The following is a 58,769-nucleotide window of genomic DNA, read 5'->3' on the forward strand; positions in this document are numbered from 1 at the left end:
TCATCACATCCTGTCCTTCCAACACACCCTGTCAGTCTTGGGTAATTGCCCCATGACAGCACTGATCCCTGATCCCCATCAATCACTCCCATGGTGACACAGACTCTACCGCTGCGCCAGCCATCCGGTCCTCCTGCCTCTCCTCCTCTCCTCCTCTCCTCCTCTCCTCTCCTCTCCTCTCCTCCCCTCCCCTCCCATCCCCTCCCCTCCCCTCCCCTCCCCTCCCCTCCCCTCCCCTCCCCTCCCCTCCCCATGTGATTTTTTGCCACAGTGATAAATAGCAGATCCAAAGCTCAGCCCTGCTCTGAAACCTAATATTTCTGGCCAGCGTCCTATCAGAGCTCTACCAGAAAGACTGTGTGCTTTGAGTGATATATTGACCACGTTGGGCTTGTGACAGGTTTTCCAGGTCTTAGTGCTGTCGTGCTGTCGTGTAGAGCATTCAGGGCGGACAAAGCCGGACCCTCTTTCTGTGTGGTATTTCAGACCAGGGATTTACAACTTCTTTCTCTGAACAGACAGTCGACGGAGAGGAAATATTCCACTTCTCATGATCAAAGCACACGAGTGGGGTTCTTAAAGAAAGAATGATGGCCTAAGTCAGTAGAACACAATGGTAAATAGGCCTGTTGGCTCAGGCAAAAGCAAGATAGGTTATTCATCTACTCACAGACAAATAAAGCAATGAACAATGAGGGCTGTCCTGGATTCTCAGGAAATGAAGACGTTTTTTTATGATGTCATTATAGGAATACAAAGAAAGACGTCATGGGTAATATTAACCTACACATTCACGGTTCTTTCAAGATTTGAAGTTTGCCTCTGCCTGGTGCAGTTCTCAGATAGGGGAGGAAGATAGGCCATTTGCAAAGGCTTGACATTTATAAATAGTCAGGTGTCTTCTCTGAATTAAGAGATTGCTCCTTGCAGTGCTATCGACTGTTAACCTGATCCTCCCTCTTACTGCCCTCTAAATGAATATCGCGTGCCTCCAGAGGCATCCTTTTCAACACGTAGCCGGAAACAGATCAATAGATCTATCTGGTATATCTAAGTAATCTACAACATTGTGTTCAACATTGTGTTCAACATCCAACAATTCAGGAGATCAAAAATCTCAGGGGATAGGTGCAGTACTAATAAGTACTCTTCATTACTCTGTGGGGATCAATCACCCATGTTGGTCCTTCATTAGGACTCCCCACACAATCTGCTATTACAGTAAAGTCAGTTTAGCCCACATAATTATAAGCTAAATAGGGGAATAATCATCCAGGACTTCCCCTTGTTGTTTTTTCCCCGACCCAGCAGTTGACGCAGAGAGTGGTTCCTACGGAGACCCTCAGGGAGCCACAGTTTCCGCCAACACATCCTCTTACATCACAGGAGGGAGTTGGGGGGACTGGGGAAGGTGTAGGGGATGTTGTCCCCACCCTTCACCCTGACCACAGGTTGATTCTTGATGAGGGTCCTCCAGTCCTGCCCCCTCCAGTCCTGCCCCCTCCAGTTCTGCCCCCCCAGGTAACCCACAGGGTCAGCCCCCCCAGGATTGAGACGGCGTGCGCCAGTCGGAAGAGGTTAATAGACTTCTAAATACACCCCTCCCTGCTGATTAACATGATTAATAAGCCTGTGGAGGACGCCTCGCTCCCCCCCATCCTTCCCTACCTCACTATCTCTGCCAGATGGCATTGAGGAGAGGAGAGGACAGGCAGGGAAGAAAAAAAACGAATCTTTGTGGACGGTGAGATACGAGAGAGAGCGGAGGGCTCAGTGGTTACCTCGGCTACCATCGCTGGTTTCCAGAACCTCCACGCACGCTCCCAGGAAGAGGACCTGAGAGGGGGGAGTGGGTGCATGCACACAGGACCTGAGAGGGGAGGGTGCATGCACACAGGACCTGAGAGGGGGGAGTGGGTGCATGCACACAGGACCTGAGAGGGGAGGGTGCATGCACACAGGACCTGGCTCTCTTAGATATGAATCCAGCACCGTTCTGTATTGTAGCCTGTACACAATATTTAATACGCAAACCCCCACCCCCCGCCTGCAACGAGTATACTAACGTCATTTCAAAAACACCGGCACCAATTTCCCTTCAGTTCTATTGCAATTCCTCAGAGAGGCGTCAGCTTCATCAGGTCCTTTTATTTGTTATGACGGCAATAACTACACCTGCTGATGATGTCTGGCCTGCCCAGACTGCAGTAGCAGGTTACTGAAGATGGGAATGGAGATAAGTGTATGGATTCCCTCAGGGGAAACAGGTTTGTTATGAAAAGTGCATCTGTGATTTGAAAGCACACAGACAGAATGCGATACCTGTATTCGGGTCTTCTACACCATTCGAATTACAGAGAGGGAGACACTGCGAGTCTCCTCACACCTCCCCTACTGTTTGTCATTGTCATTACTTTGAAATGTCAAGGTTAGCTCAGCATCTCTGCCAGAGTAGAGGCCAGGCGATCCTATCTCTTAAGGAGAGCTGTTTGTTACCCCCGGGCCTGTTTGCTGCATTGTAGTTATGACAATGACTACAACCAAACAGCTGGAAGAGTGGATTGGCAGCTTTCCAACGAGTCCGTTCTGTTCCTTGCAATGACCATGCGGTACTGAATTAGGATGACCGTGCATAATCAATTTTGTTTTTATATAGCGAACAGAAAATGTGTTTAATAGACAAAATTGGATTACATCTACTCCCCTTAACAGTGGCTCACCTCTTTTTCCAAGATGCACCTCCTAAACACTCACCTGTAACGAGGAGGTGTTATCTCCTAGGTGACACTGTAGCTACATGTTCCATCTCTGTGGTTGGTCTCCAGCTTAGACTTCAAGTCCATTTTCATCCTCTTCTCCTCCTGTTCTCATATTCTTTATTATCTGCGGTTGAGGACTGGGTTACGGTGCACTGGGGGCCGGGAAAACGAGTTTTGTCTGCACTGCTTATGGTCGAGGGTTAGCACCCGGGGGGGATTCTCACTTCAGATGAAAAGATAAAGTAATTAAAGGCCATTTTGTCTGAGAATAGCCTCCGTTTAAGATCGACCAAAGAATTCTATGAGGACATGGTTCTAAGGATGTGCTTTGAATGCAGTGTCTGCAATTCCTCATTTAGGGCGATTTACTATTTTAAAAAGAAATGCTTTGCATTGTGATCAACATGGAGATGTAAGTGAAGACCTACACAACCCTTGTGACCAGAAATGAATGCTCGTGATCTCACTGCAAACCTTGTTTCATCCCTGAGAGCCCCTTGTAATGAGTGTAAAATAATTCACATGCATATCTGTTGAATATTTATATTTTACATAAAAATACTATTTATAGTCACTTGCTACTACATCAGCTGGTTGATGGCGGTAACTAGGACAAGCTAAAAAAAATCTTCTGTGTGTCCGATTGGGTTATTGAGGAAATAAATTATGCAGAAGATGAATATGGAACATAAACAACAAAACCTCCATGTACAAGATAAGATGCCCTGATATTGATCCCAAGAGTACATTTAGAATGTTCACATCTGTCCCCTGAAGATTATTTGTTTCCATCCTTTGGATTTCATAGAATAGCTTGGCATCGTACATATCCACCAAACACTGATTGGAAATGGACGAGGTGAGTATGAGAGGTTTAGAACACTGATATAATCTTATTGACCACATAGCAGGGTATTAAAACTGGAATAGGATCATGGTAACCCTCTCTCCCATCCAAGCCAGCGGGGTAAAGTAAACCACTGCAGATGGTCTACCTTGAAGATCCCAGACCAACGCTTTTCATGAGTACCAAGCTCGTTCATGCGTACTGTGAAAGGTCTGTCAGTAATCCAGAACACCGTGTTCACCATCACTTCACCTTGGATCAAATATAATCTGATAACCCATGTGGACAGACAGATATTATAGTACTGTTGCCATGTTACAAACAGGGTCTTTTTGTTTAAAGTCACGCAGAGCAAAGCTCACTTGATGTTTGGTAATGCACAGTACGTAACACAACACAAAGGTTCTGCTGAGCTCTACCTCACAGTATAAACTTAGCAGAGGTGCTGGATCTTCATGTATAATCCATGTAACAAGAGTAGGACAGTGCCCCAGTGAATAGACTGTCACACATCTATGCACAGTATCTACACAGAACAGCTGGCTTCTCACAGTATATGTTTTTTTTTGTTTCATTTTGCCTTGCAAACAAGCAATTTGTTTTACCAGCCTATTATCTGAGACAAAGGGTTTACATTAGAATCGACATTCATGTATGTTTAAACAGTATAATTACCTGTCACACCCATCTCAAACTGATGACTTAATTAACTTGTTCAATCACACGAGAGCAGTGGTGTGTGTGTGTGTGTGTGTGTGTGTGTGTGAGTGAGTGACACAGGCGACAAGTGAATGCAGCCCAGTCACACAGATGTTTGAATAGAATGCTCTTGTTGCGTGAGGCCAGATAATGAGAATGAGAAAAAGATGAAAAGGACATGTCACACTGGGCACTCGTGTTGAGAATGATAGATCAGCTGGTCTTTCACATGATGCTAACAACCTTCTGTATCTCACGTGTTCTAGATGCGATGCGTGATGAATGTTGCTGCAAATGTTAGCCTATATTGGAAGGTAGAAATTGTGAGCGTCTCAACCGTTTCATGCTATTAAACCAATGTGAACTAAGCAAGAAATAGCGATGACTGCATACAATTACCGCTGTACCCATAGTTATGATTTGGTTGACACTTCCATTCAAAATCTCGAAAAAAGCCTGTTATTTCTGCCATCACAATGACTTCAAAGCCCTTCGGCACTTCAGCTCACAAAGTTGGCAGAATACCCTGCCACTGGCAGAAATAAGTAATATGTTAATATGTATCAACAAATCAATCAGTCAATCAAGCCATGGCTTTTACACTTTCATGCACTGCATGCAATGATGCCCTTGATCCTGTAGCCTCTTCTCCAGAGCATCTCACAGGTCAGGTGGTGTGATCAGTGAAACCCTGTGTAACCAAATGAGATACAACACTCATGTATCTCTGCCCTGGCTAACTTTGATGTTCCTTTGAAACACACTTCAAAGCTTCTCTTTAGGACCAGAGCAGAGGCTGCATTGAAGTGTTATGGCAGAGTGGAGAGGGGAGGGGAGGGGAGGGGAGGGGAGGGGAGGGGGGAGGTTGGGGGTGTGGGTGGGAGGATGGGGGGTAGCAGGGATGGAACCCAGCCCTTTCAAAGTGATACTCAGGGAACCCCAGTCAGACAGACAGGCCCCTGACACCACAGCTCAAACGACACAAGTTCCCTTTCAAAGAAGCACCATTTGCAGCTGACAATCGATGTCCAGACCCATGCTAACCAACGAGGGACGCCTCTTTCATTGTGCATTGACACCTCTAATCAAGACACCTGTGTCTTGTAGAAATGTTCTGTTGGGGGTTCATTTGACAATCTGACCCATCATTGTTCGGACAAACTGACTGGACGATTCACCACAGTAGATTAGAACTGTACCTCGGATCATTGACCCAAACAACAACAGTCTGTTTCCTAGTATTCTGTATGTGTTCAGCGCTGTATGTGTTTTTAGTCTTCGCCAGATAAACTGCAAGGTCTGTAACCTTGAGTGTGCAGTCTCTGGACTGATTAAGCCATCACACAAAGAGGTGTGGGGTAGTAATTATCTACAGGTTCTAACCCTCTCTGACTGATCAAATAACGATGTTTCGCTGGCGTATTCTCCTCTTAGAAGTGACACGGTGCCTGTCTGCACGCCCTAGGACACTTTGAAAGGAGGCATAACTGATTAGAACAGTTGTTAGCTGATCACAACTTCACTCAGCCCGAGGGAATGTTGACGACAGCCGGAGAACATTCCCTGCTCTGAGGGTAATGCAACCAGGCCGTGGGGGCGAGAAGCAGATGGGATTCTTTGGATGGAACGAAAAGAGGAGGATGAAGAGGGAGAGAGAGAGAGTGAAAGACTGAACACTTGGATGGCTTGTTTAGAGCGAAGAGGTTCAAAGTCACAGACAGCTCATTTGGTCTTGATGGGGGACAAGGGCACCATAATGAGAGATATGCACAGCCCTCAGAGAGGGAATCACGGAGAGTTCAATTAAACGCCCGTGTTGCTGCTTCTGGCGGAGAGACTGGCGTTTGCTGGTGCAGGAACGTCTTCAAGTTTTATAATGAAGAGAGCAGAAGCTGGAGACGTTGCAGAGCAAAACTCTCGTCACAGATCCAAGAGGGCACTGCCTTATTAAATATCCACTCACTGCTCAAACCATTTAGGGGAGTTTTATCACTGAAGGCGTACTACCTCGGGTTATTAGTGGGAACAACTTTATCACAACGCTAATTGTTTCAACCCTACTTTGTTTTAGTCATGCAATGTTCTTGTAATAGTAAAGACACCACATACTGCACCAGTTGATTGACTGCTTCCAGAGTGGGGTTATTTTCTATCAAACATTTTCCTCAAAGACCCCTGGACAGCAACCAATAGTTACTGTAGGCAGTTGGCTTGGAATGGTGATGACACAGTCCAGCACACGACTGTTAGGCTGCGTGTTTAAATGCACTTGCTGCTCTTCCCTCTGCCTCTCTGTTGGACTGTAATGCCGCCTAGTAAATGACTGAAATGTCAAATGCAAATATGAAACAATGAACTACCAAATCTGTCATGCGGACAAAGTTGAAATCAGCCTTGAGGGAGGTGCTGGTAGAGAACAGCCTTGTTAGTCTAAAGGGCAGATTAAAAATGGAAATTGCACAAACTCAATTGTTTCATTTGATTGACTCGGAGCATTACAGTGACCCAACGAGTGTTCTGTGGTCGAACCAATATTGAAATGAAGACAGATGTCTGGCTGGGAAAGATGTAGGCCTGGTCTGTTTCCCTAATGAGGATGCTGGGTTTGATATTTTCGATCACAGCGGAGGGTATTTACACAGCCTGTCTATCATGCCATGCCATAAATGGCTTTCACCAGCACCCACAGGTGTCAACACCAGATACACAAAATAATCCTTCCTGAAAACAAAGAGAAAACCCTGGATCAACAGTCTAATACCTGATGTGTTTACTGTTAGCTCATGAAACCCACCTAGGTGATATTTGAGAATTAGATAAGATGCCTTTTGTGTTATTATTGCTAGAATCAGTAATTGTATTGATTGTAATGAAATGGTACAAAAACAGTATAATGAACAACACAATGCAACAAAACAGCCAATAAAGACGAATGTATGAAATTTTGATTAAGACATGTAGTCTTATTTTTAACCAGAGTCATGGTACCTCCACCTACAGTGACACAAATATGAATGACCATGTAAAGTCGTGGTTTCCACCAGACTGTGTGACAATACAACTAATTTCAGAGTGAGCCCAGGTAATAATCAGACAGGAGCCTGTGTGAGGTAGCTGGCCAGGCAGATATGATGGGGAGGGGAAGGTGTATTAGGACTAAGTACGGCGATAAATCTTCATAACAGCTGGTGTTGGCCACCAAATTATTGCTATCATTTTTTCCTCATGAAGTCGTTTAACAAAAATTCAGCTCTCGCACAGCATGTGTGTCTGTGTGTGTGTGTGTGTGTGTGGGGAGGGGAGGGTTGGGGGGCTGCGAGTCACTTAAAGTGATTTGGGGCTGAGAGAAGCTTGGTGTGGACGGATGCCATAATTCATCAGCGCTATGGGCTCCAATTTGCAGAGGAGAGAGACCCCGGAGATTAGGAGGAAGGGGAGGAGAGGAGAGGAGAAGGGATGGTTCTAGCCATTCTGGAATGCCTGTTAGTAAAAGGGGATTGGAGCACATGTGAGGCTAAATGGCACACTGCATTACTATACTGCTGTGAGTCGCATAATGCTCTTAGGAACCACGGAATGCTTAGAGATGCTATTAGCAACCACCTGTGACCTTGGTTTCTTTGAACATTATGCAAATGTATCTAGTTTCCAAGAGTGCATGAGTGCAGATGATTTGTATGTGAGTGTGTGTTTCAGTGTGCATGTGTTTCAGTAGATTTGTATTTATGCGTCAGTGTGTGTGTGTGTGTATGACTGGGTTCATCACAAGTAACTTGATTGATTTTGTTAATTGAACATCAGCACATGAAACAGTATTGCTTTTACAATCAGTCTCGGCACCACAGCTGAGAAGCTCACATAATGACAGTTTTTCTTCGTCAGACTTTGAATATTCATCTGATGTTGGCATTTCCTGCACTGTCACTGGCATGTTTCACTGAGAGTTCCAAAGGCTGACTTCTCAGAAGACACGGTTAGATGTCTCAGTGGGAGTAGAGAAATTGTCAGGCCAACCATTCATTTCTTCCGTGTTAATCTTAGGGTCAACTTAATTATCTGAAAGTTGATTCACTTTTTGCATTTCCTCCTTGTAGGGCCATAATCATAATACTGTATATATTGGAGGGGACACAATATATACAGTATCAATATTCAATATATACAGTATCAATATTCAAATCTGGTCAAAATGTCCCCCCCAATATATTGATATAAAAATAAAAATATAAATGTGCTACGCTACTACAGGCAACCACGCACGCTGTGCACATTTTTTATTTATTAAAAATGTGGAATTTTGTCCCTCCCAATGTTGACTCCATGGCCTTGCCTTCTTGTCATTTGCTCTCTGCAGCAGGCAGATAACAATGGAGGATGGTGTACAGACATACGATACGAAGATTTATGAAGCTGGACATTTGAAAGGTTTGTGGTTGGTTTGGCAGGGCTTTAATACAGTTTTAGCCACTGCTGTAAACTTGTTACAGCCTTTGTGAGAATCGGATTTCTCAACTCATATGTTGGTCATTTTTTTGAGGTTACCAACGGGTTGTGAGCCAATCAACCAATCTGACAGACAAGCAATATCTCCAGAACTTGCATTCTTTGTCTTTCCTAATGCGAGGTGGGGAGGCCATTTCATATTGTCTTGATGTGCAGACAGGATGAGATTTGGTATCGTTATTGAGTCTCGCTGGAGTGGATGTGTTTCAGCAGAGCAGTGAAGCGTGGTATTGAAAATAAGCAGGCGTTCCCTGGGTTTAATGAGTGAGAGCCTTGCCCTGCACATCCATTTGGAGAATGACGAATGGGAAGTTTGATCGGGGGAAAAAGCGATGTTCAGTCTGAGCTCCGAGGCTCCCTTCAAGGCAATATCTGTTCTCCATTTCTAACACACACACACACCTTTAGACACACAACTAGGCGCATTCAAACATACAAACATTCACAGTGACTGCACACACCAACCCAGGCACTCTGTCTCTCTCTCTCCAAGTAACATCCAAAGTGCTTGTTACATGTCAGTATGGGGTGAAGTGTAGAGAAGGAAAAGGTGTAAGATTGAGCCGACATGACAGCTAGGGAAACAGTCACCTGCAGATGCCATGTCATAGTCAACTCTACCTTGGAAGCAGTACAAGATGATGCTGAGGCATCATCTTGGCAACATGCACACACATACTTGCACCAGAGCAATGAAATACAAAAAGTGCTCTTTGCATTTCATTTCATTCAGTACGATACACACAGTCCATCCCTTCATCATGAGACTACAACCAGTGTCATGTTTGGATGGGAGGCGTCATGGCTTCATTAGAGAGACATTTCAGTCAGCCAGATCCAGTGTTGCCCCAGCCCCTTGTCGTCAATCAGCAGCACATGATGAAAGCAAAAGTAAACACCAATAGTGTCGAATGGCATGAGAGGAAAACAAATAAGATAGAGAGAGCGAAAGGCTCTCTGCCCCCCATACTCCCCTCCCCCCCCCCCCATCCACCCCACCCCCTCACTCATCTCTCCTGCCAGTTGACACTGCAGCCCCATTAAGTGGCAGCCAGGACTGTGAGAATCGGCTGAAAGTGGGATTGAGGGAGGGGTCTCTAGGGAGCAGCCAGGGATGGACGGGCTGTTCTCCGGGCGGTCTGCGCCGTCGCCGCTTGAATTAGCTCCTCGGAAACGGCCCCTGAACGACTCCGGGCCTCCCCCTCTCCTCCTCCTTCCCTCCATCATCATGAAAAATAAAAGAGATACAACACCATTGCACAGGGGAAGCTACCAGCCCCCACTCTGGCTCCACATCGTAAATATTTCATGGCCTCCACATACTTATTTTTGTGGGAATAATTGATCTGGAAGCAAGAGCTGCCATGCAGGGACAGGGGAGAACAGTCCATAGAGATGTGGAGGTAATACAAAAAAGAGTCTGTGTGTGTGGTCTGTCTGTGTGTGTGTGATAGTGTTTGTGCGAAAGTGTGTTTGTGGTCGGCAGGGGAGGAGGGGTCTGTCTGTGTGTGTGTGATAGTGTGTGTGTGAAGTATGTGTGTGGCCGGCAGGGGAGGAGGGGTGTGTGGGTGTGTGTGTGTGTGTGACCGCAACTTATTGTGCTGTGGTAGTTGCCGAGCCACTGACTGACCTCTATCATCCTCGGTTGAGATAAACAGAGGTGTAAAGCTGAATGAATGCTTAGCTGTGGAGACAGACCTGCTTGATGAAAGGTGGTGTTTTCCTCTGCAACACAGTCCCTTTCTTGTACAGTATTGTGCCAGACACATGCTAACTCTACATGCAAACAAGGATGTTCCTGTTGTGTATGAACACAGTACAATCATACTGAACATCTCCATCCCTTTTCAGGACACGGACAAAAGCTTGTCTGTTTAAGGCGCTTATTTCTGAGCCACCTATTTTAGGGGCACAAATATCTAACACTGTTTAATTTTATCAGCCGAGACAAGTAACGCACTCCTGCTGTGTTTACCTCTATCACTGTTATTGTGGTTCTATTCAGTGAGCAAATACAAAAACAAAGTTTGGATACACAATTGATTAGTTCTCCCGTTTAAGAGCGAAGGTCATCCAGGGCTGGAAGCTGCAATAATCGACTCACGACAGGCACCCTGGGATACAAGCCCGGAGCATCTGGGTCCCTCACCAGGTTTAGTACACACCGATTGTCAGAGTAATGATTTGGCCGAGAATAAAAAAGTAGATTTGAATCAATAGAGAGGAAGTGCAGGAATGCACCATTTTTAAGTAAGTTTGATGACAGCTGCGGTTAAACGGTTCAAGGAAAACAAACAAGCCTTGTCCAAACTATTTTGCTTCCGAGTGCGTTTTTGTTTAGAAATCATTGTATGTTATTATTGAAAGATTTTCTGTACGGGTGATGGAGGAGTTATCGATATGTGTCGGCATCTGTGGTGCTGAGCTAAGGAAATAGAACACCTCGCCGGCAGGTAGTCCGCAAGGCCCGGTGATGGGCCGGAGAGGAAGAAAGTCAAACGGTCGTTTATCATGCTGACAGTCGAAAACCCCATCACAATAATTACACTTGATGTCTGGCCTAAGATCCATGAAGTGATGTCACCAAGAAAAGAAAAGTGAGCGTGGAAGGGTGGCTGGCGTTCTGGGATTCCTTTACAAATCAATGTTCTCCATCAGGATAGCAAAGCTAAGCTGAACAACGATAAACAGTTGTTTCTCTTCCTCACAACGCGTTGTCTGTGTGTGATGGATGAACACGGTGGCTGGACAGCATTGTGCAGAATACAGGGGGACGGGATGGGATTAGATGGTCCATCACAAGGAGAAGGCAATCGATGATGCAGAGGAGAAGAAGCCCTCTTACATCCCTCTCCAGGCAGTAGCCTTGGCCGGCTACATTTTGTAAGTTGGGGTGTGTTAAAACCCCATCATTCATGCGGTTTGGTCGGCCGAACACATTTAGCGTAACTGAAGTCAAATAAAAGCTTCATTCCGAACCTTAAACACAAGCATTTGAAGATGGGGCTGGTCTATCCTCATGGTCCTTCTCTCAGTTTGCTGTTTGTAACGAAAGCATTAGAGGAGCGTCAGTTAATCGAAACATTCATCTTCAGTGGAAAAAAAAGAAACAAAGCACGTTCCTCAACAACAAGGCAATATCCTGCTCATGGATTTGTAATATCAACAACTCTCACAGTGTACAAAGATTCCAAAGAATGTTTTTGTTTTTTTGCCGTTCAAATTGTTTTTTTTTCCTTGGCTTGTTTATTGCTGGTTGCTGACACCAAAAACACAACATGAATTTAATTTAATTTTGAGTTTAAAACTGTCTCTCATGTCTAAATCATTGTGTTTCGCAGGTTGTCAAGGAGAAGGGTGAGGGGGGGGCGGGGGGGGGGGGGTCTAAGGGGGGAGTGCTGACATGGAGAAGTTGAGCCATCTGCTCAGAGTCCGGTGGGACCCTGGGTCGGTACATACGTCAGCTGTCTCACAAAAACACTCCTCCAGGAGGCCTTGATGTACTAGGTGTGACCTCTGCAATATGATGCTCTGTGTCTTCAGGGATTCTGCCCATATTTCTCAAAGGTGCATTATGATGTCAATGAAATCCAACACTCTATCCTAGACATACAGTGCTGGGGAGCATCATAACTGGTAAACTACTGCTAGCAGTTGGGAGGGTTCTTTTTTTCCAGCACTTCTATTAGCTGAGTGTGTTTCTTCAACCTTTCCCTGAACTGCAGTGGGGTGGTGTGAAGAGAGCAGAAGACAGAAGGGATGTCTTCTCCTTCTTCAAAACACATCAGTGCACAGAGAGTTTATGGGGAGACAGAATGAAGTCAACACCACGCCACGCCATGTGGAGACCAGCAGCACTAATCCAGACCACAGAACGGCCCGGGGCAGTCCGGCCCGGGGCAGTCCGGCCCGGGGCAGTCGGCCCGGGGCAGTCCGGCCCGGGGCAGTCGGCCCGGGGCAGTCCGGCCCGGGGCAGTCCGGTGGCACTGCAGCAGCGGGGCAGCCCTCCACCCCATACTGGAGCTCTGGATGAAGTTGATGTCCTACAAGCTGCAAAAGCTCTGGCTGTGAGATATGCCCAAAGAAATGGCTATCTGCCCAGGCAAGGAGAGATCAAATGAAAGATTCACATGCAGGCACTACTGCAGATTAGATTCATCGCATTGGATTTTCCAGCCACAAACTATTCATCCATTTTCAGAGGGAAAAGAGGTGGCGTTCTTCTGATGGTACATGTTGTTCCTCTCTCCTGCTGCATGTGACTTGCCGCACCTCTCATGATTCTTTCATCCACTACAGCTCAAGACCACTTATTCCAAAAGTCAAATCCATTCTCCCTCGCTGGCCTTTCACAGACAGCACACAGACACTAGGACATGCTGGTCACTTAGAACAGTTTGTACAGGACTGGTCCCTCTGTGAAAGACCACACTTTTAATCTCAGCACTGGCAATGCAACAAGAAGGAAAGAAAGTGCTCTTGTTCCCACGGGAACTCTTGTGGCCGGATGGACTGTTCAGTTCCATTCATGATTCATTCCTTGTGGCATGACCTTTGTGGTTGTTCTCGTCCAGTTAGACCCATCACTAGATCTCCATTATAAATATTATTTTAAAATAACATGGGAACAATGATCCGATTAAGAGTTTTTTTTTCTTTACACCAGCTGTCAGACACTGATAGATTCCAGCAGGAAATGGGAAGGGCTGTCAAATGCGAGTGTAGTTGGAAAAGTAAAAAGACTTCCTGTGGCTGGGCCTTCTGTGCTACATACTGTTCCCTCTCCTCTCACTCCCCCTCTCCCCTTCTCATGTGAAAGTGATCCGCTCTGCCAATTAAAGCGCATTGTACTCAGCCAGTGTGCAATTTAAACACCAGCACTCCACCAGGGTTGGAATTACAGAGGTGCGACTCCACCATCATCTCTTCAGAAGGGTAAGGCTGAATGGCACCAACACAAACAATGGCTCCACGAGCCTAGAGGCCCCCGTGCTCTGCAGCGAGGAGTCTAAACAGCATTGATTGCCACGCGTCGCTCTGAGTGGTTTTGATAACGTTTCAATAAATATTGAAATTAGGATGGCTCCCTGAGGACTGCCTCTCTCTCTCTCTCTCTCTCTCTCTCTCCAGCTCGATAGACGAGAGAGAGGAGGGACGTGGGGTTGCAGAGGGAACGTTGTTCGCTGTGTTTCTGTGGCGTGACAAAGTGGCTTGTGGGGAGTATTGACATGGGGGAACCCATCCACATGGAGTCAAAAGCACAGCTGTACAAGTGATAGTTCACAGTTTACATTTACATTTAGTCATTTAGCAGACGCTCTTATCCAGAGCGACTTACAGTAAGTACAGGGACATTCCCCCCACAAGTTGGGTGAAGTGCCTTGCCCAAGGACACAACATCATTTGGTTGGCATAGCCGGGAATTGAACTAGCAACCTTCTGATTACTAGCCCGATTCCCTAACCACTCAGCCATCTGACTCCAGTTACACAACACCTAGTGCTGGTCCTTCTGGGTTTTACTCAGTTTGCCAAACAGAGCTCAAAACCTTCAGCCATTGCCAACAGATACTGGTTAGCATCCTGTCTGGTTAGCATGACTGGTCTGAAGACAGATACTCTGCTTTGTGAACCGAGTCAACAGGCGCTGGCTGCCGATGGATTCTTATCTGTTGCCTGGCAAAGGTCACTCTTGTCTGCACATTCAGTCGACCTCTGTCCTTAAGATCTTTGTAAGCTACTCATCCATGACATTTTCCTTCTGCAAAAAAGGATTACATAAACCCCACACATAATTTCCTGGCCTATGTGGTAGGTGCGGGTTTGGCCAGTACAAGTATCCAAGCAGCATGTTTTTCCAGTGACAAGCTGTGACAGCAAAACCTGGCCATTCCCCTACTATCACTCTGCTCTGAAACCCATCTGATGTTTTCACTCTTGGTTTAGTATGGCCACTCGGTCCCACTTAAAAAAATAAAATCGAAGTAGGTGCAATTGGTCGCTTGAACAGAACCTTTGTAATAAACAACTCTTTATCGTTCGATGGGACATTCTTTATAGGGTTTTATATTGTAGCAAAGGTCTGTTTGGAACCAAAAAGGATTTGATCTGACCTGAAAGGAGTTATGTCTTTATTTATCCACCAGAAAACTCTGTGCTGCAGGGGAAAAGGGTTTTTACAGTACACAGCACTCTTCTTTTTTTCTTTTACTTCAGACCTTTAAAAGCCAAACATCTTAATCACCTACTCTGAGCTCTCTGTTGTGACTTTCCTTGTTACTGGGTTGAGGAACCTTTTTAGTCCACCAACATACTGGCCCTGTGTCGCTTCCAGTGAAGTCAGATAGCATCTAAGGCGCTGATTGAGTTCGAGGGTGGGGGTTATAAAGTTATACAAACACAACACCACTTTGATGTGACAGGTCACATTAGGTCCTTGGTGGTCAAATCGATAGTGCAGCAGCATTCTGCTCAGTAGTTTGGTTTTGCTGTGTCTGTGGCCCCCAGCTCTCGATGTTGGGGCCTTGGAGTGGTCTGTTGAGGCTGGTGAAACCATGAATGATTAATGGCCCTAGAAGGCCAGCCTTTGTCTGGGAATGAGAGGGGAGAGGCAGCGATGAATCAAAGATTACAGGTTTTAACCTTTAGGGATTGAAAAAAGGCTGTGATCTTGGAGATTGTAGGGCCAGGTCTAGCTTGTCACACAACCCCAAAAAAAAACGCCACCACTTTGTATTGATTTTCCAAGTCAACGACTCAATGAGGGGGCCTTATGGAACATGGTTGAATTGCTCCAATATTGGACATCAAAACCGGGTCTCTCTCTTAACCTGAGTCGGTGCTTCTGGCCCTAGTGAGTGATAGAAAAGAGGAACGATTGGAAACATAAGGGTGAAATCGTTGCAACCGAATGTGTTTTCTTTTCCTTTGTATGTAGCCCCTGGCCGAAGCAACACAACAACCAATCGTTTAAAAGGTATTTCATTAAAAAACACTGCTTTCACACTGACGGATTTCAGCCTGCGCAGAAACTTTTTTCCCCCACCTTGACCCTATTTCTCCAAGACAGCATAAGCTTGCTGATGTGGTTTTCTCTTAATGTTATGGCGTTTAATGATGATGGAACACCCTCTCATCTCATTCAGTCTGGGTGGTCAAGGATGCACCTGGCTCTGCACTCTACTTCCTGGAGCTGCGAAAACGAGAATGTTATGACACAAGACTGCAAGCTGTTGACATGCTAATTAATTTGATTAATGAGCCACACCGCAATGGACTGAACTGTGGGAGGCACATCCTCAATCCCGCTACTAATCCGGAATTAAACTTGCCTCCTGCATCTAGCTGGCGTGAAACGGGTGATTGCGGAACACAGTGCGTGGTAATCGGCCTTCCACGGTTGGCCGTGCTGGGTAGATTGTTTGCGACATAATCACTAAGTGCCAGACTGAGCCAGGTAAAATGGATTGCTGATGTGCTTAACTCGAACAACAACACACTGCATTGTTGTACTGGAGCATAATTCCCTAGTTTGATTAGTCAAGTGTAGATTTCAGAAGGGGATGGATGGATGTTAGGTAGAACTAGGTAGATCACTGAATGTTTGAATGGCAGGGCAGATGAACGGTTTTTATGGACAGATTCATTTCCCACATTCCTTTCTGAGCAGTTGTTTGACTGCAACCAGAGCATCAACACTGTAAAACACAAAGCAAAGCAGCAGTGTTCATCGTTGTGCATTTCATTGTCTGGGTCCTCCATCTGCTCTGGCACACAGCCTGTTGAGAGAGTCTGTTTATCCCTGTCCGCCCGGGTGACAGCCCTCTCCCGGGAGGACAGGACTCCTGGTCCCACAGAGACACTCCGACTGAACCCTTCTATGAGGGATGTTGGGAGCTCATGGGAAGCCAATAATGTGTATTTCTCTGTTGACAGTCTCTCAGCCTGACCCTTCCCTGACTCTGTGTAATGCTGCAACAATGCAGAGAGGTGGCCCATAAGGAACCACTGCAATCACACCTCCCTGTCGCCGAAAGGCTATAACTTAACACAGAATGACTGGCCGTTTCCCCCAGTTGGAAAAGCCTTAGCAGTTGACTCCATCATTCGCCTGCTTGGAGTGTCAGCTGTTACCACGGTAACCTGAGGATGACCCAATAACCTTAATGGACTGGGGTATTTCAACAAATACTCAGAATAATGGAATGTTTTGTATGTGTAATAAGTTCACCTCAGATTAAACGCACATGTCATGGACAGTGGAAGCACAGTCAATATTAATTTTAAAACCCTATTTATTTTAGTAAAACATTGGATGTGGCAGTGACATGCTTTTGTACATGGATGAAAGGTCAGTCCTAAATGCTTGACTTGGAGGTTTGCATTTTGGAAGCATCCAGTCTAAACGGTCCGGAACAGTCATGGTTCACACAGAGGCCATTGAGAACATTACAAACCTGATGTTCCAGCTTGTTATCCTCTCCGTGTCCCCCTGGTGCGGTGAAGCATCTCAATATCCAGCTCAAACTGATTGAACAAGGCCGTGCACGGCGGTCTCACTGGGTACCGACGGCCGTCATGTCACCCGCTCCTCCTCTCCTAAGCTGTCCTTCCAGTGGTGTACAACACTCCATCACACCAGGCCGCTCGCTGCGGCAGCACTGGCCCCCGTCCCTGGGCCGCTGGGACATCTGCGCCCCTACCGAGGGGCCCTTCCCGCTGCATAGCCCCTAAGCTTGTGGAAAATGACAAACACTCACAAGGTCACAGTGGAGTGAAGCCAACCTCCCACTGAGCCCATCTGATCCAGCCTGAAACGCGGCAATTACCTCCCCCTGTGGGCCCCGCCATGTGGGGCGGCTGCTATTTCATTATTTATTTGAACAAATAGGATTACAGGGTGTGTGTGTGTGGCTCTGTTGTGGATTGATTGTGACGAGGGATGAGTTGCTCTGGAGAGCGAGGCACCTTGCTGGCTGGCTGTGGCTCGGCCCGACTGAGCTCCTGCACTGTGACCAATGCACGCTTGATCTCTCCTTTTGTCGAGGCTGTCTCAGTGACTGACTGGCCTCCATGCTTACACCTCCAACCACGCATACACACAGACACACACACACAGACACACACACACAGACACACACACACAGACACACACACACAGACACACACACACAGACACACATACACGGACACACATACACAGTACGTTTTCCAGGAGGCTGAAGCATCCCGGTGTTGACACATCCCATCCGTTCAAGCTCTGCGTCCCAAGAACCGATGATGGGAAATGCAGAGGTTGATTTGTTTTCCCATCCCTTTGGGGAAATCTTGCAGCACTTATGAGAAGCTTCAACAGACCTGGTAACTTTGCTGATGCATATCCAGAACCATTTGTAGCTTGACAGTGTGGATTTTTCTTCCGATTATTAAAATCGGGTTGCCTCGTGTCTTTGAGCACCAGGTGTTTTCTCTGAATGACAAGTGTAATCATGACATATCTACCTGTAAGATGACTTTTCTTTAACGACTGCTGCTGGAAGACTAGAAGGAGGAGAGTGGGACACAGGCCCGAAGCAGCACAGTAGAACCGCTCGTCTGCAGGGGGCTGTTTATTACATTTTGAAGCAACAGGGATTCCAGAAATGAACTGGAATCATAAAGCACAGCATATCAGTAAGTTCTGAAATTGTTCATTTTGGGCAGAGAGCTTCATAGTGTGGGACCAGGGGGTGGCTTATCATGGACCCCTATCTGTGTTTGAAGCTCATACCACAGTTCAGTATTTACATAGACTCTTTACAGTATATTTTAGCATCACAGCATGATGTGATTGCGGTGCATGTCTGATTCTTCCATGTCCACCATCTCTAGAGGTATTTGTTTTATAGGCCAACAAGATCAAACAAATCATTCAAATAAAGGACAATTGATTGTTTCAATTTCAAATCTATTTAGGAGGTTAAGTACTGAGACCCTATAATTTTTTCTTAAACCTTCAGAAGCTGACTCCTTCGGCAAGAAAGACTAATCACCACAATGTGAAATCAACAAACAATATTGATCAATACAGTACTGAGACCATATTTCGAAAACATATATTATATGGACAATACACAAAAAATAAAACTGAGCTGTCGGTTTACATCTAAATAATGCATGAACGTTAAACCATTTATTGCAGGTCGCACAGAAACTCACAGCAGAACAGTGGTCTCGTGTTCCATATTAAAACTGACAGTCCATAAAACCCTCAGTGTAAAGAACTTCCAGATTCCCTTAAATCATCTATATCTCAGAGGTAAAGTTATGTAATTCTCCGGATTGATTTAAAGTAATTTTTCCCAACGACCTTGGGGAGTGACTTGATAGATGGTTGCCTCCCCCCTCCCCCCTTCTCCCCCTCCCTTCTGACCCCCCCCCCCCCACACACACACACACACACACACACCCTCCCCACCCACCTACATAACCCACAACCTCCCCTGGCAGCATTAGTCCTGATTAAGATAAATGGGTCTCCTCTGTTTTTCCACCCATGCTCACCCATGTTGTGATTCATCTCCCAAAGTGGAATTAGGAGAGAAGAAACATGTATTTCTTTTTCATTATAATCTTTCTACCTCAGATCTTTCTCAAAGGAAGTAAACGTAAACATGATGAATTTACCTCGGTAACCCTCAGACAAATGTCTGAGTGGTGTCATTAATCCAGATATGTTCAAGAGAGCGTGATCATGTGCTTATGTCTGTCTGTGTGTGTCATTGCAATTGGTGATGGTAGGATTTGATGGGGTTAAGAAGTCATGCGTGTGTACTTATCTGTGTTAGGTAAGAACACTCCACACTATGGATAAGAGCATCATCACGCACAGTTCATACGCTAACAGGGTCTTTAGTAGACTCCCCCCGAGGACAGGACTGATGCGATCTAAGGGGACTTGATCAGTCAGATGAGCAGGAGAAAGGGCAGAAGGACATATCAGTCAAACAGATATAGTGACCTCTCCTCTGCACCAGACAGAGGTAACAGGGGAACTATAACTGGACGGTTTCAAACAATGTTATAATAAACATTATTTGAAAATACAATTATGCACTGATCTGGATTTAACATCTATAGTGCTGCAAGGCATGGATGTGACTGCAGGACTAAGAAACTGTAGAGACAGATATTACTGAAGGTTATAATGACCGTATATACATACATACATACATACATACATACATAAGAGAATTAGAGAAGAGGAAGGAGTTGTGTGGCCTTTTCCTCCAGAACCTCAGGTTGATTTAAGCTGCAGAGTGTGCCACTCTTCGATGACACTCCGGGGAACTCAATTACCATGGATGTGAACCCCCCCAACCCCCTGCCTATACGAACACCCCCGATGAGCTCAACAGGACACAGCCTGCCAATCAAGAGAGGAGCCTGGAGCTAATCAATCCCAGCATGCCATGGGTCCCTTGTGAAGGCTGTCTCCCTCAGGGGTTGAGTGATGTTGTGACCAGGGCGTTGATTCCAGCCATTTCTTTGCAATAGGCTGCCTCTGCTCTAGGAACTTAGCGTAAAAAGGCTAGCTGTCCCTTTGCTGTCATTAGCCGAACAACAACATTGACAGCTTGAATGAGGCGAGAGTGGGTTTGATTACTGGGGTACATTTCAGAGGACTGCTGTGCCTCCTGATGCAGAGAATGACTAAAGAGGTCTGTCACTTTCTATTTAAATATTGCGGATGCAGATGAGTGTTTGAATCCCTGGTACTATTACGCTCTAATGAACACTTATGATTGTTGATAAAACAAAAGAGGGGGTAAGAAATAGCCAACTGAGGGAATACGGACACCCACTCATACACATACATATGCTCCTCAGCTTTTATTATAGTGACTGTAACCAGGAAAAGTTTTTACAAAACAAAAAAGATACGCCAAAATAGAAATGTTTCATCTTCACGACTTCCTCAGGACAGTTATAAGTGTTGATCACTATCTTAGCAATTCCTCTAAAAGCTTTTAATGTTTTTAAATTAATGAAAAAACAATTTTTTCAAGGAAAGATATTTCCTTCTGGTGACTTTATAAAGTTAGCAGCTAAAACTGCTTCTTTATAGTTTATTTAGCCTCCTCCTTTGAACTTGGAACACAATGACAGAAACATTTTCCCAGGTGTTGGAGTACCACAGAGCAATTCCAATTGATTCCACGGTGCTTTACGATTGAATTAGAAGATGCCCTTCAAAGTCAGGCCAAACCCTAAATGGATGAGGTTCCCTTCAGACAGAAAAGTTACCTGTTTTTTTTTATTATTATTTTTGGAATGAGAAACTTCGGAATTAATTAAAAATCACATCAGGAGATATCAGGGGATTTACTTCAAGGCTCAGGAAGGCGGTTCTTTTCTTGTGAGGAATCCTTCAACGAGGACCAGTTTGTGTTCATAACTCCATTTTTCATCAAAGTGTGTTTTAATCTCGGAGCTCTCAGTGGGCAGCATTCCCATCTTTACAGGGAATCCACCTTCCCTTATCGGTCCCGCTCCCCCTATTGCGCGAACACAAGTCATTTTGAATTCATCAAAGTGAGCAAATGTAAATGCAGCTGCATCGCTGTGGTGAAATAACTGTTTTATTTGATATATATATCAAAACACAATAATCACATTTTCCACAATCCAATTCTATTATCACAGTGTGAATCTGGACAACGGGTAGAATTGGAGTCTAACTTTTGATGAAGACAGTGACATTCATAAAGAGTTTGCATAATTCATGGTTCATTAAATGTTAATTGGGATGTACATCTCCTGGGTCCTAAGCTGCTAAGTCCTTCAGCTGTTGAATACTGAACCCAGGGGAAACATGAATATTCAACACAGGTCAAATTCATTTTTAAGATAAATGCTTCTTGAAAATGCCATCCACATTCTAGATAGACAGTATCAGCTCTCAAAAATAACTGTCTTCACTAAAGAATATGTGACATGTTGACTTGTGTCCGGCACAATCCTGACACAATCATGTATTGGTATCTGAATACTTTCATCCCTGATAGAAAGTGGCTGAGTTGGTGTAGCAACAATATGGACAGTATAACAGACAATAGGGTGTGAAAGAGTTGTACCGGGACAACTCTTTTACACCTTATTGTCTGTCCATATTGTTGCTACACCAACTCAGCCACTTTCTTTAACACCAACATGTTCAGTTGCAAGTTTTCCACCATCTCTAATGTCTTGTTTTCAAAGAAGGCCTACACAAATGCCCAGTCTGGCGGTTTTCGGGTGAAACCCACACTCAGACCAGACAGCATTGCAAAGGCACATACAGCTGCCAACTCTTCCAACACTGTCTGTTTTAGAATTCCCAGACCCTGCACCTTGTGTCATGCCTCTGGCCATGCCTCTGGTGATCCAGGTGCCATCATTCTTCCTGCAAAACCAGAAACATGGTCTAACCCTTGATCCTGGTTATGAGGAAGGAAGCTAAAACATAATTATTTGAAAGCTGTTCAATGGGCAAGAAAAGTAAAATCTTTCCTTTACTATCTATATAATACATAACACTGGTGCATTATGGATTTGGCTTGATATGCAGCTAACTGCTGATTCAAGGAGGATTGCCTGCGGACCAGTAAGAGATGTGAAGACTATGGTAAGCCCAATGCTAAGGCAGACAAACTGCAGTATGGTTATGCATTAATGTTCTCTTCAGAGAGACCTGCAGGGAATTTCTAGGGGAGCACATAACATTACTGTGATCAGGCCTACCATTAGAGCTTTGGAGAGGACCCATATGTCTGCTACACGGAAACAGGAAATCAATGAGGCATTTTGTCATGAACTCCTAATGAACTTTTCTTGGGAAGAATTTTAATTCACTGCTAGGGTTATAATTAGGACCAGATAGTGGATTTCTATAATGGTCTTCTACATCACAAGGTTGCCTTGAGTGGAAGGGACAATGATGCTGGAAAACAAATGCTTTCTGCCCTTCTTCCAATCAGATCTTTGAGTGCGTGAGAGTGGTTCAGCCAGCTGGTCCTTGAGGTAACATCTCAACAGAGATGCCACATGGGCTCCCAGAATGTGTTCACACACACACGAAGAATCCATATTAAGAGGTGGAAGTTAACGCATTTGAATATTGTGCGCCTCTGAGAACCCATCTTATCCTGGGCTTCCTTTGAAGCGTGCACAGCGAAGAGACTGCTCCTGACAGCGTCAAATTAAACCACAGTCTCTCTGAACGCATGCACACAGGGAAGAGAGGGAGAAAGAACACCACACAAACCCAACAAAAGTGGAGCGGTAATCTTCCTGTGCATGCTCCCAGCCAAATCCCATCACATCTCCTCCCACCACCCCCGCCCCGGAAAAATATCAGTCACACAACGCAGTTTAATTTGGACTCTTGGGAACATATCACATGTCAGTGCATCACACTGGAATTACATCTGAGGGCTGTGAGCATGTATGTGTTGGGTGTCGCAAGCCATCTTCTGCAGAGCAATGTAAGCGTTTTCAGAAGCGGTGTGTTGTTTCAGGTAGAATCTGTTCTATCCACTCTGGTTCTGTATTATACGGGCCATGGTGTAGATGCTGAGAGTCGTTTTGAAGCCCCCTGGAACCTAATTGCAGGGAGTCAGGTGGCTGAGCGGTGAGGGAGTCGGGCTAGTAATCTGAAGGTTACAGGTTCGATTCCCGGCTGCGCCAAATGACGTTGTGTCCTTGGGCAAGGCACTTCACCCTACTTGCCTCGGGGGGGAATGTCCCTGTACATACTGTAAGTCGCTCTGGATAAGAGCGTCTGCCAAATGACTAAATGTAAATGTATGTCTGAATGCCAATGGTTTTCAGTATCTTCAAGTACTTTCTGTCACTCTCTAAGATAAAAGTATTCTATTTTTTCTGACCCCCCCACCCCACAACAGCCTTCTCCCCTTTGCCCCACACCATCACCTCCTTTCTACCCCCAGACCCTCTACCCCCAAGCTTTTACCCTGAAACCACCATTCTCCACATGCAAAAAACTGAAATCCCTCTCAGGGACTCTGAAATTAGCATCTTGAAATATTAATGTTTGGGTTTAAGAGCCTGGTTGTACCATGCAGCACCTCGGAGGAGCCAAACAGGTATCTGCGCAGCATGTGTGGTAAATGTTTTATGATCACAGCTTGGTTTATTCCCGCATCTGTGCCTCTCCAACATTAAAGGCAGCGTGGTACATCAGTCTCCTCTACTCTGGCTCTGAAGACGGCTTGACTTTGTTATTAAAACTTGTTTGTTCTCAATCATCCTCTCATCTCTCTCCTTTGAGAGCCAGGTCCAAGAATCAACATTTCCCCTCTTGACTGGCTGCAAAGGCTCTTTAATGACTGAGCGAGATGATTGAGGTCTGAAGTTCAACCTTGAATGCCTGAGGTCAAACTTCAGGAAATAGGCATTGTGCTTAAACTGACGTTGCTAAAGCTATTATCTTCATATTTTGAGGTCTTCTTCGGAAGATTCTGTTCCATAATATCCTAGAGGATTTTTCCAATATTCTTTGCTTTTGTTAGTCCCTTCCTGGCATCCTACCTTCATACATTAATTCATTCAAGTGTCCTGATGATCAGAGTTAATGTCAGTCAGCTGTATGGGTTGTGAAGGGAAAAACCAGCCCCGCCAGAAGTTCTCCAACCACAGTGATTGACAGGCAGACCTCATGGTAAGGTGCGGAAAACCAAAACTGAAACAGTTGTAGCCTTCCTTTCAACCTGGCTCTACCCAGAGGCCCTTGTGCATCATGTTCACCTGCTGAGCTACCCAGAGTCTCAGGGCCAGGGAATTGAAATTCTCCGCGGGGAGAGAGAGATAGGGAGAGAAAAAGAGAGTGCATTTCATAGGCCCTGCTCTCTCATCCTTTTGCTCCCAGCATGGCACATTTTTAATAAGGGCACAGACTACCTATATATTCACACACTCCTGTTCAGTTTGTATGGCCAGAGCCTGATACATAACCAGCAGCCCAGGCTCTCTGATGCTTTAAACATCCGGAACACAAGAGGGCAGCTGAGGTACCCCTGGCTCGTCCACAAGCATGCTGAGAGGGGGTCTGTGTTTGACACATTTTTGGCAAACAGGAGCTGCTGCATTGTTCATCCACATTAATCTGACATGTTTAGCAAACGTCACTAGGCAACCAGTGCCAAGCAACAACCCTGAAGACCCACTGTTCTGCTGCGGGCACAAACAGCGACATGGATGGTGATTATAATGTGGGTTTACCTTGGCGACTGCCTGCTGTCCAATCATTTCATCTGCTGCTGCCCGACGTTAATTAAGATGCTCAGTTCCATTCAAGGAGTCTGAAACACATTATTTGATTATTTGATTGTGTCCTTTGGAAGTTGTTTTTCCAAGCCATATCTTTCCCTGCAGAAGGTACATGCTCTGTTTTGGGAAACAAAAGGGAATGGTACTGAAACAATAAATGTAAAAACCTCCAGGATGAAACATTGTTTTCCATTAGACAGCTCATCTCTGCTAATTAATTTTCGGGTAGAATGAAGGATGGAGATGACAGGAATCAAAATTGTGTTCTGTTGGAGAGATACCTGCAGGCTGGGACATGAGCGCATGTATGTTTAATAACAGTTAGAAGCAGGAAGGTGGGTCCTGCATTGGAGCTCCCTCCCACGTGAACAAATAGCTGCTCGGGGGTGGTGGTGGTGGGGGGGGGGGGGGGGGGTGGTGTCTATCTCCTGAAATGGGAGGGAAGGGGGTGAATGACTCCTGTGATATGGATCGAAACTAGAGTGGTTCCTGTTTGTGTGCATCTGCATTTGTTCATCTGGAATCCACATCACATCTGTGGTGGATCCCTGTAGAATGTATGCATGCCAGGGAATGAGGAGGCTGAAACAGCAGAGTTAGACACTTTTCTACTGTGAAGCCACCAAGGAGCTCGGGCAGAGCTGTTACACTGCTTTTGCACTGATAAATACATGTAAAAATATACAAAAGGAAGTACTATTGTACCCATTCCTCCAGGGTTATTCACATACGAAGATAACTGAGTCTGAACTGGGGCAAATACACAAGCTTATAACAAAGCACGGAAGCATGATAGTCTACACAATTGTTAGTGTTGATACAATAATGGCATTGGTCAACTGGCATTGAAATGAACTGTTACTCCTGGACAGTAAATTAACTGGCAGTTGTTGCAGTTCTCAATGCAATGCTCGATGCCAATTTAGTATGAGAGTGGAGGACTGGTGGCACAGGGAATTAAAAGGAAAGCTCCCGAAGACACGGCTCCCTCTACAGGTCGTAAACTGAACATTTTCCACTGAAAGCAGGAAAAAACAATCACACTGTGGAATACAGCAGGGAGGGCACATCAGTAGCGCGTCTGACCGCAAGATACATGTTCAACCGCAGTAGTTATGTGATGCAATGTGCGACCCAGAGACAACGGGAGCGCAAATCATCTGAATATACGGATCTGACAAGTAAACGTTTTTATAGACTGTTTAACCTGAATGGGAATATATTTCATGTCTGCAATGGACAAGGCACTGTCTCATTCTTTGAATACAAAAGAGTGATGAGAACTTTTCCTTTACAACTTCTATCACTCTTCAACACCTACTACCGGATTAATGAAGCAATCTTATTAAGGGAGATAAGGAGACAAAATTAACTTACAATGGAAAACGACTAAAATATCGACTGAGAAAGACAACAGTCGGCTACAACCAGAGATAGTATACGGACTGTGGTAGGCTACCTAGACAGCTCGCAATGCTAGCAGCGGATATGCGTTGTTTACTGTGGTTTGTGGATGTAACAGCCCGACCAAGGAGAATAAGAAGCCTCTGGGTGGCCGTGATTGGACCGGACACTGACTGGGGCTGACTGATGACTGACTGTGTGTCCAGGAGGAAATGTTTTGGGAGAGAGATCAATACGAGTTTGCTGCTGCGCGCAGGAGAAGATGCCAGTCTTTACATGCTGTCACTAAATCTCTCTTTCCACAGTGAGGAGAGCCTTATGCCCTGTTGGATTTATAGATAGATACTACGATTACTTTTTCTCTCATACATAATGATTTGGTTGCAGCTTCATGGCGTGTTTTATGTGATGCGTTGCCAACATAGGTGCTAAACTGCTCAACTTTATTTTTCTGCTGCGTTTGAACTCCAAATGGACGTGGGAAAGGTCGGCTGACTTGAACACTTTATTGTTGCAAAATTTCTTATAGTAATGATATGTTAATTTTCTAGCTGCAGGGTTTGATGGACTGTTTATTGACACTAAACAAGCATATTATGCTTAAACATATTCCAAACGATCGAAATATGTATCCTCAAGATAATTTTAATGCTTTGAAAAAAACCTTGAACTTATTGTTTCCAAGGGGAAGTATTTTTCATGCAGCTTTAAAAAAAGGATGATAATGAAGACAATAATGACATTGAAAATGCCTTTTACCATGACTATCAAAGTGATTTTGTATTCAGTGTTTTTACTGGCACTGTTGGCAGTGGGAACAGCATTCTCTGGAGTTTTCAATGGTTCAGAAAAATATATTTTCACAGATGACTTACTGCAGCTCAAGCTCACCCAGGGCAAGGCACCGGAGCATCGGAAACTCCAGTCTACAAACTCTCATCCTAACCTCTATTTCAGCCAAGCAGATGTACAGCTTCTGAGACAAAGATCCACCACCACACACAGTCACATTTTCAAAGTCATCAGGGGCGCAGTCCTGACCATGCTATCAAATGCACCCCTGTACATGCCACCTATGAAACACGATGAGTTTACCAGCAAGTGGAATGAGATTTACGGGAACAACCTGCCGCCTCTTGCCCTCTATTGCCTGCTATCCCCAGAGGACTCGGGTGCCCTCCAGTTCCTTCTCAAGTTCATGGATAGGATGGCTGATTACCCAGACTGGAAGGTGACCAGCGCTCCGAATGACGAGGTGCCCATGGCTCACTCTCTCACAGGGTTTGCCACTGCCTATGACTTCATCTACTCACTCCTGGACGAGCAGCGACGGAATGTTTACCTCAAGAAGATTCGCTCAGAGACGGTGAAGCTGTACGAGCTTTCTAAGTACAGAGGTTGGGGAAAGCAGTATCTCCAAAACCACCAAACCACCAACATATTAGCCATCATGACGGGCGCTTTAGTGATAGGCACACACGACGACCCAGATTCGATGATTTGGAAACAGGTGTCGGTGAACTATATGGAGAAGACGATGTTCCTGCTGAATCACGTCGTGGACGGCTCCCTGGACGAGGGGGTTGCCTACGGGAGCTACACGGCCAAGTCCATCACGCAGTACGTGTTTCTGGCCCAGCGCCATTTCAACATCGATAACATGCAAAACAACTGGCTGCGCGGACACTTCTGGTTCTACTACGCCACTTTGCTGCCCGGCTTCCAGAGAACCGTAGGCATCGCTGACTCCAACTACAATTGGTTTTATGGCCCTGAGAGCCAGCTCATCTTCCTGGACACATTTGTTTTGAAGAACGGGACCGGCAACTGGCTGGCCCAGCAGATTAGGAAGCACCGGCCGAAGGATGGCCCCATGGGGCAGTCCTCGGCTCAGCGCTGGACTACCCTCTTCACTGAGTACATCTGGTACAACGCCCACCTGGCCCCGCAGCCTCCTCAGGGCTTTGGCAATGCAGGGATGCACATCTTCTCCAACTGGGGGGTGGTGACATATGGGGCGGGACTGCCTAATGGCCAGGGGAACACTTTTGTCTCCTTTAAGTCAGGGAAGCTTGGTGGCCGAGCTGTGTATGACATAGTCCACTCCAAGCCGTACTCCTGGGTGGACGGATGGAACAGCTTCAACCCCGGGCACGAGCACCCTGACCAGAACTCGTTCACCTTCGCTCCCAACGGGCAGGTGTTTGTGTCCGAGGCGTTGTACGGTCCTAAGTACAGCTACCTGAACAACGTGCTGGTTTTCAGCCCGTCCCCCACCAGCCAGTGTAATTCTCCCTGGGAGGGGCAGCTGGGGGAGTGTGCAAAGTGGTTACGCTGGACCGACGCCGGGGTGGGGGACTCTGCGGGGGAGGTGATTGCTGCCTCCTCGCACAGAGACACCATGTTTGTGAGCGGGGAGGCGGCGCCTGCCTACTCCCCCGCCATGAGGCTGAAGAGCGTGTACCGAGCTCTGGTGCTGCTCAACTCCCAGACTCTGCTGGTGCTGGACCACGTGGAGAAGTGGGATGACTCACCCGTGACCTCGCTCAGCGCGTTCTTTCACAATTTAGACATTGACTTCAAGTATGTGCCCTTTAAGTTCATGGACAGGTATAACGGAGCGCTGATGGACGTCTGGGATGCCCATTATAAGATGTTCTGGTTTGACACAGAGGGGATCAGCCCTGTTACTAGAATACAGGAGGCAGAACAGGCAGCCGAGTTTAAGAAAAGGTGGACTCAGTATGTCAACGTCACGTTCCCTATCAGAGGACCTGTAGCCAGAGTAGCCTACATAATGCATGGACCTCACGTCAAAGTGTCAAACTGCAGATTTATAGACAACAGCAAAAATGGAGTAAGACTCTCTCTAATCATCAACAACACAGAGAAGATTGTGTCTGTTGTGACAAACTATAAGGATATAGGAGCCCGTTTAAGTTATCTAGGCTTTGGGGGTCACGCCAAAGTGGAGGACAGACATCAGATGGTTCGCTTCGGCTTGGGAACGGAGCTTGTCCCCAAACAAAACCCGACTGACAATCAGCTGTTTGATTTTGGATTCACAGTCAACGTGATAGCGGGAGCGATACTGTGTGTGGCGATATGTTTCCTCACGCTGCAGAGGAAGTTCTACGTGTGTTTCAGCAGGCTCATGCGCTACGCCCTCCTGTCCGTGCTCACGTTATGGATCGCCGAGCTGCTCTTTGTGTCCAGCAGCTGTGACCAGCTCCTTTGCGGGGTCAAGTGGAAAAGCGCCAGCGCCAACCCAGAGGTCAACAAACAAATCAGACTTTACGACCAACATCGTTTTCTCCTGCCCACCGTCGTCATAACAACGCTGCCTGGCTCCGGCTCCGACATCCTCAAGCACCTTTTCCACAACACCTCCGACTTCCTTTACCTACGCGTCCCCACGGAGCACGTGGACATCCCCGAGACGGAGTTCGAGTTCGACTCCCTGGTGGACGCTTGCGAGTGGTCCAGGTCGGACGCGGTGCGCGGACGCTTCAAGATCATCCAGGGCTGGCTGCACTCTCTGGTCCACAACACCAAGCTCCACCTCCAGAACATCCAGCTGGTGGAGAGCAGCCGGGTGAAGGCTCCCCCGAGGGCCGGGCCCTCCAGGGACCGCAGGAGGAGGGCCCGGAGGAGGGAGCCTGCCGCCGAGCTCAAAGGCAAGCTGAGGGCCAGTCTAGACCGGGACGCCGAGTACGTGAGGGAGATGAGACGCCACGTCGCGGAGTACCCGAACGCCCGTGTGGTCCTCAACATGCGGAGCGGCAGCTGGGCATTGAAACTGCCCTTCATCCAGGAAGTGGTGGGCCCGGCCATGAGAACCATCTATCTCGTCCGGGACCCCAGGGCATGGATCTATCTCATGCTTTACAACAGCAAACCCAGCCTGTACTCCTTAAAGAACATCCCCCAGCACCTGTCCCTGATATTCAAGGAGGATGCTTCCAGGGAAGGATGCCCGACTTCAGCCCCGGAGTTTAAGATGATCCGGAGGCTTCTCTCCCACTCTGAAGCCAACGCCGTCCTGATACTAGCCCACCTGTGGCTGGCCCACACCAGCGCAGCTCTGCGTGTGAGTGGGTCCTTGTCTCTGGAGTCCAACCTCCAGGTGAAGTTTGAGGACGTGGTCAACTTCCCCCAGGAGACGGCAGAGAGGATCCACTCCTTCTTGGGGGTTCCTGTCTCGCCCTCGGCCCTCAATCAGCTCATGTTCACCACCTCCACAAACTTGTACAACCTGATGTATGAGGGGGACATATCACCAGCCAATATTGACATATGGAGGCAGAATATGCCCGGTAAGGACATTAGACTGATAGAAGAGACGTGTTGGATTGTAATGAAGCGGCTGGGCTACTCCAGGTTTGTCAGTTAACAAAACGAAACTCTCCCGATAAACTCACGCAGATCAGCTGAAGGGAAGTTGAAGAAAACATGTTTGTATCTGCCAATCTTTGATCTTGGTGTGATCTCTTGTTGTATTTTGCACTGATGACTGACAATGTAATGGTACATGTAATGTTTTAATCACAAAAGTGAAATGATATAAAGACAGAAGGAAAGGGTAGTTTTATCACACCTTTGTTCCCCTTTGGGTTCTATGACATTGTATGTGAGGTGTTACACTCAAACTTTTGCAAGTGAGGATGTTTTACATTAAAATGAGTTGAGGGGATATGAAAGGGGAAACGTATATAGTTAAACATGCCTTTCCCCTGTCACCCACACTCAGTGCCCCAGGACATTCAAAACACTCTGAGTAAGATCTTTGAAGTCTTAACATCTAGCAGTTATCTCTTAAAAGGTTACTACAGTGTCTAGGTTGATTATTTTTGTACATCTGTTAGCAGATAGCAGAAGTGGAGCTTCATTGTTTGACTATAAATATATATATATGGATAATGATGTGGATTGTATTTTCATAGATTGTAAACGTATACCTGTCGTGTGGCAAACATGTCATCAAGGAGTTGTGTTTGAAGTTCAAAGAAGACATGACATGATAGGTGGCTTAGCACTTTTGCAAGGAGTTTCCTCGATTGTGTGTGAAATTCTGTGCATAATTCTTTTTAAAGCCTCTCATGTCAAGTTAACTCTATGTAGCAATTAGCTTGAATGCATAATGTTGGATGGAATTTCCTAGACTAAAAGGAATTCTCAAAGTCTTTATGATTCACGAAGGCACACATCCCAAAGGGGAGCAGCGAAATGAATATTATTATTGTAACCCCCTTTAGCATGTATTGAACTAGATCAGAGGAAAGAGCTCAATAGGGATCAGGCTGTGCTAACTGTCAGCCTTGACACATTTTCAGTCTGAGCCATTGCAACACGTCCCCCACAGCTACCCACATTAATCTCCAAAACGTCATAACCGAAGCTCACCCTATGTTTTTATAGCTGTCTTATCTTCATCATTGAGGCCTGGAAGAAATGCAAATGACATAAGTTTCCATTTCCTGTCGCTCTAAATCAGATACTCTATGATCTTTCAGGCCTTTGTCTTAAAACTATTCTGCAGACACCAGACCGCACAAGGGATGAATATTAAGTTTACTGAAATGAAGTTCCAGTTTTTGACCATGATCAGTTTTCTTTGCCACAAAATTTGAGCAAAATGTTTGCCTTTAAGTATACATTTACTGAATGCTTTCTTCAAACATGATTATATATTTGCATAATTCTTTCGGTGGATATGGTAGATGTTCAGAAACTGTCATTATATTTGTGAACAAAAACATGTAATTCTTTGGCATTTATCAGTAGCTTTTTTCTCAGCCTGACTGGCCTGTTTTCAACTCTGAGACCCTTGACTGCTTGGAAAACCTGTTTGATGTTGTGGTCTTTGAATGTGTGTAGACTTGGCAGATATGCTTTCACTTTGTTGTTGCAATCCTGTTACCAACTCTGTTTCGTATACTGTATGCTTGTGGGATATGTTTCCTTGCTTCTGTGGCCTTGAATTACAAATATTTCTTCACATCTATTTTCTGTGTGTTCCAAAGCAAAATGCAGAGGCATTGTATAGAAAAATAATAAATTCATAAATATATTAAAAACCAGTGATCGTTCGAATCCATTACATGATTTGTGTGGATTTATAGTAGACAGGGTATATTCATCAACATATAGTGGTAGAATTGTGTTTGTTTTTCATCACTTGGATAGTGACAGACCTAGTGTAATCACTGTACGGATGTCTCACTCTTTTACTGGGAAGGGTTGGCAGACGTCTTAACTGCCAATATAGTGGACCTGCATGAAAGGAAGGGCCATTAAAAATCTGTTAGGAGTTGCTCATGTCATCTCTTCCCTTAACAAGCACCCAGGCATATAAAACATGTCCCAACTGATGCACGGCTAGACTCAGCCATGCTTCTATACCCTCACACCCAGCCTCTCTCTCTCTGTCTCTCTCTGTCTATCTCAGCCTCTCTCTCTCTCTGTCTCTCTCTCTCTGTCTCTCTCTCTCTGTCTCTCTCGCCCTCTCTCTCTGTGAGTCACTTGTTTCATTACTCATTTGTTCCTGATCTCAGAGAGATGGTTAAATGCATCCCTCTATTAATTCCTCTCCCAGCCAAGGAAACGTCATTTACACACAATTACTCACTCCAGGGTACTGTACACGTCAACAGTACAATACAGAAGAATTACCATTCTTAGGGTGCACTTTAATTCACAAAAGGCATATTGCTCTTCTGTGGTGTTTCCCCTACAATGATCTGAATGCAAAACCGTTGTGACTGGCATTTAATGTTGCTGTAATAAGAGACTTCCGAAACTAATTATTCCTTTGCATAAAAAAGTCAACCAGAGATATGTTTCATAACCCAAGCTACCCTAATTCGTTTTAAATACTAACAGGTTATATAACTTCATCTAAAATGTCTTGTCTTGCTTCCATTTGTTAGCTAGAGGTATCCCTATAGAGTTTGTTTCATTCTGTTCCCTTACCTATCTTTTCATATCCACCAAGACAAATTACATTAAAAAAAACTATTTGATCTCTCTGATTACAGAGAGAGAGTGTCAGATAGAGAACTAATCTGAAGCAGGGGAAGAATTAAGGTTATTGTGTAAAATGTTATAAAATAAAACTGTATAGGATAATACCACACATAATAATCATATGTTTCTGATCCAACTACTCAGGATGAATAAATAGTACAGCACAACCATTGAGAAACACAAAGAAACACCTCTACAAAACCAGAATGAAATGAATAAACAAGAGGCAGAAAAAACAAGGGGCCAGAGGACGATTAACAATACATGACTAAAACCAGGTACGCCGTCTAACAGTTACTACTATTGCATCTGGACGAGAGGATTCACACAGTATCACGCTGGAGACCAGAGGTTAACCGGATGGAACAGAGGACTCGATTTCAGCTGAGTTGCCATCGTCCTCCCTGTGCTATCTGTATCCTCGGCTCGCAAGGACCCCTCCCTGGGGGGAGAGTCTCTCACACACCGCCATGTCTCCTGCCAAGGCTCATTAATTAACCTTTACTGCAGTCACCATCAGTCACACCACATTCTGCTTTTCTAGGGAGGGCATTGTTGGACGGCTATGATGTGCCACAGAATTAACCTATCAATGCAGAGAGGGAGAGCGAGAGTTAGATTGCTGGTAACGTTGGCATTGCTCACAGTTTGAGCAATCTGAAGACATGGTGGGAATGAATGACAATTGCTTTAGAAGCCTCATTGGAGATCTGGAGACGCGCGTCCTTGAGGAGGGGACAAGAAAAACAGGGGTGGAGGCAAGTTAGTTGGAAATAAAATATCATTTTCTGTTGACAAGGTGTAGGCAGATGGCTAAGCCACTGTACCCCCCCTCCCCCCTCCCCACACACTCACACATTCTGGGTCATTTTCACCTTACAAATAGAAATGGCATGTAGGCAGATCTGTGTAAATGTTTTCCCTGCTGACACCACTCTGTCTGGCTATGGGATGGTGTGAGCCCAGATCAATCTGATTGGTATTAATGCGAGCTGACTGGGGAGGAAATACAGGGCATTGTCAATTTACAACAGAGGACGAGCTTCATCTGTTGTGAAAATGGAATCCTTCATGGCAATAAAGCAAAGCGTCACACACTAATGAAGTTGATCCACAGGATTCAAGGTTCATCTGAAACCGAGGGGAAATCATAGAGGATAGAATGTTTTGTATTTCACTACAAGGTTACTTGTCAGTCGTAGACATACAGTCGTTGCATGCCCAATACAGTTAGGTCCATAAATATTTGGACATCGACACCATTTTCATCATTTTGGCTCTGTATACCACCACAATGGATTTGAAATGAAACAATCAAGATGTGCTTTAAGTGCAGACTTTCAGCTTTAATTTCAGGATATATACATCCAAATCAGGTGAACGGTGTAGGAATTACAACACATTTGATATGTGGCCCCCCGCTTTTTAAGGGACCAAAAGTAATTGGACAATTGGCTGCTCAGCTGTTCCATGGCCAGGTGTATGTTATTCCCTCATGGGAGTTCGTTATTTCATTGTCAAGGAGCAGATAAAAGGTCTAAAGTTAATTTCAAGTATGGTATTTGTGTTTGGAATCTGTTGCTGTCAACTCTCAATATGAAGTCCAAAGAGCTATCACCATCAGTGAAGCAAGCCATCGTTAGGCTGAAAAATCAAAACAAACCTATCAGAGAGATAGCAAAAACATTAGGTGTGGCCAAATCAACTGTTTGGTACATTCTTAAAAAGAAAGAACGCACTGGTGAGCTCAGCAACACCAAAAGACCCGGAAGACCACGGAACTGGTGGTGGATGACAGAAGAATTCTTTCCCTGGTGAAGAAAAATCCCTTCACAACAGTTGGCCAGATCAAGAACACTCTCCAGGAGATAGGCGTATCTGTGTCAAAGTCAACAATTAAGAGAAGACTTCACCAGAGTAAATACAGAGGGTTCACCACAAGATGTAAACCATTGGTGAGTCTCAAAAATAGGAAGACCAGATTAGAGTTTGCCAAAAAACATCTAAAAGAGCCTGTACAGTTCTGGAACAACATCCTATGGACAGATGAGACCAAGATCAACTTGTACCAGAATTATGGGAAGAGAAGAGTATGGAGAAGGGACGGAACTGCTCATGATCCAAAGCATACCACCTCATCAGTGAAGCATGGTGGAGGTAGTGTTATGACTTGGGCATGTATGGCTGCCAATGGAACTGGTTCCCTTGTATTTATCGAGGATGTGACTGCTGACAAAAGCAGTAGGATGAATTCTGAAGTATTTCGGGCAATATTATCTGCTCAGATTCAGCCAAATGCTTCAGAACTCATAGGACGGCGCTTCACAGTGCAGATGGACAATGACCCGAAGCATACTGCGAAAGCAACCAAAGAGTTTTTTAAGGCAAAGAAGTGGAATGTTGATTGTTTCATTTCAAATCCATTGTGGTGGTATACAGAGCCAAATTGATGAAAATTGTGTCAATGTCCAAATATTTATGGACCTAACTGTATATAACTAAAATACAGTATTTGTATTCTTGAGGAAGCAGTTGATGTAAATGATGGTATGTGTTTTGGATTGGAATATTTATTTGTGGTTAGTGATGGTGTAGAAGAATACACTTTCATCAGAGTTAAGTGGTTGCTTCTCCATTCTATCCATTACCAGTGAAATGTATCCATGATTGACAGATTTACTGTTTAGTCTCAAGTATTAAAAGTGAGAATTGCTGCCGCTGTAGACAAGCTTGACAAGTGATATTAAAGATGGCTATCTGTCATCTGTGTTGGTAAAAGCTTTTTCTTTAATCTCCCTAGATCTGATGGAAGATGCATGACAATAATTGAACTTGCATCTCTAACTGTTGTTCACACTCAGCCTTATCACAACAACAACAACAACAACTTAAAAATGCTATGTATACCTATTTGTAAAATATATATTTTGAATCTGAAAGATTTTATTTGACCTTTCCAGCTCAAGTCTCATCTCTGGCCCTTAACTGAAAACATCTTCTTTCTGCTGCTTAGTACTACACATACGCTATGATATGGATTGAGACTTGGCTTTTGAATGGAAACCCTTTTACTTCCTCTCAACCTTTTAGTTCTTAACCTCTTAGTTTCTGTGAATTTATCTTTCTACAGTCAAGGTTAACCTGTCTCACTCAACAGCCAGGCTGAACCTTGCTCCTGTCAGGCTATAAATTGGGGGCCTATGTGAATGGCTTAACTTGCGTCTGTCTCCAGTTTCAACCCCTGCGGCTCGTCTAACCAATCACAAGGGCCGCTGTGACGTGTTTATAAACATCAACTCTCGCTCTGCCGACAGACGGCTTCAGCTGCCGCCTGACAATGTTAGCGCAAATTGGACTTGACCCTTCTGTTGGAAAACGACTTTGTTCAACAAGAGAGGCCGATATTGTGAGTTAATGAGCTGTTTCTGTCTATTACGAGGCTACGCTACGCTACAGTAGCTCAACCTCAGAGCTGTTGGGGTTTTTTCTGAGGTGAGGGACAGTTTCCAGCTGGCGTGCGGACAGACAGACGGGAGAAGCCGTTCCTGGATGACAGACTCAGTACTCCTTCATTACGGGAAGATCAGGAAACCAGAACCCTCTGTCACAGCACGACTGTGGCCGTTGCTCGCCCCCGAGGTTTGAAAGACGTCAGTACGCAGCCACTCATGTTTTATTGGCTAGAGAAATACTATTGGCAGGAGAGAAGAAAGAGATAAATATGTGTCTCAGATTGTTGTCTTTTTCCTGGCTGTGCTCCAACCTGAATAATTTAATTAGGCATGAATCAATGAATCTGAACTTGGTATGATTTGATTTAAATGTTGGTGGAGGAGCGATATGTAACAGTCCCTGTCTGGCTCCGTCAGGCTGGATGTACAGTGGCTGTGTCATAGTGGCACCTTTGATAGTGCTTTAGCTAAGAACCTGGCAGACATAAGAATGAAGATATTGCCGCAGTGAAAGCTTAAGAAATGTTATGTCCCCCTAAGCCCATCCACAGTACGACAAGCTCTCTAGCTTTCTTGGTACGCTACATGTGGTGAAAGGTTACTTGTACCACATAATACATTGACCAGGAGACCTGAGGTGGGGAGGGAATCGTGAACAAGGAGTTTAGGAAGTAAGCTGCTCATTACTGTACAGCTTTCTATCATCATCCTACCCTGCCACCCAATCAGACTACGCACCATGTAGCATGAACCTCAGGTGTCACGCAGGGCAAGCAGAGATCACCAAAATGGGGACTTTTTGATTCCTAATGAGACATACTCCATGATGATGTTTCCTCAGTGAAAACGTTTGGTCTGTTTGTGGCCTTTTCAGGACACATGAAAGAGCACATGCCCTCCAGTGGGGACCTGCAAGCTTAACCCAGAAAAGGCAAATCACCATATGTTATAAACCTGTCTAAACCTGTGTCTATTAAACACTGCAACCTACCTGTTAATACATTTCCTGATAGGAAATTGTAATTTCTCCAATATATTCTTTAGAATTATTTTCTTTTGAATAGGACACCAGTTAAGGGAAGGTTATACAGTTACGCTGGACAATTTATGGTATACTAACTGAGAGAAAAAGGCAAGTATTAGCAGGAATCTGCAGCACTGTCCCTGACTAAGGCATTCCAGAGCTCACTTAAAACGGAGGCCGCCATTTCCCCAAACACACCTCCTCGCAGCCTTGTTTTATTGTAAAAGAGTCGTCTTAGCAACACTGACAGGTTGGTGAGAGACAGGGGGTTGGTCCTCTCGCATCCCCCTCCTCCCCAGTGATGTTTAGCTGGAGAGAGGAAGCCAGATGGCCCGATTCTGTGCTCATCTGCTTCAAGTCCTGGGAGACAGCCTATCTGCTCTACTCCTGGCTACATATGCAGGCACAGCACAGCAAACACACCACCAACTGATATTGAGAGAGACAAGGCCAATGCAATCCTGCACCTATCCCAGTGAGAAAGAGTATCTAGGATGTTTTTTTTAATGATTGTCATCCTGCATTGTGGTTTTTCTTACCCGGCAACACAATAGCACAGGTGTTGTGTGTGTGTGTGTGTTGTTCTGACTACTGTGCACAGGGACTCATGGGATATGTCTATTCATCCTCAGTGTTAGAACAAAATGACAAGATCAAAAGAAAAAAAATTGAAGTGTTATGTCCTTGATATGGTAGACGTGTCACCGCGGCAATACAGAGGGATGATCCGATGACAGTGGTAATAGCTTTGGAGAAGATGTGTTGGACGGTACACCATGACTTGAATCTAGAACCGAACAAGATGGATGACAGCTTCCAACTGCTTGGCTGTATCCATCATTTTATACAGAACCCAAATTGAGAATTTGATCAGGAGAGAGATGTTGAAGGTCAAGTATTTATCTTGTTGTCGTTTTAGTCTCTACGTCTTCTTTTTGTGGTTGTGATAAATGAGCAGCTCTATCCTAGTTGGTCTGTTTGTGAAACTTAAACCTGAATACCAGAAAATGAGTTTTTGTTCTGTAATGTTATGCTCAAATTGATTGTGTGTGAATGAATTGCAGCTCAAAAGTTCTTTACTGCTTCTACTTCAGCCTCTCTCTCTACTCTCTTTCCAAAGATGTCCTTCCTTCTAGGGCACAGTCTGATATATGCTACATTGTTCAGATTGTAGCTATGTACTAGGGTGTAAAGAAAACAACATCATCACAGATCATACAGTTCATGTGTCCCGAGTCTGGAGCTTGAGGACCCTCCATGGAAACATACTCAGATGACCTATCACCTTGGCTGAACAGGTGCCAAACTAAACATTAATCCTATCAGTGTACCAACCTTGCGTAACCTCATTGCATTTGCTGGGTTTTTGCAGTAAAGTCTTTGTATTCCCTCGCCTGGCTGTGCCTTTCATGTATGGGCTCTCTGCATGTCTCCCAAACATGATATCAAATGCAAACACCTCCCTATGTCACAGCAAAGCTCTGATTTTAATAATTCATCCATCGTGCCGAGGAGGGGTGCTTGAATAACGGCCAGCTACAGACATGACAACCCCTGTCTGCTCACTCCTCAGTCTCTCTCTCTCTCTCTCTCTCTCTCTCTCTCTCTCTCTCTCTCTCTCTCTCTCTCTCTCTCTCTCTCTCTCTCTCTCTCTCTCTCTCTCTCTCTCTCTCTCACACACACACACGCACACATACAGGTACATGCATGCACACACACCAACTGCAGTGTGGGAGAGACCACATAGCTCTTACCCCATGTTCTCTGGATGTTTGTTGACTGTCATCCATGCATCCTTTGGCTTCCAGGGATTGGCAGGTCTTCCTTAGGGCAGGAATGATGCTGTCTCCCTAATGAGGGCCTTTGGTTGCCGTGACATTCTTTCTGAGTGGCAACTATGGGGGAAGTAATGTGTAGATCATGTCCCTGTAGCTGTGGCGTCTCATTAAGGGCCTGGACTGGAGTGATTGGCTGCGTTGCATTATTGATGAGGGACCAATGGCGGCTCTGATTAATTGAAAAAGTCCTTGGTGCCGGGAGGGGAGAGATGTGTGAGTGGATTCCCTGTGTGAGCAGCCTCATCACTTCAGCCCACAATTGGGCAAAATAGGAGTGCAGTACGTGTGAAACCGACGGGAAGGGCCGGTCATCAGCAGGCTGAACAGATGAATTCTGAGAGGAGTGAGAGAAGGAGAGGGGCAGCCATTGTGCTCAACCAGCCCAGATGTATGCCGCCAGGCACCTGCGACACATGGAGGGTAAATAAATTATAAAGCTGTCAAGAGATGAACCACAGGACAAAGATGGATTAGCAAAAGCAATCAAAAGCTAACAAAGCTGAACCGGGAGGTTTGTGAGAAGGGTGGGGGTGGTGTTGGTTGGGGTGGATGTTAGAGTACTTCCATCATCTTGTTGCTTTTTGAGGGCTTGTCTACATGCTAATATCTAAGTCTCCTGACTGAGCTTTGGTTCACAACCAGCACTTGGAATTCTGACTGAAATTTCTCCAACGAAGGTGGATATAACAAGGGATCTGGGTACTGTGATCTATACTTACTGTCTATGAGCGCTCTATTATTTAGTACAGCAAAGACTACAGAGAGAATATGTTAATTACTGAGACCCTTCTAAAAACGTTGACGTCATCCACATATCCAAATCTCACAGGAACTTCTGTGAATGTATTCTCTTTTTACCCTCTTCAACTTCAACATTTAGAGATGTTGGGAGAACACATGGGAGATGCCGTACACACTCCTAGTTGGCAGCTACACAAGGGCCCAGGACGATGACTAAGGTCAGGTTCATTGGAGAGCACTAAGGCGGGGTTCTTCTAGGGAGGAACTTCTGAAGCTCATTCGGAACATTCCTTAAGATCTGTATCTTTTTGGAGACACAGTTGACCTCAGATAAAGTCTGCAGCAGGGTGATCCAGAGGGGCGTGGCCTTGTGGGGACGAGTTCCAGCCTGAATTACAGGTCTGGATAGAACACCACCAATAACATACATCTCTCGTCCTTGTCTCCCTGCTGAGATGTTTAGTTAGCACGATTTTAATTGATAGATGTAGAACATGTGTCTCTTTCTCTCTCCATTGCTCCATTTCTCTCCTCGATCTTTTTCTCTTTTTCTCTTTTTCTCAACCTTTCTATGTACACTGTAGATGAGATGCAAGCTGACTGGATGTATCAGACGTGAATGTTCTTACTCTGTGTTCATTCTATCCTTTCTTTTTCATGTAAACATCAATGATTGTAGATAATAGCTCATTCTACAGGAAATCAATCGGATCCCCTTTTAAGATTGTTGCTTTGTCTGGTGGCTGTGCTGGTAATGGTGTTTACTGTGTAGAAAATAGCCCAGCCTTGCTAAATGAGAATCCTGTCACCTCCACTGATAACTTGCTGAACTTAATTTGGCATCTCTGGAACATTAGTTTTGCAGATAAAGACTATTTCTGTGTGAATGTTGGTGTTGGTGTTCATTGGTTTCAAGGATGTCTCAATGTTACGTAAAACATTTTACTGAGAAATACAAAGGTGCCTGTATGTGCCAGGCAGGAGATGATGCAATGTTCTACAATAGAGGGCTACCAAAGAGCACAGTAGAGTTTTTCCTGAAAACTATGTGAGAAAGCAATGCTTTCTTGTGTGCGATCACAGTTGGTTAGATCAGGGAACGCAGTATAATTTGGTCATGTAAGTTGTCATGTGTTAAAAACTGCTGAATTACTGAACTACTGAATAACAAACTGTCTGAACATCTGTTGGCTGTATGTTATTTTTGTTTTCTCAATTCACTATGAACACAGTTCTCTGACTTTCATGCCTATTTCCAGTGGAAAAAGAATAAACCTTCCACAAAAGGTTAGAATTGAACTGGTCTAAGAGAAGCAACGAGATGCAACACTAGCTCTGCCTTAATTGTTATGACCTCACCAGAACCAAGGTTTTCTATGCAGACCGCGAGCCAAAACCCCACTCAAAAGATTAGTCATCTTGACGAAAAAGAACAACAACTCCTGATGGAACTGCAGGGGATCTATGCCTGCTAGATCACTCTTTAATGTCATTCCTGATGATTGGCTGTGCCTGCCTCCCAGGTCAGTATAATTGCAGGCTATCTCGTCTGCCGGGGGAGATGTCGATATCAAACCAGTCAGTTCCCCCGCTCTGCATGCCAACATGGCCGCTCATCAGGCTTATTGGCAAGGACTTTCAGGGTAACGTTTCACTGGAAGAGAGAATGAAAACACCTCAGGGTTGGTGAAATTTCCAATTAGTACAAGTCAATATTTAGCAAGTGTTTGCATTGACCATAACTCTCCCTCTGAAGACTTGAGTTGCAAGAGCACAGTAGTTTGAATCATTGCACCGCAAAGAGCCATGCAGTCATAGCCTACTGCAGGAGAACCATGTGATTCAGACACCAGTAATCCACGTATCATGTCTGGGCAGACATATTCATCCATATGCAGGGGAGACCGGATCCCTCGCTCAGCGAGCGTCTATGACACCACCTCAGTGGGATTCTAGAACACTGCTGAGGCGAGACCTTCTGCTTCCTGACCAGGATCCAGTTTCACAGGAGATTTGCGGTGCAGTCAGGAAGTAAACAGAGCGTTTCACAAGGCCTGGAGCTGGGCGGGGGGAGGAAGAAGAGGATGAAGCTATGCAGAACTTCTGTTTCACTTGCCATTTTATCATCCACACAAGACTGGATACAACCCTCAGCCTTTCAGACACACACAAACACACTCACACACATGCATACACACCTCTGTGCAGGTGTGAAGCACAGTCTTCACACACTGAAACCAGAACAGAAAGCTACGCCCACCTGGGTATAGTGGCTCTGTTAGCATTAGCTGGGGAAGCGATGTCATCCTCTACATAAGGGGTCAAAAAGCTGCATCCTAGCAGGTCCACACCAGGAACCACAATACAAAGTGCCAGTATATGCTTTATATTTCTGGGTTTTAACACAGGGCCAACTGAATGTACGATAAAGCCAATGTACTTAAAAAATAAACATATAACAGGCTAGCTTTCCAGCATTCTATCTGGCAAAGCAAAAGCCATTTCAATGTTTCTTCTTCCCCTTTCAGCAGACCTAAACTAGGGAATACAGTCTGATCCATGTCCATGACCCTTTGAAGACAGACTTTTGCTCTCCGGAAGCCCTGATACATGTGACAGGGCAATGCCTCCCCGGGTGGAATGAAAGGGAGGCATCGAGCACAGGGGCAAGTGGCATTTATCTCTTGCAGGCTGCAGCCAGAAGTGGCCTCCCCCACCCTCCCCCTTTTGTCCTCCCCTTCCTCCCCCACTGCCTCCCTCCCCACCCCTGTGCCGCAACCTGCCTCACCATCTCTCCCTCTCTTCACCTCTTCATCCCATTCCACCTGCATACCCCTTCCATCCCAAACCCGCTTGTCACCCTGCCTCCCCCTCTCCCACCCCCCCCTCCCCCACCTTGGCTCCCCTTCCCCACCTTGGCTTCCCCCCCCCCCCCCCCGTGCCCTCCCTCCTCTTTCTGGGTCGGCTTGCAGTGCCAAAACAGGAGCAAGGCGGTCCCTTCTCATCTCCGCCAGCTCTGATCTCATGCTTCTCCCAGCCTTTGTAGTGTTCCAGCTGTGTGGCTCTATAGAGATAAGACACCTGCATCGATTCCCAATACAACCCCTGGCACAGCGAGCACATCACGTCTGGCCGGACATTCTAGTCATAAGTTAGACACACAATTGCTCTCCTGCACCCATCCTTCCAATGCTGTTTTTGTATGTGGAGTTGGTATGTACGTACCCACGATCCATTTGGCAGTTGTAAAGGTGTTGGATGTAGAGATGTCCTCTCTGGATTGTATGAAAGGTTTCTAGATTTCTTTTTTTTTGGACGTCAAATTGACGTGCTTGAGGGGTCACACTGTATTAACGCTCGGGTGCCTTAATTGTTTGAGATATCAACTTGGGCAGGTCGTCCACAGATCAGGTGGTCTTGGTGCCTGGTTGATTTGAGGTGACACCATCTTTTTATTGACAATCTGGAGAAGACAGACAGCATAACAGGGATGTGATGGCTCACCATGTTGAGTTGAGGCCTCTCTCTCTCCCATGCAATTAAAATGCATGGAGGAGCTGATCCAAATTACCCTTTCAACGTACCCACATAAATGCTTGGGCACTATTAAACTGTCTAGAGCGATGCATTCACGCCATTGCATTGTTGAAATAAAATAATTTTCTCTGCACTGTCCAGCCATCCAATTAATAATTACTGTGGTTGGAGGGACCTAGACCTTGTAATGTTTTAATCAGACCCTGTTATTGAACCTTTCGAGTTGTAATTAAAAAATGAGTAGGAATTAAGCGCTGCCAAATGGCAGGCAGGATTGGCAAGGCAGTCAAATACAATAAAATGAGTAGGCTGGTTTGTTCATTTGCAATGGAGATTACTTTTCGGAGCAAAACAATGAGATTATTGGAATCTTTTTCTTGACCCAACAAATATTAAATGTTTTGCTTTGAACTGCTAGCAATAAACAAAATAGACTTGACTGCAATTTCAGAAATCGAATATTTATCATTTTTACGCAGCAATATATTCTGTGTGCTCACTATGCAGAAAGATTTTTCATCCTAATCAGTTATGCCATGTATTACACACAAGTGGTCACACAAGTTGATGGCTTGAACAGGTTTCACTGTACCCCTGAGGTGCACAACAATAGAACATTTGGAACTGCTCATTTAATCTTAAAACATTTCCATGTAGCCAACTGTAGCAGTCAAGCCCTAATGTCTCACACCTGTATTCCTTTAGACAGAGGGTCCCGTTAAGAGAGAGAGAGTGAAATAAGACGGTGGAGCGCAGAGCTGAGCAGCTTCCTGTTGGGAACAGTATCTCCTTTCGAGAGAGTAAAGAGAAAGGAGGGAGGGGAAAAAGAGGTAGAGCAGATAGAGGACCAGGCTATTTAGAGCATCATTTCCATGGGGACAGAACCAGCTCCCCTCATGCTCACCTTGAGGACTCACATCGGGGCCGTTGTCGTGGTGACAGCAAGCCCAAAAGCCCAGCGCAATCACAGGGGGGATGCATCAATGGGTAAACACAACCAAACATCTTGTGTTGGTATGAAGTAATGCTTGATCATACTGTATCACCATACACTGTATGTCAGGGCTCCTCAACTCTGTTCATGGAGAACTGTCTTGCTGTGAGTTACACAACTAGCTTGTCTAACACACACAAAAACAACTGTGTTAGATTATAGTTAAGGTGAAAACACGTAGTACTTCTCCAGGAACAGGGTGGATCTATGTGCTGTGTGCAATGTTTCTGTCATCACTGTTTGACACAGCGTTTATCAACATGGGGCGATAGTCATAGGAGCTTGCGAGTTAACATCCTATGGTGGCATGAACTCAGGGCAGAACGTATGAGAACTCAGATGGGATGTGAGGAGTATTGGATGCAGACAGCGACAGTGAGAGGGGCGGTATAACTCACACACAATGTAGATCATCATTTGGAGGTTGACGTCAATGTCAAAAGTGCTATCCTATGACGGGGTGGGGGGACCATTAAATATTTAACAGTGTTGATGGTGCAACTTGAGAGCATTGCAGAGCCATTTGGGGTCGGCCTCTTTAAAGAGGGCTTGTGGACAAGGGCTGTTAATTTTATTTTGCCACGTCTGCTGTCCGTACACCTGGAGGCCGTGCTCCTTAAACATTTCTGTTTATTTATAGTCTCATGTCTGCCTCACTTTTTTTTGAAAGTGGACTCAATCCTTTTCAAGGTCCACAATTTGTAACTGTGTCTCACACTGAACAATATTCAGTTGTGGTAATTTTAATGTTGTAGGATTGCTGAAGTATTGGAATACTCTGCAAATAGCTGGTTGCTGTTTGGGATCGTGTGGTGAAAGTCACTGGATCCACTAGCTAAAACCTATTATTGATCCAGTATTCCACCTAAAAAGGTTTTGCTTTTGTTATGAAGTTTAAACAAATCTTTCTTTAACATTTACAACAAGAAAAATCTCCAGAAATTGAGTGACAATTTATGTACCACCAGATGGCAATTAATCATCAGTTAAAAAATATAATTGTTGTATGAGTTTAGATGAGAGCATAGTCTGTTCATTAGAGTACGTGGTGAGCGGGGTGTTGTGGAAATCAAAGTACAACAAAAGCACTTTTGAACACAATCTGTTTGCTTAGCTAATTCCTTGGTTTGCGTCATCATAAAATGTGAAAACTTTTGTTGAATTCTTAATGTGTGGTTTGGAGAGAAAGAACATCCCCCCAAACACAAACACACACACACACACACACACTTACACACACACACACATACAATCAAACCAAAGTGTTACAGCTGCAAGCATCTTTTGTTTGTGTACGTGTCTGTATCAATGTCTTTTCAAACTGAATAATGTAGGATTATACACTTCAAATAAATACAACTTGACAAAGTACTTACTTTTTGTTTCACCTCACGTTCATGCCACATGACAGGCTAGTATTTTCCCAACCTTCATAACCTTATTTTGTCTTCTGAACCCTAACTACCAATGACAACAGTCAGAGGCAATGAAACCCACTCCTGATGAAGATGTCTCTGATTATCAGAAGCCAGAGATGAAATGGAATATATTCATGCTGCATTGTTAAGACTGCCTGGGTTTAACTGATCAATAATTCACGGTAGAAGCCTGCCTATCTCCTGGAGAGGGGGGGGGGGGGGGGGGGGTAGATAAAAGAACGTAAAAAAAAAGAAAGACAGAAAATGGAGGAGACAGAAGTTTCTGATGAGCTTGAGAGTTTTTTTTCCCCGGTATTAACGGCAGAATGGAAGATAAGCAAGGAGAGGTAATGGAGAGACCCCCATGGGAGGAACCAGCCTGTGAGCCAAAACGCCTCCGCAGATTGGATTAATATTGCATGGACGCCAAGTGCAGGCCCCCTTTCTGGAACACTGATTACCTCATCTCCTCTTTCACATCTTTTTAAAGAAAAACGCAACTCGACACAACAACGCTGACTCTGCAATGAAAACAAAGCCTGCTGCCAGTCCTCTTCTGGAATACAAGAATGATTTTTAAACAACTCTCCAGAACCAAAGAAGAAAAACTTTGAGTGAGAACTAATTGAACGTTACAGAAGGAGCATCAACGTGCTCTGTCTGGACAGAGGTTAGCGTTTGAGTCTGCTGAATATACTGTTGGTATCTCAGAAACAATATCCATGCAAATGTTCAAAACATGACATTACGTCCTGTCCTTCTGTATTGTGCTCTGTCATTAAAAGTAGCGTCAACTTTAGTTAGACATGAGAATTTCCGGGAGGTCCTGTGGAATGAGTATATCCTTTCAGTCATGTTTCAGTTTTATTTTCCGTCCATGGAATCAGGTGATTGTATAACAGTTCTCTGCTAACTATCAAACAATGTCTTTGCTAAGTCGTAGCTACAGTATGTGCGTGTGTGGGCGTATTATTATTTCTTTTCACCGAACATGACAGTATCTGACTGGGAGTTGTTAGTAGGGTGGCTCTTTAGTGTCGAGGGAAACAAGAGAGGGAGGATAGAAGGAAGAGGAGGAGGGGGAGTTTGAGAGTCTCTGAAAGACTAGAATGCAGTAGAGGAGAAGAATGGCTCCATTCCGAATCGTTCCAGAAGTCCCAGGAGACACTGAACGATTGGTCAGGACCTGACTGGGTCTTTCCCCTCTATCTTACTTTGATACTCTCCCAGACACACACACACACACACACATATAAAAATACACATTCTGACCTATGTGACCTATCCCAGCCCACAGGGAATAGAGGAGCACCAGCAGCATTTCCTCTGTAATTTGTCATGTTTTCGTTTCTGTCCGAGTCTTTGCAGTTCTGCAACTTTTGATGAATGGGAGGAACCGCCAGCGACACCTTCACACTTCCACCGCCACGCATGCCGACCGTGGGCAAAAGCTGGTAACTGAGACCATTGAGAAACCATATGAGCGGAGCTAGTTCAGGCACGGCACTCGGGCAGCGCGCGTCATCCGCTCATTAACCATACCTGTGTAGCCAGCACAAGCCCATTGGGCCACGTCAGATAAGACGGCCTTAAAAGGCCGCGCGGATACGCACACACTCACCCCTGGTTGCTGTATGATCTGTGCTGCTGCCACCCTCCACCATCCCCTTCTCCCCCATGCTGTCTGTATGTTCTATCATCAAGGGGATTATATCTCTATTGCTCCCTGCCTCATATGTCATGTATGTATGTGTCGCATCGAGGAGGCAGGGAGTGCTTCCCTTAGATCCACTCCGCCAAAGTCCAACCTATTTCCATGTCATGGTTATCGATAAATGCTCAAATCTAATACGTGAGTGTCTTGACTGAACTGCTGCTTTGCTCTGTCTTGTCCAGACACCTGATTAACCTACATAGAAATACGCGCAGAGCATGATGGGATTTATCATAGTGAATAAATATTCCTGACAAATAGAGCAAGGTTTGACTAGGTTGTAATACTGAATAGCAACATACAGTATTGATTCTTGTGTCCTTGTGTTTTTGAAAGGCAGTTAATTCGAAAAAAGTTTAGGCGGACCTGGCTTTCATCCTAAAATATATGAGTATGTTGCTTTAAAAAAAAAGATTTATAAATTAACAGATAAACTGTATCTGTGTACGGAGTACATCTGATCATGACACTGCTGCAGAGTAGGTGAGGGTTACCTCTCAACACAGCCCTTGTTGACTTGGTTGCCATCTTGTGGCGAGTCATGGTAAGTGCAGTTTGTTTCAGGCAAGGTTCTTCTTTCTGCTTTTCTATGTTGTGCGATGAGATCTATACAGGGCCTACTGTACTGCAAATGGAAGTTTGAGAAATAAGCACCTTGTATCCCTGTTTTCCACTCAAAATAACCTCTGCAGGCACAGACACAGTAAGCCAAGCTAAGTCATCTCTCATCTCAAGTGTGTATATTGATTGAATTGAATTGAATGTTAGCCACACAGTGCATTACCCATCTTAGTTTCATGCTGCTGGAAGAAAAAAAACATGTTGTTGATACCAGTTGAGAAAGTGTGAACACACACACACACACAGACCTGAGGATAATGGGAGGCACACACAGATGCATTATCACGCAGGCATGAACATACATTCACATACACATTCACATACACACACTGGCATAAACACACCTTGATGCGTTGCTAGACAGCTCATTAAGCCATTAGGGTGATCACACCCAGAAGGTGTTGAGTTTGCCTCTCCAGCTTGTCCATTAGCTTCTTCATTAATACACTTCCCTGTGTCCACCTGTTACAGCTCTTCCTCCACTGCACCACAGAAATCAGCAGATGCAGAACACTGTTTGCTGCAACTGAAATGCTTTCAAATACCAAGGCTAGTTTTACAATGGATATTCTATCATCTTTATGGTTTTACTTATTATAAACTCAGACCTAAAACATTATGACATTACATTGGCTAGTCCCTCCAACTGCCTACGGCAGACATGAAATATAAATAATGTTTCGCATCACAGTTTAAATTCTGGCAATCCACTTACTGTACATGTCTAAACACATACACCACAGTGGGGTTTTAAATCAGGAAATTGGACTTGGGAGGTTGATCTGAGCAGTGCAGCTGTTTGGATGGGGGAGTGAACCAGTTCCTGGAAGGCATCAGACACACTTAAACACCGAGGGGGCGGATCTGTATCTCCTGCAGCTAGAACTTTGCCAACCTTGACGTCCAAGCAAGATGCTGGCAAAAACATAGCTCTATAACAGGCCTTTGAAGCTAATCGAATCTCTCCATGCACTGTGGAAGCCACAGCTGCCTCCAGCGATGTCTGGCCAGGACACACACACACACACACACACACAGGAGGCCTGGGGAACACACTGCTCCATCCATCTTCATCCTTGTCAATTACTACTCCAGCGGACTGCATGTCTTCATCTCCATCTTGGGCATGGTCTCAGAGTACTTTCCAAAGTCACACTAATCCAATTACATCTTGGCGTGGGCTAGGACACAGCCCATTAGAACAGGCTTAATCTCCGTGAGGTCTTTATTAAAACTAAATAATACATATTCATAACTATCACTCAGGCCAATGGGTATCATTTTATTTGAGATTGTTTGGAAGGCTGCCCCTGGTGTTCTGTTGGCATAACCTCTGAAACTCATGTCAGGGTTAAACCTTTTCTAACTTCCACCCAGTGGTGCCGTCCAGGGTATATATATGAAGTATATATATGAAGCAAAACAGAGTACACCCACTTCTTTTGTTCCTGGCTCATAGTCATAGAACACCTTCCTCTAATCCCCTTTCATGAAAAATTGTCTAATTTAAGTAAATTGACTATTACTATCCCCTAGATAGCACTTCCCCAGAGCGGCTGAAATAAAAATAATAAAGAAAGAAATAACAGAAAGAACGGCAGCAGTTTTAGTGTACGAGAGTTATGAGTCTGAGGGGACTGTGAGGACCTCAGCTAGGCGTTGCCACACTGGCTTCCCCCGACAGCATGAACACCCAGCTAATTGGCCTGTAACACTCAAATTAGTTCCCTCAGCGGAGAATAACAAACAGGCAGTAACTCCCCCTAGGCTTGTGTCCCTGCTTCATATCCAAGGAGACCAGCCGAAACCAACCTCCCTCTATTCAGTGGCCACCACTGCCGGAGCCTCCCAGTAATTTTTGCCCGTCTGGAAAATGTATTACAAGTGTTGTGTACAACTTATGTTTCATCATGTCACATACCGTACAGTGTATACTGTATTTTGGTGTGCCACATGTAAGAATGGGTTGCTTAATTATGAATGGCAATCCCACACAAGGCAGTCTGAAATCCTGTGACCAAAGTGATTGACTGTGTACTAATACATAGGGTGCACTTTTAGTACAACAACAGGGTATAATTTCATAACCCAGTGCATTCTTTTTACAGCATTCTATGATTACTTTTCGTGTTCAGGGGGATGTTTGTCATTGTGCCGCAGTATAAGAAGTTTAGCTGAAGCAATAAGGAGATAAACAACTTATTTTTGGACAATTTGTGAGTCACAAATGCCCCTCAATATGTGCCCCTCTATACATACCACACAGTCCGTCTTCTCTGCAGATAAAAAGGTGAGATACCAGAGAAAGAAAAAATCATCCCACTCAAAAAAGCCACTTTTCAAAGTTGGGCCTAGGTTTTCATCTTGAATCAATCTGTTTATTGTGTAAAAATGTGCAAATTGTTCCCTGCTCTCCCAGAGCAGGCTGGTCAGTCTTCTCAGACAGGGCTGGTAAAATGTCAGACACAGTCAGCTGGACTCCTGCTGCTTGCTGCTTCAGATGGGCATAATTATGCAAAACTGTATTTGTTTCTCACTCAGATCCACCTCTCTCTCTTTCTCTCTTTTTCTCTCTCTCCCTCTCTACAGTTACCTACCTTGCTCTCTCTTTCTCTCTCTTTCTCTCTGCTATCTCATTGCTCTCGCCTCCACCTTTTCAAACCCTGTGGACTCACAGTGTTGAATGTTCATCCATTACTGCACAGCTCAGTCTGATGGATGTGGTCTGGACAGTGGAAAGTCCACACCAAATAATGGAGATTAGCATATGTTGCTTCATCTCCCTCTTTTTTCTTCATCATTAGGTTGTCCCGATGGTTTACTTATTTATTACGACCTGTGAAATTGACTTTTATTTCCTCAGTTGATTGAACAACAATAATAAATACCATTAACATACTACTGAAACGCCTTAAAGAATTCTAAACTTCTATAAGGATTCCACTGTGTATAGAGGTAATGATTGAGGAGGGAACGGGTCTTTCATCAGGCCTGGTGCCTCTACAGTATTTGAATTCTCTCAAACTGATGCCTTTCGTTCTCTTGGTCTCTTGGAGACTGACTGTTAGAAACAGGAGCATGATCATATCAGAATCAGAATCAGAATGAAGTTGAATTGCCAAGATATTTACACAAACAAGGAATTAGCAATAGCAGCAATATCAAGATGGTGTACTTCTACCTATCACATCTTGTTAGATCTGAGATGAGCTCAAATCATTTTGGAAGAATTCAAACAGGGCCAAAGATTTTATGTGAAGGCCACAACAAATTACACGTCATAGAATAAGTCCATCTAGTGGCCTACATGGTGCACTGTAACACACAGAAGACAATGTTAAGGTTGTATTTCCCAACAGATTCCACAAGAGGTCACTAGATACTCAGATTTGAAGTGTGTTTCCTGGCAGGAACCAACAGCATCGCAAACACAAGGGTTGAACTACATTGGTCTGCATTGGTTATGATCTGGTTTCTGTGAAAGACTCCTGCAGTGTGACTCTCTTATAGAAATTTGAGATGGTTACTCGAAAAGGTTCTGACAGGTAGAAAGAGCAGATTAACTCTGTTAATGTTACATGTCTTGTACTTTTGTCCTACATAAAAATCCACAATAGTCCCCATAAACATCTATCTATGGCCCACCTCTCACGGTTTTTAAAACACCATTACAGTGCAATTGGATGGTAGTTAATTATATCTGTATTTCCCATCTTTCTGAGTTAAAAATATGCCGTTCCAGTAGTAAGAAACACCATTAACTCAGAGGGTGTCATTTTGAAACGTTCACAGAAATGTAGTTGGAAAAATGTGAAGTTTACCTGCAGGGTGTTTTTATTTAGAACAACATAGCTGGAGTGTGTTATCAGAAAAAAGTATTACGACAGAAATAAAACATCCATCATTCTAAAAGGTCAATACATAATGAAATGTCCCATAACAATATCTGGTACACATTTGTCATCTGAAAGGCTTGAAACTAATTTCATACATTGTTTTGTTGTCAATAATCTGCCTGGTGAACACACAACATTTTCATTTTAACAACAGCTAATACTGAATGTAATATGAGGCTCCCAATAACATTATTGATACACCCTTGATACACAACCTGAGACACACACACATGCATAAACACACACATGCATAAACACACAAACACAATCCCCATGCTCTAATGTCGAAAACAAGGTTTTCTTATAAGTATCTGTCAGAGGCCCCATAATATGTATGGAGTCTGTGTGATACACAAACTCCCTAGCATTAGAAGTACATTTCTCAGACAAGAGACACCAGTTGGAAGGTCAACAACATCATTGAAAATCATTAACCTAGCTTTTTTCTGTCTCGCTGCCCCCCTGTCGATGAGATCAGGAGTGACAAGGACAAGAGCTAGCTGTGTTTGAGCCTCATTTTAAACCGTTTTCACATGTCTTTTTTTTAAGAAGAAGGGGGAGGGGGGGAAGAGGAATTGAATTGCAGATGTCAATATAGCTCTCACCTCCGCAGCATGGTGAGGCGGGGGGAATGGGACAAGACAAGGTTAAAGCTGTATTTGCCAATGAAAAATGAAAAGGCGCTCTATAAAACAGTGTGTTTATTAACATTTTAGAGCCAGTTGTCCATCAGCCCCTGTGCGAGACCATTGAATCATGTAATTTCTGTCATGGGTGAAAGATGAGAAGCTAGCTAAGCGCGACGGCAGAGCCCACCGGTTTCACGAGGAGGTGAGAGGGCTCTAAAAATACAGCTACACTGTGTCTCCAAACATCACCTGGGAACAGAGGGCGGAACAGCCCATACCAAAGCCCTCCATGTCCCATTTATTAAAAGGAGCTTTGAAATTAACGGTGCATCTGAGCTCAACTCTGAAAAAGATGCCATAAACAAGTGAAGGGCATTCATAGATGCTGAAGACTGTGTTGATCGTGTATGTGATTGTCAATCTGAAAGCCATGTTGAGTCCACAGAGTGCGCGCAGCTAGATTAGGTGCTCCAACATTATGTATGCATGCACTGGATGAGCACAGAGAAGCAACAAAAAGAACCCAGTCAGTCTGTACATGACTAGCTTCAACTAGACTAGCTCTGGAATGGGGCTTCGCAGTCAGTCACAAAGATGTAACTGGCTAATGTAACATCTAAAACATAATAGAAAATATGAATTGGCTTCCTTCCAGGAACACAAGCGAGCTGTTGTGGGAACTAGGAGAGGGTGTGTAATTGATAGCAGGTGCTATAGGTGTTGTATACTGGGGGGCAGTGATATATGAAGTGATATATTTAGATATAAAAATCAATATCTGTCTCTCAGTTGCTCTCCCTAACGTACAATGTATTATATATATATGACTGTATGTGTGTGTCCCTGTGATAAAGAATGTGTGTGTGTATGTGAGTTTGTGAGTATGTGTGTGTGTGAAAGTGTGTTCATGTGTGAGCACTACTGTGTGTATGCTGGCATTTGTTCTAAATAACAAAAATATTAATAATAATCTTGACATCCTAACATAACATTGATCATTGTAATGATTGGGATTAAATAATAATAATAATAATGATAATACAATATGACTACTAATGATAACAATAGTACTACTACTACTAATAATAATAATATTAAGAATAATAATACTAAGAATTCTGCATAATAATAAATTAAACTCCAAGTGTGTGTTTCACTTCATCACTTCAGCTATAATGAGTTTGGTAGCATGTTGCAACAGCTATATGGACGTGCTCCCCAGAGACAGGCCTAATTAAATCACAATCTTAAATGCCAATCTACACATCTGCCTTTGTTGGTATGGTAGAAAACGCAATAAGCCCCCCACTCCTCCACCATCCGCCCACACTCTAACACACACACACACACACACACACACACATACACAAATTAAGGTACTCACAAATGAATGCAAACAAACACCCATGGATCCAACATGTAAACTCAACATCTGTCATTCTTCTCTGTTTCAGGTCAAACACAAGCTGTGGTAGTATTCTAAACAGTGTTACAGTGACTGCTAGGACAACTAAGTACACCAGCAGGGGTCTCTGTAACATAGTCCAAAAATCTATCATTTGTTTCCTATTGTAGGACTGGAAAAATGTACAGAACCACTTAATATTAAATATTTGTGGTCCCAATCCATGTCTTCTAACCTTGCACATTTACTGCATATAGCGAACCTGTTGGTGCTTCTGTGTCTGATGTTCCCTACAACATGTCGTTGCCGTAGTTTAAAGGTTACCCGATGACAGGAAGCATGGTCCTTACCCCCGCTTGAGCTCTACAGTACAACACTCAGGGGCGGACCATGTGACCCTTACGTATGTCTTGCATACTTTAAAACCTCACTACATTGTGCAACTTTAAGTGTGAAGATGAAGACTTGCTCACTGAAGATGAAGGCTTGCTTCCAGCCTCTAGTCTGAGAAGTTCTCTCATCAGTCCAGCCCCATGCATGCTGGCTTCCTCTCCGTCAGAGAGGAGGACAGAGCCAGACAGGACAAGACGATCTCCGAGACTTGCCTCATGCGGGTGTCAGCAAGTCATTGTTAATCATCTGATCATGTCCTGAATTGCACAGAGGTGGTTCGCAGCATCTGGTCTGCAGTCATATATTCTAATCATCACAGTATCTGCAATCTAAATCTGTTCCAGAATACATTATTCAAATTCACATCATTAGAAAAGTAATTTCAGCTGACGGGTGAGTCCAGCTAAAAGTTGCCGGCATGGATAGTGTGGGTTTAACTTTTTTTGTGTGTGCATAATGACATGTTTCATCAAACCACTCTAATGTAGTGGATAAGGCCCCCCCACTGTGTCCATTTACTGTAATGTATAATCAGACTCACATTATTTCACTGATATTCTGTAGACTGATGACCTCAACATCTCTCTTTTCAATTTAACATTTCAATACAGTAGTGTGTGTGTCAATGGAGCTCTACAAAGTGTAAATATATGACATCTAATATACTTGACACAGAGAATTTGATGGATGGATGTTTAGTGGATGGATGTGTGCCCTGCATGTTCTGACAGATAGATTATGAGACATAATCTGAAATACAGTAAGAACAATGTGTGCGTCTGTGTGTGCATGTGTGTGTGTGCATTTGTGTGAGACGTGTGTGTGTGTGAGAGAAAGAGTGAGAGAGAGAGAGAGAGAGAGAGAGAGAGAGAGAGAGAGAGAGAGAGAGAGAGAGAGAGAGAGAGAGAGAGAGAGAGAGAGAGAGAGAGAGAGAGAGAGAGAGAGAGAGAGAGAGAGAGAGAAGGATATGGAGGAGGCTAGGCAGCTACTGTGTAGGTCAGTGCAGGGTTGGCCTGTAAATGAAAAATATATCAATAATTCCAACAAAAGCAAAATGTTTGTTGTTGTTATTGTTTTACATTTGTCTTTGTTTTATTTAATTGTAGTAATTTTAATTAATTAAGTGGAAATCAATTCAGTCAAATGTATTTTTTTCTCCCCTAGAATTCTCAGAGAAATAGTGTTGACATGGCATACGATTCTGCATGCGCGTCATGAGGATTGAGTTTTCTAAAACCTTCAAACACTTAGACACACTGCTGATTACATGACCTACACAATACAAAGTCACCAGTCAAGGTGACACAGAGATTACAAATGCTAATACAATAACTTTGCTGTATGGTTCCATCAATCAAACATTACTGCACTAACTAACTCCAGGTGCTCCCATAACATAAACACCCCACAAACTCCCAGTTGGGATGGAGTATTAGACACGGTTCCCAATGAACAAGTGGGCTCAGGAAACAGCATCAATCTGAAAGTGAAAACAGTCATATTGTTATTGTTGCGTGGCGGGCCGCCTCTCCCTCAGTGTGTGTTTGTGGTGTGTGAAGACCGTGCCAGTGATCCATCCCCTCAGCCTGGAGCTGAGCGACAGGCTCCACACTCCAGAGGAAACCCCAAGGTAATCATTTGCATTTGTTTTTTATTGCAATCATTAGGCTCCTCCCTGCCGGGCGTGTACACAGGCCTCTGTGACAGAAGCCATGTTTTATTTGGCAGCCAGGGGAGTGAGCGAGGGCTGCTGGGAGCAGTACAGTACAACTCATTGATGGAGGAAATACTGAGGCTAGACTGGCTTATAGAGGCAGGGTTTGGACAGGCTAGGGACTAGTCCTAATGTTGTCCCTCTCTTTCTGTTGCGGGAGAACTGTCAATGTTTATGAGACTTAATCAGAACTATCACTTTTCTCAGATCTTGGCAGTGGTGGAGGCTTAATCTTTTCACAAAACTCCAGCTTTCCACAGGTGATGAACACTGCTTTGTGGCTGAGAAATTATGGAAGATTGCACTTTTCAAATTGGACTGAACTTTTCATTGTGTGGGCGGGGGAAGACTTACTTGACTGTGTCTTTTTCACATAATTTCTCCTATTACTAAAGGTTAGAGATTGCAATTAAAAATGCCAATTTGGATGTGAATATTGTGATTTTCTGTCATTTGTTCATTTTCACAGAAAATGTGTACGCTTACTCACAATAACATTCTCCCGAGATCCCCAGAGCCTCGTTAACCTCCGTCCATCAAATATTTGATTGGTCCGGTCTTTATCATCTTAATTGTAATATTTATCTGCCTTGCCCTGATTGCAATTGCAATTAAACTTACTAGCATTGACAAGGGTAAATGTCAGACAGTAGAGCACTACATTATTTCAACTAGTGTGTAAACATTTCCTGGTTTCTGTATTGCTTGGGATTTATATATGGTTTAACTTTGTGCGCATGCTCACTGTAAACAATTCCTAGAACATTCTAAAAAGAACATTGACAACAAGAAGGAGAGAGAACAGAGATGGCGAGGGAGAACAGAATTCTCCTTCCAGTCAGCCTGACCTCTTCTCTCCTGACACGGCAACCAGGCAGATCAGAAGTGGTGCTTCAGCCTGGTGTTCCATGTCCCTGCATTGAGGACAGACACACGGCCTTCACCATCCTCCGGGCGCCTTCGTCCCCTTTAATTATCCCTGGGTCTTCTGGGGGGAGTCAGATCTATGTGCAGGCCTGCATTAAATGACCCCCCCCCTTCACACACACACACACTCACACCCAATGCACCTCTGACAGTGTTATCTGTGCTGGGCTTGGAAAATAAATATTCCCACATCCCCCTAATAGTTCCACTGCCATCTCTCCATACTGACAGGGCAGAAATATCCCTAAATCTGCTGCTCTCCCTGCGGGCCTCTTGTCAGCTTAGCATTCCTACAGCCAGACTCAGTAGTCTGAGATGTTATTGTGCAGTACACGAGAAGAGTAATTACTCTATCAAACTAACATAACTGTTACTCCTTTTGGCATCTGGGTTTTCAGTCTGTGCATTTCTCTCTCTCGCTCACATGCCTGAGGTACCCAAGTTTTGTGAGAAACGCTTTTGCTACCTGCTTCCTGCGAATTCCAAGGAGTTGAGTTTCTGTGTTGTTGAAAGAGGGAGGAGAGAGAGACACCTGTGGTGTGTCACTCACATGGACTGTGTTCATTCATTACGTTGAGATGAAACATTGACGGTGCCCAACAGGACCTGGAAACAGCCTCCCACACCAAGGCACAGCTCCAGCCTGTTCTCTCTCTCTTTCTCTCACTCTCTTTCTTGGTTTATCACAGTCTCTGCATCTGCATGCCTCCCTTTCTCTTTCTCTCTCTCTCTCTCTCTCTTTCTCTCTCTCTCTCTCTCTCTCTCTCTCTCTCTCTCTCTCTCTCTCTCTCTCTCTCTCTCTCTCTCTGTCTCTCTCTCTGTCTCTCACTCTCTCTCTGTCTCTCTCTCTGTTTCTCTCTCCGACTCAGAACCCCTGCCACATGAGCACATCTCTCACTCATTACAGAGGGGCTACTGCTC

General features: G+C 44.6%; 1 protein-coding gene across 1 annotated transcript; it reads left to right on the forward strand.

The window, feature by feature from the left end:
• The first annotated feature begins 27,237 nt into the window (after window positions 1-27,237).
• On the forward strand, window positions 27,238-31,269 carry LOC136957874 (dermatan-sulfate epimerase-like protein). Its single transcript, XM_067252086.1, has one exon. It carries the CDS (start codon window positions 27,238-27,240, stop codon window positions 30,910-30,912), a length of 3,675 nt encoding a protein of 1,224 aa, XP_067108187.1. The 3' UTR covers window positions 30,913-31,269.
• The last annotated feature ends 27,500 nt before the right edge of the window (window positions 31,270-58,769 follow it).

Source organism: Osmerus mordax, chromosome 15 (assembly GCF_038355195.1).
Source record: "Osmerus mordax isolate fOsmMor3 chromosome 15, fOsmMor3.pri, whole genome shotgun sequence".
In the NCBI taxonomy this organism is placed as follows: domain Eukaryota; kingdom Metazoa; phylum Chordata; class Actinopteri; order Osmeriformes; family Osmeridae; genus Osmerus; species Osmerus mordax.

What these genes read in the sequence shown, in the direction of transcription:
- LOC136957874 (XM_067252086.1), top strand. Translation starts at nt 27,238, where the DNA reads ATGATAATGAAGACAATAATGACATTGAAAATGCCTTTTACCATGACT.